The 71,052-nt window shown below is 51.1% G+C and overlaps 1 long non-coding RNA gene and 1 pseudogene across 2 annotated transcripts; one reads left to right on the top strand and one right to left on the bottom strand.

Moving 5' to 3' along the window:
* Positions 1-20,971: 20,971 nt before the first annotated feature.
* Positions 20,972-44,171, bottom strand: LOC110344171 (uncharacterized). 2 transcript variants are annotated; one of them, XR_015446476.1, is made up of 4 exons: positions 40,742-44,171; positions 40,586-40,647; positions 26,242-26,359; positions 20,972-26,077 (listed from the first exon to the last, which is right to left on the bottom strand). It is a non-coding gene; the product is annotated as an uncharacterized LOC110344171 (long non-coding RNA). The 2 variants fall into 2 exon arrangements; XR_002386521.2 differs by lacking the exons at positions 20,972-26,077; positions 26,242-26,359 and adding an exon at positions 33,003-33,598.
* An 18,392-nt stretch (positions 44,172-62,563) lies between these two features.
* LOC101698138 (large ribosomal subunit protein uL30 pseudogene) lies at positions 62,564-63,427 on the top strand (annotated as a pseudogene).
* Positions 63,428-71,052: the final 7,625 nt, after the last annotated feature.

The raw sequence follows: 71,052 nt of genomic DNA, 5'->3' as shown, positions 1-71,052 counted from the left end.
TGGTGAATTAGTGTAAGTATGTATGTCCTAGAAAATGCAGTCACCCTGTAAAAAAATCAAAGGGCCCACAGCAGAAACCCAGCCTCTGCTCTCCCCTGCCCCTCTGTCCAGGGCACCTTCTGAAGGCCGCCACTCTTGCTAGGTTCATGGGGCCTCCCAGGAATGAAGCAAATGCAAGTGTGTGTGCGTGTGCAGGTGTGTGACTTGTGTATCTACTCCTTTCCTGTCTTCACGCACACATAGTGTTAGGTCAACATACAATCTATACATCATGTTTCTGTCACCAGTGGTCCACATGTATGACAGTGGACAATTATAATGGAGATGAAAAATTCCTGTAGCCTAGTGACACAGAGGCCATCCTGAGGTCGCAGCAAAATGCACTCTGCACTCGTTTGTGCTGACACCATGTGAACAAATCCACTGCACTGCTAGAGGTGTGAATAGTAGAGAGCACACAATTGTGTACAGTGGGTAATACCTGACAAGGTAATAAGCAACTATGTTATGTACGTGATGTTCCGTATCTGCTGTGCTATGCTTTTATTGTTCGAGCATGCTCCTACTTAACAAAAGAAAAACTGAACCCAGGGCCTTTGTGCTGAGCTACATTCATAGCCCTTTTCAAAGCTGTTCAGGCTGGGTTTGAACCTGTGCCTCAGACTCTCAGAGTGCTGGGATGACGGGCATGCACGATCGTGCCTGGCTTCACAGGATCTTTTCGCTCAATGTTCACACAGTGTTTGAAAGTTGTGCGGATCTTGGACTCTGTTGTAGCTGGGTCATCAGCATGACTGCTGTGCTGAGAATTGTGTAGAATTCCAATGTGCAGACAGTGTTGTTTGCTTGGGTTTTTTTGGGTTTTTAGTTTTGTTTTGGTACCGGGGATCGAACTCAGGTCCTTGTGCTTGTGCAGCAGACAGCAAAACCACTGAGCTAAATCCCCGGGCCCAGGCACTTGTTTGTCTAATCAATCCTTTGTCAATTAACACTCAGGCAATCTCCAATCTTTTGCTTTTATAAATAATACTGCAGTGAATTATCCCGGCATGCATGTGTGTCCACACACACACACACACACACACATGCAGACCACTTATCTGTATAAATTCCTAACGCCAGATGTGATGGGTCAAAGGGAAAAGCCTGTGGAACTTGGGCAGAGGTTGCTCAGTGGCTGTCCCGAGTCCCTCCTTCTGCTTGTCCCACCTGGCAGCCTCTGTCCCCAGCACCCCGAGAAGCACAGCACTGCCACACATTTGATCTTTTCAATCCGATGGTTGAAAGGGGGAATCTTATTGAAGTTTTAATTTGCATTTCTTTTATGAGTAAGTCTGGGTAACTCTTCATATATTTACAAGCCATTTACATATTCTTTGGAAAGCTGACTTCCTATATTCTATCCATTTTTTAAATTGGATATTGTTTTTTTTTTTCTTGTTGCCAGGTAAACACACTTTGTACTCGGCAGAGATGAGCCATTTCTTTGCAGTTGCTATTGCAGGTGTGCTCCTGGGTGGGCCACTTGTCACTATGCTTTGGGTCACATGTGGCCTTTGCATCCTCTTTACGGTTCAAAGGCTGGGAAGCAAACAAGTTCCTAATCCACAATGTGACTCAAGTTGGGAGCCTGGGGCCCTCCTTGACAGGTTTCTGCATCTGTGAAGTGGGGTTCAGAGGAAATTGCTGTGTTTCCACCAGTCTTGGGACCGAGGTCTAAAGTTCCAGAGACCCTGGTGCTCTGCATGATGAGAACCCTGAGACAGGCACAGAGCCACAGAGTGGACGTGGACGAGGGGTAGATCACAGATGTCAGGGCTACTGTGGGCAGGGCTGTACTGTCACCTCCTCCTGGGGACCAGGTCTCCCAAGCCACTCCCTGGAGAGGTGGCCCAGGGTGCCCCGCCAAGGCCAAGGGGGCTGAACCACTACGTCCTGTGAGTCACACAGGACAAGGGAGGGCTCAGTGCCCTCTCAGCTGAGTCGGCCAGGGAGGGGAGGTGATGCCGCCTTGCAGGGTTGCTGGGTTCTGCACCCAGCCACGTCCCAGAGAGAGGCATCACTGTGCCTGTTAACAACAGACCTCATGTTTCCAGAGCCCCGCACAACTTGACCATCACCCCACGCACTCATTCCATTCTCCCCACCACCTTGCGGGGTGAGCACCAGCACTGCTTGGTCATTAGCAGATGAGGAAACTGAGGCAAGGCTATAGGAACACACCCAAGAGAGGTGAGGTGGACCCAGGAGGAAACAGCAGCCCCTACCCACCAGAGCCCAGCCCGAGTCCATCAAGGGAGCCCAGCAGGCCCCGGCCCGGATGCAGTTCCCATGCAGGCTGAGCAGGGACTTCCCCAGCCCCACTCCCCTCAAGGGGCCTGAAGAGCTGAGCCTGCCTGCTGAGCCTGGTCCCCAGTGGGCTCGCACCTAACACCCAGCCTAGGGCCTGGGCACGGAGCAAGCGGGGGAGGGGGGTGACCATTGCCTGCATTTTCAGGTCACATCCCTCCTCCCGCTTCTGGGGATCACCAGCTCAGCAAGAGGTAACGACCATCATCTACTCGGGAAGCTGGTTTTGCATATGGCAGCCCTGACCCATCACCTTCCTGGCCAAAGGGAAGCCTCTGTGTCCCTGGACCTGGCTTGTCCCAGAGGCTCTGCCATCTTCAGCTTACTGTCTTCTCAAGACACCAGTCACTTTCGCCCAGAAGCACTTAGTGGGCTCATCTCCTACTCTCATAGGTTTCTGGGATTAATTTGAACTGACTGAGTTGAACGGAATTGACTTGAATCTAACTAAAGTGAACAGAGCTGAATCCAGATTACAGGCCTCACCAGAGCCCATGGAAACTGGGTTTTGCTAAATGCTGGTTCCCACATCAGAAAGGCACATTGTGATGTGATCCTGCATTTCCGTTTTCTCCGTGGGGCCAGGTGAGAATAGGGAGCAGGAGGAGGAAGGGGAGCCAGGCCAGGATCCATGATGGCTTCCTCTGGAAAACACCCCCATGTAGGCCCTTCCCAATTCTTTCCTAGTTGAGCTTAAAAATGCCCCAAAGCCTCATTTCTGGAAGCTAGAGAGAAGCCCTCAGAAGGCTCTTCCCTTGTTCTGATAGCAGGTGGCACCCACTTGTGTCCTGCCTCCACCACTGGCTGAGGGTCCCGGCACAGCCAGGCTGAGCTCCTCACAACCTCAAGACGACTTCCTCTTCCCAGCCTCCTGGCCTCCAGATCATGTGTCCAGCATCAGAAAAGCCTGCTCACTTATGCCCCTGTCCTATAAATCACACTCATAGCTCCTGCATCCAGCTAAATTCCACTCTCTTTCAAGGCTAATCTCACATTCAACTCCAAGGAACAATCACAAGACAGCAAGAGGAAGGCTGAACAGGGACATTAGGTGTTCAAGATTTTTCTTACCCATATTAAAAATACACCCAATTCCCTGTGGTCCATGGCTCCTGGCAGAGAGCACCTGAGCTGTAAAGGGAGACATTTGGTTTTATTTCCAGAGACACAAACTTTCCAGCTCACAGTGGGGTGAAGTCTAAGAATCCTCCAATTGCTTCCAGGCCTGCTGAGAATCATAGCTCACTTCAAAAAGCTCCCAGGAAACCAGCTGGGAAAATCACCAAGCACCGACAGACAGTACAGTGCCACTGGTCCCCAGCTAGAGGCAGGGCAAGGACAGCACTACCTGAGCTGACAAGGTCCTTTGGATTCTCCAGGAGGAGTGGGAATGGGGGGCCGTCCCCTCTCCTAATGGCACCCGCAACTCACCTGCAAAAGGGACTTCCGGGGCTGAGACCTGGAGGAGAAGTCAGGCTGGGACTGAAACAGCATCGACTCCCATCTCCTGGCCCCCAGGCCCTGCATCCCCAGTGCCGCCAGGACAGTGCTGAGGAACGCACTGGGACAGGAATAGGATCATACAATGGCAAGGCCAGAAAGAGCCTTACAGCCCTGCTAGTCTGTCCCCAAAAGGGGAAACTGAGTTGAGAGAAGGCAATAGACTTGTTCAAGGCAAATTTAAAAACTTAACTAGAGTAATCAAAGCTCTCCTGCATCTCTCCACCAAGCTGCATTTCAGTGCGGATGGCTCACAAGCTATCACCACCTGCCTGTCCCTTCTACACGCTGTCACCAAGGAAGGCTGAGTGGAGGCTGGTGGACAGATGAGACTGGCCTCACAGAGCTGGGAATCGCTTGAAGGAAAAGAAAGGGGACGAAGCAAAAACAAGTATTTACTGAGTGTGGCTCATATCCCGTGCTTTCATCCACACTGTATCCATGCTGCAAGTGTTTGCTACTACTGTACTTCCTTCAAAAGCTAGAGCTGGTTTTGTGGCTTGCTTTGGCTAAAAGGATGTGACAGAAGTGACAATGGACTGGTTCCAAGTCCAGCCCGGAGCAGGCCATGTGCTTCTGTGCTTCTTCTCAGAACCTGGCATTCACTGTGTGGATAAGCCCTAGTTATCCTGCTGGAGGATGAAGACATCTGAGACCTCCCACCCTGCCCAGCTCTCCACTAGCCAGCCTCCTCCTAAAGCAGCCAATCACAAAAGGAGATGAGCATCCCTGGACTTACAGACCCCTGAGCAATGCTAAGTGACTGCTGGTTGAACCCCTTAGGCTTTGGTGATTAGTTATGCAGCAGTGGTTAACCGAGAGAGGTGTCAAAAGGACTGTGGCAGTTCACAGTTACCATTAAGCAAAGCCTCACGACACCCCATGGGTTCAGAGGTGGTGCCCACTCCATGAGTGAGGAGACCGAGGATCAGTCAGGGGGTGTTATTTCTGCTGTGCACATAACTGATAAGCAATAAATCAGGACTCTGGTGCCCTGCATCTGTCTACGCATCCTCCATTCTTCCTACTAATTTCACTGCTCAGTGGGATTTGTAAGTGATGCAAGGACTATTCCTTCTCACCTTTGTCTGTCTTCATGCACCTTCCTGACTCCAGAATTACCTCCGTGAAGAGGAGGAGGAGGCAAGAAAACCTGCTGGCCACCTGTCAGGATGTAGGTCGGCTGGGCCCAAGGCCAGTGCTTCCGCAGTCTTGAGTCCTGAGGGGGTACGACGTATAGGCACCGTGGATGCCCAGTTTGCATTGGAGCTGGAGGGACTAACACTGCGTAGCAGCTATAATAAAACAGATCATGGGAAATTTAATGGCCCACGGTGGCAATCACTGAATTATTTATGCCATCTCTGCCTCTTCTGAACTCTCACATGCTCTCTTCACAGAACTGCAGCCCCAGCCTGGCAGGCTGCAGGCTGCCAAGTACCAGGGCCTGGAAAGAGCCTGGGACCCAAGGCCAAGAGGCTGAAGGTTTCTGAGTACCTTGTGCTAAAAAAACACCTGCTTCCAACCTGTTTCATTTTCTCATCGTCAAATTAGGACTCCTCCTCCATGAGCTAATGGCACCTTACACTCCTGCTGCCCTGTTTCTTCATCAATGATTCCCCATCCTTCCAGCCACCCCCAAACCTGATGAGGCAGGCAGCACTGATATTAGTGTTATTCCCATTTTCCAGAAAATAAAGAAAGGCTCAAAAAAAAAAAAGCCTCAGGCAAAGAAAAAAATTCAATTTGGGATACAGACTGAGTACACAGCATTTAACTTCTCTCCATACCAAAATCCTATTGGAAAAGGTGTCAGAAAAGAAAGAAGACACTGGCCAATGGAAAGCACCTGAATACCCAGAACAGCTGGCCTTAGTGTTCACCCCCAGGAAAAAATCATGAGAATGCTTCTCAGAATAGAACAGATTGCCCAGGCATCTGCATCTTGGCTCATCCTGACCTCCTCAATGTTCGGGGACCTGGGAAGGCAGAAGATTCCACAGAGGAAAGGTGCCTGCTCTTCTACCCCTGTGGGGGTTTCTCTCATTTGCGTTACTCCCACGGGACTGATACCCAAGAGGACATGTCAGCATAATGCGGAAGTCACCCTGGTTTCTACATGATCTCTCCCACACACTACCCTACTTCCAAATCACCGTAGCTGAACCCAGAATCACCCAAGTATCAGCAACAACTCCTGTGACCTACCATCTGCCTTGGGGTTCCATGCATCGTCTTGGAAGGGGTTGTTATGTTTCTCCCCATTCTCTGTTCATCTATGTAGCTCTTGTTTTCATAACTCAGAAACTAGACATTACCCTGTGCTTCCTTCATTAAGCTATTTTCACTTTTTAAAAACCAAAACCCAATATTTACTGCAGTTTTGTTGTTGTTGCTTATTAGAAATTTAACGTGTTCTTAAAACAATCATAATTTTAAATTGAGGTTCTTATTTTTGTTAATGTTCTGCTGAGAATGTTTTGTGAAGTTTGAGTAGTTTATCCCTGCTCCCTCTTCCCCCATGAATCCTGTTATAGTTGGTGTACAATTTGGAAGAGTTTAAGGACTTGGGAGATCTCATAGATATAAACTCCTCTGTACTAAAGCATCCCAGGCTGAGAGGAAAAGCCAGTCTGACATCAGCTACAGTGGCAGATCTGAGCTTGCTCTACCAGCAGCCTCACCTGGACACCTCCAGGACTCTGTCCCATCAGGACAGGGGCCTATCTTCCAAGTAGACTGTGTAACTTGCAAAGGGAAAAATCCACCCCAGCCAAATTACTGATCAACCTAGCTATGTATTTGAGCATTTTAATGGCTGTCTCAGGATTACTGGGTTTTTAGGAAGATAAACCACATAAAAGAGAAAGCAACAAGGAGAACAGAGCAACTTGCAGCTCAAACAGAGTTAAAGCAGCAAACAAAAGAGACCTGACATTAATTCACCAGGAGGATGCTGTACCCATAAGACAAAAGCAGCTCGCTCTGGGGCCAGGAATTTAGCTCAGTGGTTCCACTGCCTGCCTTGCAAGCACAAGGACCCGAGTTCAATCCCCAGTATAAAAAAAAAAAAAAAAAAAAAAAAAGCAGCTCGCTGTGGATGGAGAGGGAACACACAGAGAATAGAAAGGATTTGAGAAATTAAAATATATACTAGCTTAAATAGAGAACTGAATAAAAGGGCTGGAATGGAAGAGAAGACTGAATCAGATTTCTGGACAATAAAATTGAGGAAATGTCTCAGAATATAGATTAAAATGTCAAAGCAATGTTTTAAATAAGCAGATATAAAAAGAGATGGAGATGAGATTCCAGAAAGCCAACCCCCAACTAATAGGAGTTTCAGAGAGAGAGAGAGAGAGAGAGAGAAAGAACTGAAGCCATGAAAGGGAAGGAATAATCAAATAATAAAATAAAATCCTCTCAAGCTGATAAAAGATAACAAATTTCCGGGTTGAAACAGATCACTACATTACCAGGTTTCTTTTGCTTTCATCTGGTAGAACCCAATGCAAACAGCTCAAAGAAGAAATGAACATATTGGTGAATCTGGCTTCTATGTGGCCTGCATCCAGAGGTCTGAAAGTGGGCAGTCACTCAGTCAGTCATTCATTCCCTCTCCCTCTACACCTCCCCGCCTTCTTCACTGGGTTGTGTTCATTCCCAGGCAGGCTCTTTAGGTTCCTGTCTTAATTCATCCTTGTTCCAATCCGAGACAAGAACATAACTGTCTCTCATCTAGCAATCAGATCAACCTCCAAAAAGCACTTTACCAGGCCTCTCTTGAGACATATGGCCTAGACACCACCCCCAGCACACCCCTTGGGCTGGAGGGATGTGTGTTGAGATAGCTACCCAGGGTGGGGAGAGAAGGGTCACTTTCTTACTAGATGTCCAGAATTACATGGAGTGATGAGCAGTGGGGTTCCCAAGGGGAAGGGAGACCGACCTGACCAAACACAGTAGCCATCGCCTATTTTCACCAACTAGAACATGTATAATAATAGTAATAATAATGTCACAAACTTCTCGGGAAATTGGGAATGTTTCTGAACTCTAACAATCAAGAGGAAGTTTAAAATCGCTTAAGGAAAAAAATTGGGGTACTTAAAGAGAAACAATGACCAAGCTAACACTGGATTTTTCCTGTACAATGGAGCTTGCTAGAAGGAGCTTGCTAGAGCACTGGCTCCAGCATTCTGAGGGGAAATCATCTGGAGCTTCTTATTCAAGTGAAGGGCATAGAAAGGACATTTTTACACATTTAGGGACTGGAATTTATTTGCTTCACACTTCTACCCATTAGGTACATTCCTAAGAAAACTCCTTCAGGATATACACCAGCAAAATGAAAAATGAATCCAGGAGAGGAAAACAGTAGGTTCAAAAACTCATAGACTTAACCCACAATAACAATTAAAAAGGACTATCCACGGGACCGTTGTACCACTGGCCTTGTAAGCAATTAGCACCAATTAAAACAAGAAATCAAAGGACCCTCTGAGGAATGACCTTGAGAAGAAACAGCATTGTCCAGATCCTGGGAGTAAGAAGTTGGAATGCTGAGATTTATGGTGAAATCAAGGTGTGAGACTTTCTGAGCAATGAGATTGGAAGGTCAATGAGACTCTGGGAAAACAATGGGCTATCCAGGAAAAGGTGGTCCAGATGGACACAAAGGGAGCTCCTATGTGGTGGCGTGATTACAAGCCACCCACTTTCTCCACCCGGAGTCAACCAGCCCTTGACCAGGTAATGTGGGAAAAAGCAATCAATGCAGGCTTTCCATTCACACTTCATCTGTTTGGGGTTTTATCAGAAAAAGTGGTAACTTTCTCCATGGTATGTGGGTTGCTTTTGAAAGTGATTGAGTACTTCAGTAACTGTTGTTGATGAAGTATCCTGGCAGTAAGCTTAGCATTTATTTTAATTATATTATTTTAATTATATATAGTCTGCCCTCCAAATCCATGGGTTCCATGTCCAAAGATCCAACCAACCACAAATTGAAAAAAGTCAAGGGAAAAAAAACTGCCTCTATATTGAGTGTGCATGGACTTTTTCTTGTCATTAGTCTCCAAACAATATAGTGTAGCAACTATTTACATCATGTTTGTTATATTTGATATTCTAAGTAATTGAGAGATGATTAAAGGCATGTCAGAGAATGTGCACATTATACACAAATACTACACTATTCTACATAAGGGACTTAGACATCCGAGAATTTTGTTATCCACAAAGGTCTTGAAATCAAGCCCCCACCCCAGATAGCAACACTCAACTGTACGCACATAAACTAGTCTGTTGATTTGTTAGGGATAAGTTGTCTCTTCTGATTTTTATAAGAGAAATTACTGAGTTACACCTAAACAACTTCAACCTCTTAGTTCCTTTAACATTTGAAAAGAGATAGGAAGCTGGGGATTGAGCTCAGTGGTTCTGCCGCCTGCCTCGCAAGTGCAAGGTCCTGAGTTCAATCCCCGGTACCAAAAAAATAAACAAAAACAAAATAAAAAGAGATAGGAAATTTAAGCTGGGGATGGTGGGACACACCTCTAATTCCAACACTGGGGAGGCTGCGGCTGGAGAATCTCTACAAGTTCAAGGCCAGCCTGGGCTATATAGTGAGACCTTGCTTCAAAAATAAATAAATAAATAGATAAATAAATAAATCGGGGGGGGGGGACTTATAAAAGTACCCCCTCCCCATATTTGGGGATTTGATCCAGGTACTATGCACTGAGACACATCCCCAACTTTTTATTTTTTATTTTGAGACAGGGTCTTGCTAAGTCAATAAGTCGCTCAGGTTGAGCTCCAACTTGCAGTCCTACCTCAGCCTCCCAGAGTGCTGGGATTACAAGTGTACACCACCACGCCCGGCCTCAGTAGCTCTTATTTCAAAGAAAACTCCATTTGAAGTTCTCTAATTCTTTATCTCCAATTTCAGTTTCTTTTTCTTCTATTATTGCCCAGTAAAAGTAAATTGTATATATTTTACTTGAATGTTAATCATCATCCTCTGGGAAATGATATTCTAAGATACTGGCAGATTTGGGTCTTTTTTTTCCTTAATTTCCATATTTTCAATCATACACTTCTATAAGTCTAATAAAAATGAAAGGAAAGTGGAGGCAGAGCTGTGTACATTCTGATGGAAAATATACCCAGAACATGTGAACAGGAAAGTCCAGTGCTGAGCAGTCTGCAGAGCATGTGGGACTCTGGAAACACAATGACTATCACCAGGGACAGGAGTGGCTGGTGTGGGTGGGTGAGGGGTCTGTCATAGTCTTTAGTGTTTGTTCCAGGTTGTACGTCTCTTTTACAGTGTGCCCACAGTAATTTCATAATCTAAACATTTCTAAAAGCAGTGGCAGGGGGAGACTTGACCTTTGAGCCTCTGGCTGAGATGGGTGAGCAGCCGTGCCAGGAAGAGCTATGCCCCTGTCTCCGAGAAAAGGAGCCCTCTTTGCATAAACACACCCAGGCCCGGTGAACTCCGATGGGGACGGGAGAGGAGTGGGAGAAGGCCCACTCGAGCTTGGCACAGAGTGGCACCAGCATAGGGTGTGGGGGGCACCGTGGCCAGCACCAGGGAAGGGGAGGCCCCACCACTGGGAGCATGGGGGCTCTGCCAGGAAACATCAGGGTGGCACCTGCTCTGCTTCCAGCCTTTTGGGGCTTTCCTAGATTAGTCAGTGCCAACCTAGCCTGGTGACACTGGCATCTTTGTCCCAGCCCTGTCTCTGGCAGGGATTCCAACACAGTCCCCCCTCATCTCCAGGACAACCTCCGGGAAGCCCCAAGGCTCCTCAACCCACCTGCCCCCCGCTGCACACACTGCCACTCCTGGCTCCAGGCTCCAGGCCACCTGCTCCCTCCTGACTCGGGCTCATCTCTGCCACCCACTGCACAGGCCGGAGACCAGCAGTCACCCTGACCCTCCCTCTCCCCGCCTCCCACATCCCATCAGTGACCAAGCCCCATTCTCTACTGAATACCTCCTCCTCCAGCTCGGAGCCCACTCCCTCCCTCCCCACCTCTATCTGGATCTCGGGGCACCGCCCGTCTCTCTCAACGGTCCTCCACCTCCGCAGCACCCATTCCCCCTTAATTCTCCTTCCCCCAGCCTCTTCTCCCCATGTGATCCTCTAGAAGATGCAGGTTGGCCGGCTCCACCATCTCTCCTCATGGGCTCCCCACCTCTGTAGAATCCCTTCACCCCACTAGCAAGGGACAAGCCCATCTCTGGTCTCCCACAGCCTGAGGTTCATCTGGGGTCAACGTGCCTGACTGCCAGCGCTGCAGGTGCACACTCCTCTCTAGCCTTTGCATGGCATCACAGCTGCTGCTCTCCATGCCAGAACAGTCACCCCATGGCTCCCCCCACCCCGCCCCAGCTCACCTGGCACAGCACAATTTAGGTGCCTGGGAAGACTTTCTCAACCATGAGGGCCCCCTCGAGCACTGATCAACCACACTGTTAGATGACTGACTTCTTAATACATCCTTACCCACCACTGCCTTGATATGGAGGGCAGGGCCTGACACACAGGAGGGCTTTGGTGGGAGGTGGGGGTGGATGGGTGGACAGAAGGGTGGATTAGTGAGTGGATGGATGGGTGAATGGAGTTGAATGGACCCAAGGGTTAGATGGACCGCTGATTGCAAAAATGAATAAATGAGTATCTACACAGGAAGTGGTCAGACTCCTGCAGAGCTTGGTAAGCTGGAGGTAAAAGGCAGGAAACTGGAGAGGCCCAGGGAAAAGGCGTGGATCCTGCTATCAGAATCTCCCGGACAATGCTGAGTTTCCCCATGGGGTGGTGGCTGCTGACTCAGCAATGTGCCTTGGTTCCCTGCAGACCCCAGAGGATGGGAAGGTGTGTGGCAGAGCGTGGCAGGCATCGCAAAGAACTGCCTGCACATCCTGAGAGCCTGCAGGGCCCTGGGCCCCGGGCCGGGCACCAGGAGTTGACAGGATCACAATCCGAGCACCGTCTAGCCTGGGAGGAAAGGAACGCTTCCATTCCTGGTCTCACGGGAACAGGCTGCTGCAGGGAAGGTGACAGGCAAGGAACACTGCACAGTGTACTACAGAGAATGGAGGGGGCAATGTCGGCGGACTTGGGAACCACAGGAAAAACTCTGGGAAACAGAGAGCTGAGTTCCCAGCCTGAGTGACTGTCTCACTCACGCTGGTGATTAGCAGCAGACTCTGAGAAGAGGGTCCATGCAGCCGGTGATTAATGGAGAATGAACTGTTAGGGAGGACCAGGGGGGCGGGGCAGGGCTGGGGAGGAAGTTGGGCAAGGATGACTTCCGCCCACCCCACAAGGAAGCCAGCCTGAGCCTGGTCCCCGAGAGTGTGGTCCCTCACTGATCAAAACACAGCCAGGGAACAAGGGCTCTCTGCCCCCAGGCAAAGGGACCCCAGGTGCTCCAGGTGCTCCTGGACAGGTCTTGGGGCAAGGACACTATGATGCCTCCTCCCACTGCTCCCAAAGGGGACACCGACATAAGATATTCAAAGCCATCACTGCTGTGCCCAGCACATAGGAAGCAACCAAAGGCAAGTATTCACATAGAAAAACCTGAACTCACCAAGTGCAGCCCTTGACTTGTCCTGGGCCAGGCCGGGTGCATGGAGCCCAGGAAAAGCAAGCGGCTCTCAGAGCGGCTCTGCCAAGGGTGACAAGCCCTCTTTTTATCTGGTCCAGCGAAAGACCCAGAACTGTCAGAACAAAGTGTCAGAACTGGCAGCCAAAAAGAAAAAGAAAAAGAAATTGTGTAAGCAATTAACTAGGCCTCTGTTTCAGTGCTCTGCACTCTGGCCTGCCTTCATCAGCTTAACATCCAATTTTTTTTTAGCTGAGAAGGCGGGGCAGCAGGTTTCTGAGATATTTTTTGCTAATGGGCTGAAACATTACACCCATAATTATAGCCTGGCTACATTTTTTTTCTTTTGCTCATTTTGTTTAGCATAGCAAACATTGTATCTGATTACAGCCATTCATGTCTTCTTTATGAAATAGGGTTTATCACACCCAGCAGAAGGAGTCAGCTTCTGGGGAAATTATCCAGTCAGAGAAACCCTCTGTGGGGCTCTGTAGGGAGGTGGGTGCTGCCTGATGCTGCTCCTCTGGATGGGCAAGGAGGAGGGACAGGAATGGAGCAGGGAGGGTACACAGAGCCCAGCTCTCATCCTCCGCCACCCTGTTTGCTCCACCTTCTCCACACCCAAGCCTGCCTCCTGCCCGGACACAGCTGTCCCTGCCCTTGACAGTACATGCCCTGCCCACTCCTGCTCCCAGGCCTTGTCACCCTGCCACCCCTCAAAACCTTTCAGGGATGTCCTCTTGCTTCTCATCAACCTAGATTGTGTAGTGCCCGTGCAGTTCACGACCCCAGCATAAGTATTCCTGGAAATCTGTTTGAAATGCAAAAGCTCAGATCTCTCTCTGATCCTCCAACTAAAGACTAGGATCTCTGTGGGATGGGGCCCAGCCATTTGGGTTTTAACCAGACTTTTAGGAAGATTACCACCTCTGAAGCTTGAGACCCAGCCAGAGGGTAGAGTCAAGCAGGTCTGGGTTCTAGGCTCTGCCTCTTACTGTGTGCTAGTGGGCAAGTTGTCCAGTCTTCCTGGCTTGCTTTTCACCTACAAAAAGAGCTTTCCCTGGTGGATGGGAGAGGGGAACACAATGCTCCCAGACTGAGTCACATAAATGTCAGGTTTTTGGAAGCCACAAATACTTAAATAGCTGCAGTGTTCCATGGCTTAGCCTGATAGGCCTTTTGTTTCAAGCTGCAGTGCTCAGCTCACACCATACCGGCCTCCATCCATCCATGATCCCCCGGGGCCAGAGTCCAGACTCCCTTGAATAAGCCTTGTGCCTCTATACCTCCCTGATTACAATGGGTCCTTCTCCACCCTCCCTGTACATCTCCTGTTCTCCCCAATTATAGCACCCTCATTAGGAGCCAGGGGCTCCCAGCTTCCTGGCCTTTGTGATAGGTTAGTTGTGACCTTTGGCTTTTAAAGGAATCACTTACTGACTCTAGTGCTCACTTTTCGTTACTGGAACAAAATGCCTGACCTACACAACTTCAAGAAGGAAATAGTTTACCTGGCTCATGGTTTCGGAGGGTTCAGTCCATGGCTGACTGGTTCCAACCCAGAGACATCATGGCGGAAAGGCATACAGTTCCAGGACACAGAGCACAGGAGAAGAGCACCAGAGAAGAAAATGTCATCAGTAAAGTGAAGGTTCTTCTGGTAGATTCATTATATCGGGAAAGTGCAGCTCTGGAGCATCCTGAGGCTTCAAGTGCCAATGGCCCTCAGCCTTTAGCATGATAGCTGTCCACACGGCCACCACCAGCTGCCAATCAGTGGACTTTGCCAAGCTGCTGCTCCCCGCTGCTGATCTTTGCTGGCTGCTGGTCTCTGTTTATAACTCTGAGTGTTCTGTCCACCTTACTTAGCAAATAACACTGGGGAGACTTACAGGACCTTCCAAGCCCAAACTCATTAACAGATTTACAAGAGCACCAAGAGAAAGATTTACTTGAACAAGACCCATGTGGCAGGACAAAACCAGTGAGCCAAAAATCAACAGGGAAGCCAACCTAAAAAAGCGTAAGGAGGGGCCAGAAATTTAGCTCAGCGGTTCTGCTGCCTGCCTGACAAGCACAAGGTCCCAAGGTTGCTCCCAGGTACACCCCCCCCCCCGCCCCAAAAAGTAAGTTCTGCTTTTATAGAAGCTGCAGGCCTGTGATTGGTCCAAATCTGGGGCCTGCTGATTGGTCTGGATTCAAGCCTATGATTGGTCTAAATTCAAGTATGCTGATTGTACAAATTTGAGCCTGCTGATTGGCCCAAACTGGTCTAAACTCAAGCCTTCTGATCAAAGCCGCCAGATTGGTCTAAAGTCAAGGCTACTGCAGTCAGAGTAGACACCTCTCAGATCTGGTGTGTCCAAGGCAGCCCGTGCTGCCATGGCAAGATCTGGCAAAGGATCCCATAAGGACTGATGGATTGACAACCATCATATCTCCTTGAATAACAGCAGGGCCAAAACCAGGAGTCTTCAGGAGGGCTGGTGGTATTCATCACAGCTTACTGGGGTCTGGAGAGGTTGAGCCCCAATAATAGGCCCAGACCCCTCTCTGCGCTCTGCCGCTTTAGGGAGATTTTGCAGCTCCTTCGTCAGAGGCCCTGGTGATCTGGAGCCACAGCCACAAGGTAACCCTAGGGTCCCAACAGGTTCCCCAGGACTGAAGGGGACCAGTTAGGTGCTTCTCCTTTGTGTAGAAAGAGCCTAGGAATACAGTGTGGTTCCCATATGCCATGCTCTGTCCCCTACCCAGATACACTCAGCAGTGTGCTTTACTAATCTGCTGCTTAATCTAGTTAAGTTGATCATCATGCTTCCTGGTCACACTGCCTATGGCAGAAACCACTTCAAATTAAAAAGAGGGGGAGATACTAGGGGCAAAATGACATTTAAGACCTCAAGGGAAGACAAGTTCAAAGTTCAACAAGAGACAAGGGACAGGTAGGCCCCAGAGAACTGCATTTTGTGTTTGAAAAAGGAGCTAGCAAAGCTAAGTGTGGTAGTGCATACCTGTAGTCCCAGCTACTTGGGAGGCTGAGGCAGGAGAATCTCCTGAGCCTAGGAGTTCAAGGTCAGCCTGGGTGACATAGTGAGGCCCAGTCTCAAGAACAAACAAATAAAACAGAGGGTATCAGAATTGCAGAACCTGGAACAACAATGAATCAACTGGAGCCATTCCCTAAGCTACAGGTCAGAATATCAGGGGTGGCCCCAGCAATCTGTTTAATGACTCCTCTGGGTAACCTCGGTGCTCACTGAAGTCTAAATCACTGACCCCGTGGCACTTCCGCAGAGGGTTCCAGTATTCTTGGCAGTGTCCCACAACATGGTCATGAAGTCCACCCTTGAATACCACCCACGATGGGGAGCTCTGAAGAACGAAGTGGCCACGCATGCAGAGAGCAGGGGTCAGAGAGGAAAGCTGTCGGGCGAGCTGGAAAGCACATCCCTTGACAAGACGTCTCGTGGTCAGAGACTCCAGCAAGAGTGTCTGAAGTGAACTCTGAGCGGAAATGAAGCCTACAACGTCTCAGCTGTTCATGAAGCATGTTGGCACAAGGTTGGCTCGGTATGGGCTGTGGGGAGGAAGAGGGTATGGGGGTCTCCGGGGATGTTGGCAACGGGACTGCAGCCCTTGCTCATGTCCATGTCTCTGCCTCCTGAGATGGCCTCATGTGCTGAGGGTCCCCTGGGGCACATATGCCAGGCTAGGCACCGGCTACACGAGATGCTCAATAAGATGGAGACACTGAACCCTCAGCTCATTTTCTGAATTTGAAGAAAGCCAAGGGATAAATACAGCAAACGTTATTCTGCTATAAGTTAATGTCATGATATATGCAATAATTAAACCAAAAATAATAAACAGGACCGGGGATTTAGCTCAGCGGCACCATGCCTGCCTTGTAAGTGCAAGGTTCTGAGTTCAATCCCTGGTACCAAAAAGTAAATTAATAATAATAATAATAATAATAATAAAAAACAGGTCAACAAGATATACCTTATTTAAAATTATACCCTGACTGGGCATGATGGCACATGCCTGTAATCCCAGCACTAAGGAGGCTGAAACAGGAGAACCGCCATGAGTTCAAGGCCAACCAAAGCTACATAGTGAGTTCAAGGTCAGCCTGAACTACATAGCAAGACTCTGTCTCAAAACAAAACAGAACGAGGCCAGGGACATAGCTCAACGGCACCATGCCTGCCTGGCAAGCACAAGGTCCTGAGTTCGATCCCTGGTGCCCAAAAACAAACCAACAAACCAACAAAATCATACCCTGTCCAGCACCTGCAATCACCCCTAATATGCTGTACTTGCTCCTATCACAAGTCACTTTCTAAGTGTAAATAAGGACTAAAAGGTATAACAGGTAATGTGAAATAGGAAGAAAAGGAGCAAAAGGCAAGGGGAAGTGGGAGGGGGAGGGGAAAGGAAAGAAGGGAACGGAATATGAGAAAATGAAAAAACGGAAACAAAGTCTTTGTAAATAGGGAGGGATGGAGGCGTTGAAGGGAGGGCAGGAGAATGGGGTAAAAATAAGAACCAAGAGAGACTATGTAAAGGTGCAAATTTCCAATGATGAGTATCATTATACTGTATACCTAAAATGTGCCAATAAAATTAATTTTTTTAAAAAGTCACTTTCTAGAGTGACAGTTTTCTTGTTTATCATGCTCATTGTCTGTCTCCACCCACTAGAATAGGCCTCCACGTGGTCCCACACACAGGTACCTGTTAGTCACTTATGGTTCCAGGCTTTTAGAAGAGTGCCGAGTACATAGTCCATCTCTGGTTCCCAGACAGGGAGATGGGTGCCCCAGGGGACATTTGACAACATCTAGAGGAGCTTCATTGTCACAACTGGGTAGGGGGTGCCTGGGGCATCTTGTGAATGCAGTTTAGCAGCTTAGCAAGAGCCTGTCTCAAAACATAGACAGGCCAGGGTGTAGTTCAACGTGAAGGCCCTGGCTTCAGTCACTGCAGGAGGAGGAGAAGGAGGAAGAGGAGGAGGAGGAGATGACAGCTGGTTCCTTATGGATGGTGAGGTTCATGACAGCCTTGATCATTCTGTTCTTGATAAGATGGATTATGATATTGCTGTCGACTGAGTTGGTGATAGTGATCGTAATATTGCTAGTGATATTAATAGTGGTAATCAATATTAACAATGACCTTAATGCTTTTTCTTAGAAAGCATTGATTTTGACATTGGTGCAGACTGTCCTGACGACAGCAACAACGACAGCATTACTGATGATTAATGATAACGTATGGATATTGAAACGATATAACGATATTGGTAGCAGTGATGTCAGAGGTATGGACCCTGATGTCAGTGATGTCAATATTAGCCATGCTGTTGGTGCTGGTGATGATGTTGGGAGTGGTCAAAAAGATGATGCCTAAGTGGGGTGTGGTGGTGCACACCTATAATCCCAGCATTCGGGAGGCTGGGGCAGGAAGATGGCCATGAGTTTGAGGTTAGCCTGGGCTACATAGGGAGACCCTTTCTCAAAAAACCAAAAGATTAAAAAAATAGAAAAAGGCACTGCTGAGTGACTTGTTGGCACCAACATGCATGTCATGGTTGTGCTTACACTGATGAGAGAATTTGCAATAACGATACCAGTCATTTCGAGCTTGTTCCAGAGATGGACAGGAGTTCACATTCCAAGTCAGGCATTTCCTGTTGTGTGACTTCAGAAAGGTTAACCAGCTGCTTTGCGCCTCAGTTACCTCGAGTGTGAAATAAAGACAGTTATGAATAGAGCCTCTTTTTCTCGGGTCGCTGTGCAGATTTAGTAACACTCTGCTTGTGACACCTGGACTGTATCAAATCTCTGGTGAAATTAGCGCTACGATGATGACGATGGTGAGACGCTCTCGGAGACAATGGCACAGATGAGTCTCTCAATGAGGCAATTAAAGATCTCTTATTGATTATGATGTCAGTGATTGTGATAAAGCTATTGGTCAGGATAAGGCTGATAACTGCGATCACAGTTATGATTATTGGCACCGGAAGTGGGGGCATGTTAAAAGCAGTCATGGGCATCAGCCAGCGGAGGCTCAGGTTCCAACCGCTTCTTACATTCTGTGTAACCCTGGCCACACCACAGCATGTGAGCACTAGAAGGCCCCTCGCAGCTCATCTACTCCACCTCCTCACTGGACAAATGAGGTGATTCAGGCCCAGAGAGACAAGAGCAGCAGCCCCCGCTCTACAGCTGGTTAGTGTGGCAGAGTCGGGGCACAGTCGGTCCCTTTGCCTCCCCTCCAGTCTCAGGTTAGGTTGCTCTGGGTGTACCTGTGTGCATGCATGCACTTGTGTGTTGTACACACATTTGTGCGTGTGTGTACATCTGTGCATATGAATGCACATGTCTGTTCCGCTGGACGTTTTCCCAGAAGCTGCCTCCAGCAGAGCAGCCCAACAGCCCAATTTGCAAAGAGCCATTTTGCAAGAAGTGGGGTGATGGGTGTCCCTCCGTCATCTTTTTCCTCTTCTCAGGCAAGCAGCGGCCGGGGACCGCTCTGATTGGCTGTGGCTGGACAAGGAGTTGAAATGGGTAATATTTGCCTAGTTTTTAATGTCGGGTGTCTACAGCTTGCACTTCCATCATTCTATTATATTGATGACAGGCAGGCCCGAGCCACAGAGAAGAAACAAATTACCTAATAAATCAAGGCCCCAGGATCTAAAGTGGACAGTGTTATTAGACTAGGGGAGAGAGGGATGCTCAGTGATAGGTAAGTCTGCCTGCGAAAATGGTCCGAGCAGGGACTCATCTGTCTATTTCTCCATAAATAATTACACACACTGATATGCATCTGAGACAGAACATGATATGTTATTATTAACTAAACAGTAGGAGGGAGAGGTGGCAGCAGGGAGACGGGAGTGCCAGGAGGCTCACTGCCGCTTTCATGTTAGCAAGGACTGGCGGGGGCAGGCAGGGACATGATGACCTCAGTGTCTGTAATCCAGGGGGGCCAGGACCCTTGTCTTGGACAGGTTTGTCAAGCAAAGCACTTTAGGGAAGAGGGTGAAGGGATCAGCAAACTCCTACCACATTATGGATCCAGTGACCCAGTCTTTCTGGCCCCTACCTTTTAATCTTCACAAAGCTCGGGTGGTACAGCCTGTGCTTGAATGGACAGAGCCGTGTTTTCCAGGGCAGGTACTAGACCTCTCTGGGTGTGTGCTTCCCCCTCTGTAGAATGGGTAGGATCGTTATAGCACCCACCCCACAGACTGGCTGTGAGGGGGAAACAAGTCAGTTCTTGCAAGCACTTAAAAAAGTAAACACAGAGCCAGGTGTGGTGGCACACACCTGTGATCCCAGCAGGAGGACTGCTGAGATTGAAGCTACATAGTGAGTTCAAGGCCAGTCTGAGCTATCCAGTGAGGCATTGCCTAAAATACAATATAAAGTCTATAAAATGTAATAATAAAGTATGATAAGCTTGTGCTGAGTACATTATTACCTCTCTTCTACAAGTGGAAAGACTGAGGTTCCAGGCAGGAAGTGGCATGTCCAAGGTGGAGCAGAAGAAAAGTAAAAGGGACATTTGAATCATGTGAATCTATATATAGGCAACTCTGAAATCTATACTCTGCCCCTACCTAGGGGAAGCCAGCATTTGTCTTCCAAGATCAGAGAGCAAATATTACAGTTGTTGTGGGCTAGAGAGTCCCTGTTGCAGCTACACAACTTACAGCTTGAAAGCAGCCATAGGTGACATGTGCAAAAGAATGGGGCTCCTGTACCCAATAAAACTTTATTTGTAGAGGCTGGGGATTTAGCTCAGTGGTTCCAGTGCCTGCCTTGCAAGCGCAAGGTCCAGAGTTCGATCCCCAGGACCAAAAAAAAAAAACAAACTTTATTTGTAGAAACAGAATTTGACAAGTTTCCTGCCCTACACTATTCTATCAACTTGCCTACATGATCTGCTTCAAAGGGCAATTGGAAATGTTTGCAGTAGATACCATGGGGCAGGGGTGCACGGTCCCCGACCCCCCAGCCCCTGGCAAGCACAGTGGAGGTCTTGGCCTCCCCATTTCTTGCTGCTCCAATGGGATCACAGGGAAGGAGCACAGGCTGCATGCAAGGCAAAGCCTAGAGGAGCAGTGCCGGAGCCAGTAAGGAAGCAGCCATCACACTGCCAGGCCTCTGCGGGCTTCTCCTAGAAGCCCCATGATAATCCTTTGTGGGCTGTTAATAAGCAAGTTGAACCCCATAATCACCCGCCACTTAGCTTCCTGGCTTTTATTTCCATTGAGGCTGGAGAAACAGTGGCTAAGGAGTTTGCTTGCAGACAGAAACAGCCATCACTGCCCCTGCAGGCATCTCCAGGCCGGACTGAGCCAAGATGGAGCCTGCTGCCCCAGAACCAGCCCCAGAACCCGCCTGCTCCCTCCAAGACCAGGGGCAGTGCTGGCCCTGGGGGGCTTCCAGAGCCTTCTCAGAACAAGGCTGGGGCTCGCCCCGCTTCTCCCCACCCCAGCCTGCCCTCACCTTACTGACCCTCATGTTCAGGGATAACCAGTAGGCCTCCTCGACTTCATCCTGTCTCCCCGCTGTGGCCTCCTCCAGGAGCATAATGAGGGCTTATTAGGTTTCATCATCTGAGCCTTTATTTGCCAGGCAGATAATTTAGCATTTCAGCAGAGCAAAATTGCCTTTGGTTCACCCTCAGTAGCCCTGAGGCTCCCTGCTCGGTTAGATCTCGCCCTGGTGAGCTCTTTGCAGTGGGAACTCCGCTCCTTTGAATGTTCATTTCAGCCTTCCAATAAAAAATTAAAACTAAAACCAAACAAACTCAAGCAGTGATTGGGCACCAAAGAGCTGCTTTGGAGCCAGAGGCCTAAGCATGAGCTCTGGGCCATGACTCACTAGCTATAAACCTTGGGCATATAACTGGTCCTGTGTGAATGCCACCCAACCCTGCAGTGTGTGTGTGGGGGGGGGGGGGGTCCCAGCTGTCCCGTGAGCTCTGTGGCCTTGGACAAGTCCTTCCACTCATCTGAACGTAAGTCCTCCCATCTTTAATGTGACCTGACCACCCCTGCCCCACCTACCTGCATATCTACAATCCTGTAAGGATCCAAGTGAGAGAGGACTTTGAAAATTGTGAGATGAAGTGGCAGAACCATGGCATGATAGATTTAGTGCAGCTTTGGGGACCTATCAGGGTTAGGTTCAAACCCTAGCTCTCCCCCAAGTCTCATCACTTTGGACACCGTGGCCAGGGACAAAAGAGATTGAGGCTGGAGAAAGAGGTACTGTCCCTTCTGCAGTGGCTTCGAGCCAGCCCAGCTGAGCCTGTGGATGGACCTTCGACTATGGTATAGAGGTCAGGGGTCAAGGAACGGCTTTGGGACAGGAAGTCAGGAAACTGGTATTAGCAAGCTGTGTCTCTCTGGTCTCCAGTACCCAGAGATTTTTTTTCCTTCATCCATCCTGAGTGGGGTTTGTTGTCGGCTGAGTGCTTGGGACACAAAGACAGAGTCCTACTCTCTGGCCTCCTTGGGTAGGCAGGTCGGCAGGTAGGCAGGTAGACAGTCTAACCTCTGCTTCTTCTACCACGACAAAGTACACCAGGACAGAGGGGCCTGGGAGAGGGAGGGGTGCGGTAGTTGGGGGTGGAGAGAGGCCACCTGAGCAATGACACTTGATCGTGGTGGCCCTGGGCACATCACTCCTGCTCCCTGGGCATCTATCTCTGTATTTGTCAGTAAAGCAGGATTCTCACAGTCACCCTGACTACTTCTCTGATGAGTTGCATCAACTGATATAAAACAGCAGGACACCGAGAAGTTATCATGCTAGACAGGCGAAGAGGTGGCATTATGAACACGACAACCACTAGGCTGACTCGAGAAGCACACCTGGGTGTGGCCAAGGGACCCCTTGCCCCTGGGTGCCCACACCCTGAGCCAGCCTGGGTCTCACCGCCAATGCCCCCACACTTTGCCGGACAGGGCCCAAACTCTGAGCATCTCTTTCCACCCACCAGGGTTCTACCTGCAATTCGGGCCTCTGAACAAATTCAAGAACTGGATGAGAAATATTTGTGTCCCCTGATCCAAACCCCTTGCTTTATCCCCACAAGGATAAAAGATTTGTGCACGTTCCTTCCTCCGCCCTTCATTGGAAAGGTGAGAATCTGGGTTTCCTTTCCCTGCACACACTGCTCCAGGGTCCCCTCCGTCCCAGGCCAGCCCTCCTGCCTCCTGCTTGCGATGAATTGAATTGTGTGTAATTGATAAATTATGCAAAAGGGTGCCTGGCAGCTTTCAGAAATGTTAGGTAGCTCCGAGGCAGCCCCTGGGGACACAGCCTAATTCCACGGAAACCTCGCCCTCTGTCTGGCCTGTTTTGTGTAAGTGGGATTGATCTAACAAGACTCAGGGGAGCTGATGCGATTTCTAATTTTATTCTCTAGGTGACTTGAATGAGATATCACTGTGATGCTTGTGTGACTGGGGGGACAGGGTGGCGGTGGGGAGCAGGATCTGTTCCTCAGCCTAATGCGTCGGTCCCCTGCTGGGTTCCTGGCGTCAGGGTCCAGTTTCTCCACTTGGGGGCCAGGGACAGCTTCTCAAGTAGAGGGGAGACCGGGCTCTATGAACCTTCATGGAATAAACCTACACCCTCTCTGGAGGGACAGCTGGGCCGGGGCCTCTGGTTGTTCTTCCCGCTCAGGCTACCAGCCTGGCCCCGGGGATAGGGCATCTCCACACTCCTACCACTTAGAGAGGTCAAAGAGGCTGAGAAGTAGCTCTCTGACTTCCCTTCCAGCCCAGAAATCTGGGAGAGAGCCCAGGAGGGGATCATGGCAATGCAAGTGTCAGCCTTGTGATCACACTGATCGAAGTCCCTCCTGTCTGCAGACAGTCCTGGCTCAGCTGAGTGGGTCGAGGACTCTGCCAGCAGGCAGGCAGGGAGGGGGGGGTGGGGCCGGGAGAGGATGGCCAGGTCATGAATTCCCCTCCTGGCCCTTTTGGGGTGACATCTGGAGTTCCCTAGAGCCTGGGCCAAGCAGATGGTGCTCAGGTCCGCAGCCCCATGGCTTCCTGGGTGCCACCTGGGTTCACAGTCATTCTTGCACAGGGGCCTGTCTTCCTCCCACCATGGTAGCAATGACCCTAATATCCTCTGTCAGACAGCAACCTGGGGGTGACACACTCCCTCTCCTGCAGGACAGGGCAGGGCAGGGATCACCACTGCCTCAGAGCGGAAAGGATAAGCAGCTTGGCCAACTGTCACCCTGGGTATCGCAGAGGCTGGGGCCTCAGAAATTCCTGTCCCCTTGTCCTGAGGACAAGGCAAGCTGAGAGTGATGGGCAGAAACTCGGCCCTGACTTACAACCCAACAAGGCCACGAGCGGAGAGGCTGCTGCTGAGCCTCACTGTCCCAGTCTGTGAAATAGAGCTGCAACCCACCTGAGGAAACCTTCTGGAGAGCTGCAGGGCTCTGCCTGGGACAAAGCAGCTCCCCTTGACAGTGGCCTTGGGCCCCTCCCGGCTGCCTGCCTCAGGCCACCCCAGTCCCCATCTCCTGTGTCCTGCCTCAGCCTCACACAGGGGCCCCCACCCCTGGTCCCAGCCTAGCTCTGCCAGAATAAAGCCACAAGTTTCCTAGGAAGAAGGGGATAAATCTGCAAAATGTCTCACCTGGGAGCTACCTCCTGCAGTTGGGGGGGGGGGGGTGCCAACATTTGGGAGCTGCTACCTGCTCACAATGGAATCTGAGGTTCCTTTAGTAATTGCTTTCCCACTGCAACCAGCCAGGGGAGAGTGGAGGGGAGCAGGAAGCATAGAGGGGGGCCGTCCGAAAAAAATCTACTGCACTGTGCATGGTGGGGCATACCTGAAATTCCACCTTCTCTGGAGGCTGAGGAGGGAGGATTGCAATAAAAAGGCTGGAGATATAGCTCAGTGGAGAGACCCTGGGTTCAATCCCCAGTACCGAGAGAGAGAGAGAGAGAGAGAGAGAGAGAGAGAGAGAGAGAGAGAGAGAGAGAGAGAAAAGCCATCCCTGGAGTTCGCTGAGCCCTGGCCCCCGGAGCAGCAGGGGGATACTTGACACAGGGGAGAGGTCTCCAGCCTCAGGGACATAGAAGAATCCCTGGGCCTGAGGCTTTCCATGGAAGGCCCCATGTCCATATCACAGAGAGGGGTACGGAAGTCTTCAGGGGCCCTTGGGCTGTCAGCGGCGAGAGACAGTTCATGGGTCTCCAAGGACGGATGGGGACGTGGCCATGTGCTGGGCAGGGTGTCCAGAGGGCCTTGCAATCCCATCTGGGCAATGGCCACAGATGAATGTTTACTAAAGCTGCGTGAGAGGCCAGGGTGTCTGTGATGTTCCCAGCTGGTTTATGCTTTGTGGATTTTATAGTTTAAAACAAAACCTAGTTCGGTCCTTCCTGGGCAACAGGAAAACCAGACTGCATCAGGAAAACCAGACTGCATTGGGAATGGAGCAGGCTTAGACCACACTAGGTCAAGCTGGTGCTCGACCTGGAAGCCTGCTGAGCCCTAGCCTCCCCTCTCCACATGGGTGCTTTGGCGTAGACAATCATAAACCTTGCAGGGCCCAAGGATTTAGCTCAGTGGTTCTGGCACTAGCCTTGCAAGCGCAAGGTCTCGAGTTTGATCCCCAGTACCAAAAAAAAAAAAGGACAAATCATGAACCTTGCAGATTCCAAGGGGCCATTGCGGGGTAGATTCCCACACTGGGAGCCCCTTAGCAAAGGGCCCTGGAGTTAGCACTCAGGTGACACAGCTATCTCCTGTCCTCTGTCTGAGTCAGCAGAAAGGCTCAATGGAGCCAACAGAAGGGAGCCAGCCTTGCAACCGCAATAGGGAAGCCTACTTCCCCTGCCTGCAGAGCCTGCAGAAATCCTCGGGCTGCAGCCACGCCCAACTCTTGCTCTGCATTCATTTGCATATTTGCCTTGGTACCTTCAAATCCTGTTTTCTCCAAAACCAGAGAGCCCCCATTGTCCTGGGTCAAGGAGGGCCTTCAAATCTGCCCTCCTCCCCTCCCCCTGGCTCTGGGCCCTGCCTCCTCCTCGATTCTCCCTGTGATCTTTGGAATCCACACTGCCTCTGCATATTTTGTCTTCCTCTCCATTGGTTCTGACTTCTCCTGGCTTAACCCCGCTGCCCTCTGAGTCAGATATAGTCCCAAGCACTTGCTTAGGGTCACGGCCACCACTCCAGGCCAGCACCCCACCCAGGCCTAATTTGGCCTTCCCAGAGGCCTCTGGGTGTTGGCAGTGGGTGATGGGGCTCTCCAGTCTCAGCCTCCAGACCTGCAGGGTCAAGTTCAGGCCCGACTGCCTTCTGAGTCCCCTTGAACCATCCCTCTTGGCTTCTGTGTGTGAAGAGCCAGAATGTCCTGGCACCGAGGCAGCTGGGACAGGCCCAGGGGTGGGGGAGGAAGCCCGCATGAGTCAAGGGAAAGTCCAAAGGTCCACTTGAGGCAGGCATCTGCTTTGAGAGCACCCTAAGTGAGCTTCAAGTGGGGGAGCGTGTCCTCCGCACATCCGGCCATTCTGTTCCGAGCACAAACCACCGCCGGGAATCTGAGAGAAAGGAGCAGAAAAGCTTTTGGTGCTTTTCCCAGGCACAAGGAACATCTGATTTGGGCAGAGCCCAGATGTCCGGAACCACCCCATACCTGCGCTTCATGTGAGGCCTGGTCCGTTTCTCTGTTAAAGATGGGACAATCCTGGGGAGAAACTCATACCTGAGCGCTCTGTGACGTCCAAAGGCCATCTGAAGTGTGACCGGGGAGTCACCTCAGCCTCACGCATCTCCTCTCCTTGGTGGCCGTGTTGGGTGACGGGCAGTCACCCCACCTGCAGCTGGGAGCATGGATCCCATTAGTGCCGGGCCGGGCCAGGCTGGGCTGAGCCTGGAGTTTGCTGTTCCTGGGCTCCCAGCCCTGAATCCTAGCTGAGTGACCTGGGGGGAATGTTAGCACCTTCCTCACATTGTGTTGTGGAATCCCAATAGCAATGCCCAGAAGGAGGCTCTAGTATCATGCTTACAACTACAGCTGAGGAAACAGGTGCACAGCGGTTATAGTGCCTGCCCAAGGTCATCCCTGCGCAGCAGGGGCCAAAGATTCAAAGCCACATCCCCCAGACTCCATGGCCAGCCCCTTTACTCCTGCACTGTCATTCCTTTCTATCCTCATAAGCACTTAAGAAATATTTACTTATTGATTAATGAGTAGATTCTGTGCATTAATACTTCTAAGACTGTCTCTTTGTATGTCAGTCTGTTCTCCCCAAATGCCAACTCCACTGAACAATGTATCGATCATTCCCCATAATAATTTATGTTCTGGTGGTTGTGACTTACAAAATGCCAGTTGTCCAAAAGGAGGATGAGAATTTGGGCTGCTATGATATGTATGGATATGTATACCTATATATATGTATATATATATATATATATAAGTTTAAGGAGTGGGAGTTTTAAAGTGTCCTGTGGTGGTATCTGTCTCTCCCCCAGCTTCTGGACACACAGAGGGTGGCAGGGGGACCTTCTTGCCAGGCTATGGGAGGTGATCTGAGGGTCCTAGAACCCTGTTTCTGGTTGCTGGACTCTTCCATCCCCCCCTCCAGCCCCAGAGCCAGCTGGCTGACAGGCGTTGGATGGTGTCTCAGGATAGATGTCTGTCAAGTGGTTCTCATGTTGTGACAGTAGGCAATTATGATTCCTTTCAAAAGGAGTTCACAATAAACTTCAACGAAGGGCGGGGTGGGGGGATCATAGAATTTAGGATGACAAAAGCCAGCCAGTAAAGGAATTTGGTTGATGGGCTTTTAACTGGAAGAGGAGATTTTGAAGGAAGAAATATGCACATACACAGAGAACCCCAAAATTTGGATAGCCCACCATCCCTCATATGGGACAGGCAGAGTCCATGTCCCCCAGGAAGCCCTCCCCATGCCTCAGAGGCTTCTGTGTCTCACCCTCTCCACCTGAGCTGGGAGGTCCCTGAGGGCTCATCCCCTGAGGTGTCTCAGACGTGAGGTAGTGGAGCTGTCTGCAGAATGCTTAGGTCTATGCAGCATTTTCCACAAAGTACAGCTCAAAAAAAACATGTGTGTGAGTGTGTGTCTGTGTATAAACAAAAGCATGTGAGCGTTGTTGTCCTGGAACCTGGGAGGAGGAATGCAGCTGTCACCTCAGTCCCCTGTGGGGAAGAAGAAACAAATAAAGCCCAAGGCCACTGTCTGCTCAGTTCTGCATCACTGGCTCACAAACCTCACCCAGCAGGTGAGTCCTGCCCTCCCTGCCCCAGCCTCCTCACCCTTCCACTGGGAAAAGACCACGAAGAGCCACGTTACTGCATGAAAAGTGCTCGCTTGAACCTAGACGTTTGACCCAACTATAAATAGAGTGTGATTTCCTTTCAGAAATTGAAATCAGAGAACCAAGAGCATTGGTGACTATATGCATGAAGGCCAGTGGCAGGGAAAGGCCATCGAGAGCTGCGTTTGGGTCCTCAGGCCTGGTTGTTTCTGCATAGTGTGAGGGCAGGCCAGTCTCTGCGCTCCACCTCTGTGAAATGGCACAGCAGTGTGGCCTTGGAGGATGGGGAGGGTGAAGGAGAGGTAGTTGGCGAAGCCTGGAGCACTTCATGGCAAGCCCTCAACTCAAGGAAGAAAGACTGGCACTCTGGGAATGGGACACCAAAGTCCTCGTCCTGTGTCTGACCCCACATTAGCCTGTGTGCAACTCTCTCTCTTGTCCTTGGTTCCTCTATCAACCAATTAGGGGAGATGGCCCTCCATTATGGTTTATATCTGGATGTCTCCCTAAAGCTTCTTGAGATCATAGGTGAGACCTTCGGAAGGTGATTGAATTAAAGGGGTGTTATAACTGACTTGCTGTTGGAAGGGGTGGGTCACCGTGGATGTGACCTGGAAGTTTATATCTCCCTTCCCAGCTTCTCCCTTGACCTCTCTCTACTTCCTGTCCACCATGCCATGAGCAGCTTCCTCTGCCAGACCCCTCTCCCATGCTGTTTTGCCTTAGAGGGAGCCAACAATGGACTGAAAGATAAGCCAAAGTTAACTTCTCCTCGAGCTGTGGGTATCAGGTATTGTGTCCTAACAATAAGGGACTAGACACCCACTTTCCACCGACACCTCCTTGATCTGACCATCTCCCTCTGTCTTGGGGTTCTCTGGAGAAACCACCAATAAGACACAGATGGTAAATGGGAAAAGATGTATTATGTCCGGTTGGCTTCCATGCCTAGGGATGCCAAGAAGTCCCACAATCTGCTGTCTGAAGCTGGAGCACAGGCAGGTCCTGGTGTTCACTCCAAGCCCAGAGGCCCAAGAACCAAAAACAGCATTGTCTGAGGACAGGAGAAGATGGATGTCCCAGCTCAAGATGAGAGTTTTTTCACTCCTCCTCTGCCTCTTCCTTCCATCCAGGTCCTCAGTGGAAGCCCCTGGTGCTGATGATGGAAATCCTGTACTCAGCCCACTAACCCAGTGCTAATCTGTACCAGAAACTTCCTCCTGGACACACTCAGAATAATGTTCTACCTGTTGTTGGCATCTCTGAGACCAATCACATGTTGACACATAAATCAACTATCATGGGCTCACCCCATTGCTGAACTCCACTGAGGACGCCCTCTATGCCTGTGCCTTGAACATCTTCTGTCACTTCCTCCTCAGTGATATCCAGGCTTCTCTACTGATACTCCTGCTCCTAGAAGGGATCCAAGGTGACTAAATGCGGCCTTCTAGTAATCCTAGCCACCTCTCCCAGCCCACAAAGGCCCTCCGGCCATTACTGCCAAATGATCAAATTCCTGCCTGGCTCCCAGAGCAATGGTGTCCTAGGGATCCTGGAACCAATTCCCTGCAGACACAGATTCCTGTAGCTGTGCTTCATGGGATACAAAATCTAGGAGAAGCAACAGGGTTGTTCAGCAGGCTCTGAGAGGCCAAGGATTCTCAGGGAGTTAACAGACCCACCATGGCTCATTGCAGGCAAAAGAGAGAGTTCAACCTTGGGGTCTCTGTGTTGTCCATTTCCTACCTCAACTCAAGACTGGGCCCTTCCAGAGTTGATCCCTTTGGTCTCCTATCAAACTTTGTCCCCATGTGTGGTACAAATGACCAAGAGGAGGGCACAGCTTTGGCATCCTCCATCCTCCACTCATGAGCAAAGATATTCTCTACAGGACCGTAGCTGTACGAGATCAATGATGAGCTAGCTGGTGGGAAAGATCACGACTACAGCAGAATAGGGGGAAAGGCGGAGAGCCCCGCGTTGACCCAGAAATTCCTCCACACAAAGAAATGATCCTTTCCCCCCATGTACAGCCGGATCTGGTTCTGTGGGGGGTTTTCACACAGACAAGGAGTACTGGTATAAGGAGATACCTTTATAATGCTTGGTGGAAGGTAGAGAACAAGATAGAAAAAAGAAGGGAGGAAGGAAGGAAGGAATTTTTTACTGAGTCTATCGTGACTGTTGACGTTCACATGGGAAATGAATGGCATGTGTGAGCATAATTTGCAGGTTTAGGGGACCTGGCAACCTTCTTGCTATCAGTGAGATGAAGACATCCAGACTCCAAATAAGGCCCTAGAAGCAGCATCAACAGCAAGACAGAAGACATCCCCATGCATCTTGGGCTGCCCAGGCCTCACAAGAAGCACCATGTTGAAGAACAGGGCACTGGACCAAGAAGAAGATCCAAGGAGTCATGGGAGGAATCTAAGGACTTTTTCCAGGAGGAGGAAGTGTGGTAGTCTCTGGTGAGAGATGAAGCTTGGGGAGAGGTCCGAGAGCTCCTTTAAGCTGATGGAAGGGTGAGATTGAGCTATTTTCAGAGTCCTTGTGTGGACACTGGTGGGTGGAAATCCTAGGGACATTTGCTCTAATAAAGACACAGACTTGGACAGGAAGAAGTCTCTGCCATACCTGTCCTGAGGACAGGGGAATTGCTGGATATACACATGGAGAGTGCAGGCTAGCGAAAGGGGAGCTCTGTGGATGAGTGGATGGATGGATGGATAGATGGATGGCTAGGCAAGCAGATGGATGGACACTATATGGACAGCTGAATGAATGCACAGAGGGATGGACAAACAGGTCCGAAGAAATGGGTGGATAGGGCTGGGAATTTAGCTGAGTGGCACCACACCTGCCTCACAAGCACAAGGTCCAGAGTTCAATCTCTGGTACCAAAAAAAAAAAGTGGGGGTGGAAGGGGGGAACAGAACAGACACATGTGAGGAGGAATGGCCGAAGGACGAGCATGTTCAGAACTGCCCTTCCATTCTGAGAATCCACAACTACTTGGTAGTGTGGATGAGGAATACCTCCTCTTTGGGATTTCACAGGCCAATGAGTATGCAAGATTGACACAAAGTTACCAGCTTTTAATTGTGTCAAGTTAAGAACATTGTAACAGTGTTCAGTGTAACAACCATCATCTATTTAAAAGATGAAACAGAATAGAGTGAAATAAAAACAGTTCTTCCCCAGTAAGGATCATTAATAATCTCTCTCTCCCCACATCGCTCTTTCCCTCCTTCCTTCCCTCCCTCTCATTCTATTGAGGAATAACAGGCAGCTTGACCCAAAATACTGTATTTGGAGCATATATTTTGTTTATAGACTCTTATTTTCCATTTGTTATACTAAGAGAAAAAGAACTAATACTATACATATGAACTATGTACTATATGCTGTGTTATATATAATGCTATATACTATGTTGTATACTATTTGTAATGCTAATGGAAAAAGGACTAATAATACGCAGTACATACCATGTATATACATATGTACTGTACAGACACAAAGGAGAGGTGCATTTAGCTCACAGTTTTGAAGACAAGAAGTCCAAGCTGTATGATGACAGCTCTGGTCAGGCCCCTGGCTATAGCACGGTATGACAGAATGTGTCACGGTGGGACCATGTGCAAGAGAGACATCCTGTGACAACATGTGAAGCCAGAAACTAGGCATGGCGGCCCACACCTGTAATCCCAGCACTTGGGAGGCTGAGCCATGAGGATCTCAAGGAGTCTGAGGCCATCCTGGACTACATAGTGAGTTCAAGTTCAGCCTGGACTACAAAGTGAGACCCTGTCCAAAAAAAGTTGGGGGGCGGGGAAGAACGAGGAGGAGGAGGAGCTGTCAGAGAGTGAGGATCCAGTCTTCCTCTTTTCATAACAACCCACTCTCTCAACAACTGCCTCATTGCCTGAAAACTACTTAAATTCCTCCTAAGGACCGCCCCCCAGACCTAATCTCTTCTTCCCCTGGGTCTCACCTTTGAAAGATCTCACCATCTGCCAGTACTGCCATGCTGAGAACCATGCTTCCAACCTGTGAGCTTTAGAAGGACACACTCACAGGACACCACACGTTTAGGGAAAGAACCTTCAAATAATGCATGTGATGCATCCATAAATCCTTAATTCTCAAATCTGGGTCTGTTAAACAAGAAAAGTAAGACAACCAAGGACAATACAGCACATAAAAACACTCCAGTAGTGTTAGGGCAGTGGGTGGAGCATGGGAAATGGGGACAGTGAAGACCTGCAGAAGCTACATTCATTACCCAGTGTCCTCTGTTCCAGCCGTCTGTCACTGCTCAGGAAGACAAACCCACTGTTGGTGGATAGATTTTCTGATCTCTCAAGAAATTAAATATACACCTCTTATGAGAACCCTTAAAATACTTAATTTTTATTTTGTCTTGTTTTTTGAGACAGGGTCTTGCTATATAGTTCAGGCTGGTCTTGAACTCACTATGTAGCCCAGGTCGGTCTCGAACCCAGGTTGGTCTCCTCCTGCCTCAGCCTCCTGAGTCCTGGGATTACAGATGTGCACCACCATGCCCAGCTTGCAGTTAATTTTTAAAAATCAGCCTGAGCCCAGGCCAACATTGTTTAGTCAATCAGCGCACTCGCACACATGTACACACACACACACGCACACACACTTGTGTAACAGCTTTAGATCCTGGAGTTGGGGTGGGAGGTGACAGGAAAAGGTACCAAAAAGAACAACCATGATGATTCTCTGATTCAGACTGGAGTGAGAGGGGGGGCATCCAAAAAAAAAAAAAATTACCACCAGATCCCTCCTGCTGGTGGATAATTTCTCTGCAGTCTATTTCCAGAAAAGCTGTAATTCAGCTTCCAACAACCTATGATTTACATCCGGGCCAGTGTAAAAGATATTGTGAGGAGTCTTCTGAGTGTGCTCTGTGTGTTTGTATAAATCTCTCTACTCAAAATATCTCCCACAGTTGACTGACAGCCCATGTAATTTAGCAGAAGGCTAAAAATTAAAATCCTCCAGCCTGCTGAGGGAGAGAAAGAACACTCTACAGTGACACTGAACACCGCCCCTAGCCTGGGCCCAGCTCGGCAGATGCCTGGGCTGTACATTTTGGAGACAGAACAAAATATTTGTATTTAGATTTATTAAGTCATTATTCCGCCATTTGTTCCAATACGCTTTATTAAAACCGGATCTCATCTCTGTTTTGAAAGTATTACCTGATTTACATAAGCTGGTCCCAGCCCTAATTACCGCTTCTTTCGGTGTCTTTTTATTCCGAAGGAGGTTGGTCCTCCCCCGCCTGTTTTTTTGTCGCCTGCCTTTATGGCCCATATGTCTGCCTTGAGATAGCAGGAATCTTAGCCTATAAATAGACGGTTCGGAGCGGCCCCGCTGCCAGTTATCTGTCCACACATCAGTATTACCATAATTGCGGCAGTGAATGTGTAATCTCTCTAATCACACGTTCCAGTCGGAAAACTGGATTGGGTTTCATAAATTGTATAATTTGAGGCTTTCCTGAGCTAACCACCAGGCAGACGGGCGGCCGTGGGTCATCCAGGGCTTGGCAGGGGCCCTCAGCCCGGCTGGGCGGCCAGGGCAGTGCAGTGTCACACACCTGAGGCCGCTCCTGGCTGTGGATCACAGCGGCGTCGCCTGTCCCTGAGCCTCCGAGGCCAGGCCCCCTGGGGAGCAGGAGAGGCCTGTTCTCAGCCCCACTGTTTGTAACATCCTCTCTCCATTTCGCTACTGTTGACCTTTCGGGAAAAAAATAACATTAATATTTCCATCCTGACAGATGAAGACATCAAGATTAGGTGATGTTGCGAGTGTTTCCAAAGGATCACACAGCTCAGAACTGACCTCAAATGCCGCCTGAGGCTCCCTGTTCCACACCCCGAGCTGCCGATCTCATCTACAGTGTGGCGCCAACAAGTGCCAGTGAATTCCATTTGTAACTCCAGACTGCCTTTATTATTGTCATTTTAGCTAATCCTCACGATTAGACAACAAAATGGAACTCAGAGAGGTCAAGTTCACTGCCCACGTCCCTCAGCTTGCAGAGCAGAGCTGCGATTGGAGAGCAGGGGCTGCTGCCCTTCCCAAAGCCCCAGAGCCCAGGTGCTCTCCAGGGTCCTTGGCTCTTCTCTCTCAGCATTGTTTGCTTTGCCACTCTCAGAAGGGGGCCATAGGGCCAGGGATTTAGCTCAGTGGTTCCACTGCCTGCCCCGAAAGCATAAGGAAGAGTTCAATCCTGGTACCAAAGCAAAAACAAAAACAAAAACAAAACAGAAGGAGGCCATAATGGGGCTGCTGTCCACAGGCAGAGCCCTGGGGAAGGGCAGGGGAGCAAGCTGGCCTTCTGCTACCTTCTCCAGGCCCCAGGGACAACTCCAGGCCTGGTGGTGAGGACGCTGCTTCCCCGAAACCCCCCAGGGAGCTTGGGGAAAGGGTTTCTTTTTGTTTTGTACCACAAGGTTCCTTAGGCGATGCTATTCACACCCAAGGTCCCCAGGGTGGCTCACAACACCTGGATACATGGGCTGGGGACGTCTCCACAGGCCTAGCACTGCCCCGCACTGCCCAGTAATTGCCTAGCATTGCCAAGTTTCAGAGACGTCTATTAGCTGCTTTAAATTGTGCACTCATCAGATGACACCCTTGTTGCCAGGAGGGGCCCCCAGGAACCATCCACTCCAACTCCCTGGACTTTTCCAGAGGAGGAAATGATGCTCAGGAAGGGGCAGAGCCTGCCCAAAGTGGCAGATGCAGAGACTTGGCTGGAAGTGGGACAGGGAAGGAGAACAACTTGCTCAATGATAAGGCATAAAAAGATAATGAAAATTGCCAGGTGTGGTGGTGCGCACCTGTAATCCCCCTCCCCAACTTGGGAGGCTGAGGCAAGAAGATCTCTATGAGTTCAAGACCAGCCTGGGCTACACAGTGAGTTCAAGACCAGCCTGGGCTACACAGTGAGTTCAAGACCAGCCTGAACTGCCTAGTGAGACCCTGTCTCAAAAGAAACCCAAATGTGCTATCGATTAACCTGCTGTGTGACTTTGTCTGAGTCCTTTTCCTGGTCTGGGTTTGTCAAATACAAGGTTTTCGTTCTACATACTGCAGCCACTCCCCCAACAGGAAAAATAATTGCGTACGCACGTGTGTGTGTGTGTGTGTGTGTGTGTGTGTGTGTGCATATGCGTGCATGCATGACTCCTCCAAGCTCAGATGGACCCACTGAGGCAGATGTGGCTTCCTGCTCTTTCCTTTAACCCCACAGCTGGGGCTTGATGCTTAGTGAGTGGCACTGTGGGCTCCCCAGCTCCTCCTGGGAGGGATCCCCCACTTCCCGCTTCTGCCAATGCCAACAGCACTGACAGTATTCCCACCCCTAGAGGACCTCTCGCTCGCTCCCTGTTTTTGGGAGCTCAGGTCTCTCCTCTCTGGAAGGTCTGTGAAACACCCTGTGGCAGACAGGAGTCGGGAGTACAAATTGGGAAGCATAGAAGAAGATGAATCAAAGAGGGGGGGATTTCTCTGGCAACTGGGCCAGAATGGTGCCTGGTCACTTCGTCCTGAGCTGGACTCGGTCAGGCCTGGAGTGAGCACCCCGAGGGCAGGGAGATTGCCTGCTGCTGCCTGTGCCTATGGCCAAGGTGTCCATAGATTCAGCTGCTCCCAGCAGCAGGCGTGCCTGCTCTGAAGCGAAAGCCTCTGCCCACTGCCTGAGAAAACAGGCCGGAGGTGACACCAGTCCCTCCGGAGGGTCTCGCCAGGAGCCCCTGCAGAATGGGGTGCTGCCCCACCCTGCCTCAAGCAGCACAGATGATGCTACTGAGGACAATGGGACCAGGCTGCTCCCCCTTCACCAGGGGAAGCCATGGAGCAGAGGCACTAACCCACTGGAAGCCCCACTATGTGCCTGGCTCTGCCATCTTCCCTTCCATTTGCACAGGAGATTGCATGACAAAGGAGGGCATGGGAGAGGGTGACAGGACTGGCGTGGGATTGAAACCCATGTTCGTCCTTCCACAAATCCAGGCCTCTGCTCTCCAACCCGACATTCTGTCCCAGGGCTACACACTGGCCAGCTGTCCCCAGGGTGACAGCAAGTCAAGGCCACACCAGCTCGCTCCAGGGTGTCCCCAGGCCGTGGCCCTGGCTGGGAACTCTTGTGCCTTGCATCCCATGGTGGTGGTGGCTGTGTCCAGCTGGGTGGTGACTCAGCCATGCTTGTTCCCATGGGCCCAGAAGCCCTGTCCGGCTATTGGTTCTGCTTCGTGGGCCCATGGGGCCCCTCCCGGCACCTGGCCTGCCATCAGCAAGGCCATGGGGCGCATAGCCACCCCTCGTTCACCTCTGAGTCTGTGGTGTGTGCAGAGAAAGTGTTGCCCAGCCCATGGGACGGCTGGGGATCCCAGGGGATCTTGGCAGGACCATCAGGCAGAGCCAGGGGTGCCCTGAGGTGGCACTGCACAGCAGGACCCAGCACCCCACTCATGCTAAGGGAAGCAGCACACCACATGCAGGGCCCTGTGGCCAGCTAAGCAGCTGATCCTGTCTCCTCATTAGTAAAATGGGACTGATAAGGCAGCCGGCCTGGTCTGTTCTGCACCACGCCACAGCCCTCATCACCAAGGGCCTGACAGAAGGCATGTGCCAACGTGCCCCCGATGTGGGCCTTTCCTTCCATCCCGTGTTCAAGTCCAGAAGTTTTGTGCAATCTTCCACAGGTCTCATTTTGCCTTCGTCACCCTAGGGTGCTGTGGGAAGGGCCATGGGAGGCACTTTGCAAAGGATCCCCAGTGCTGCCATTGCTGGTTGCTGCCATGGGCCTCCTTGACCCTCCCAGGGGAGCAGAGTGAACGTCACCCCCTTCACTGCCCCCTAAATTGGTCCAGGAAGGAGCTAAGATGGGGAACAGGAAACGTCCTTGGTGACTGACAGTCACTTCAGTTAGGAAAACCAGAGAAAGTAACTTCTGCTGAGCATCAAGTAGGTGCCAGCTGTTGGGGTGGCATTTGGGGACACCGAGGTGCCCAAGGCATGGTCCCTACTGAAAAGGGCTCATGGGGCAGACATGGGAGGAAAGAAAAGAGGCATGCAAATGGCTTCTAGCCGGACAGATGGGAAACAGGCCAGGCAGACAGCTTCCCTATGCTTCTCTCACTTGTCTCGGTGAGAATCCAGCACAGCCTAAGGGTATTTGAAAAAGCTTCGTGAAGGGTGGACTTGGGACTTTTTTTTTCTTTGAGACAGGGTCCTGCTGTGTAGTTCAGGCTGCTCTTGAACTCACTGTGTAGCCCAGGCTGGCCTCAAACTTTCGGCAATCCTCCTGCCTCAGCCTCCAGAGTGCTGGGATTACAGGCGAACACCACCACACCTGGCTGACTTTGGGCTTTGAAGGATGAGCAGGAATTTTCAAGGAGAAGGAAGAGAATGAGCGTGGAGGCCCCAGTCAGCCGTGCAGGTGGTCATATCTGGGTTGAGGACCCAGGTGTCCTGAGAGCTGCATGTCACCGTGGGTGGCTACGCAGGTGTGCAGAGGCCCATGGGGTGTGAGACACCCCTGCTGCCTGCTATGTGGGCAACCTATGGCCCAGATCTCTGCCTTCCAGGAAGTGGCTGGGTGGGACAGATTCACCCTTGGCATATTCAGAGCAATCCTCACCAGCAGGTCTCCAGCCCAGGTGTGACCTGTGAGTGCTGACGTCACTTCCCTCCTCAGGTGACACTGGCAGTCCATCCACAGAGGGGAGGATAGAGACACAGTTTTGCTTTGGTGTTGCTGCAGTACCGGGGATGGAACTCGGGACCTTTGCATTGAGCCGTATCCCCAGCCCTTCTTATTATTTTGTATTTTGAGACAGGGTCTTACTGAGTCATTGAATTGCCTGACCTGGGTTCTAATTTGTAGTCCTCCTGACTCAGCCTCCCAGAGTGCTGGGATTACAGTCATGTGCCCCCGTGCCCAGCTGATACACAATTTGTGAGCACCATTTCCAGGGGCTAGGGACATCCTCCTGCCAACCGATCTCCACGGAGGACCCCTCTGATATTGTCCAATTCCTACATTTCACAGGTCAGGAAGCTGAGGCAGAAAATGAATATGACCTCCCAGAGCTCCACAGTCAACCAAGGCAAAATGGACCTAGACTGGGGGCTTGTGCTGGTTTTCTCCCATAGGCACCTACTGCAGCCACCTCCCAAATACCCCTGCAGCGCTGTAGGTCTGTGTCCTGCCTCGAGATAGAGATGGGCGTGTGCTCTCTGTCACGCTCAGCCTCTGAGGAAACCCCGCCCTTGTCCTCTGCTGTCACCAGAGTCTCCCTGTTCCCCACTGGCCATGCCCCACCTCTGGGCACAGGGACACCTCCCTCCCTCCCCACCCTCCGCAGCTTCCACCAGTTGGATTGGCTTCCTGCTCAACCCTGGTGCCTCCTACCCAAAAACACAATCAAGAAAACAATCCCAGTGACCACAATTACACACAAAGTTAAATACTTCAGAATATGGCTGGGGATTTAGCTCAGTGGTTCCGGCACCTGCCTCGCAAGCTCAAGGTTCTGAGTTTGATCCCTGGTACCAAAAAAAAATACTTGGGAATAAATTTAACCAAGGAGGTGAAAGGCCTGAACATTAAAAACTATAAAACTGTGATGAGTGAAACTGAAGAAGACACCTATCACTGGAAAGATAGCCTATGGGCCTGTTTTCGAGAAATTAATATAGAGTCGCTATAAATTCCATCAAAACTCCAGTGACATTTTTCAATGGAAATAGAAAAAAATTCATATTGAACCCCAAGAGACCCCAATTAGCCAAAGCAATCTTAAAGACAAGGAATAAAACTGTTAGAGACATCATATTACTGGGCTTCAGAGTACACTACAAAGCTGTGGTAATCAGAGCAGCATGACATAAAAACAGGCGCTCAACCAAGAGGACAGAAGAGAGAGCCCAGAATGGAATTCATATGCTTACAATCAATTGGTTTTTGACAGATGCTGGGAACACTCAATGGGAAAAAGGACAATTTATTCAATGAATGGTGGCTATTCACATAGAGAGGAATGAAATTAGACCCTAGTTGAGATCATATAGAAAAACCAATTCAAAACTGATTACTGACCTAAGAGCAGAAGCTGCAAAACTACCCAGGAAAACAAAAAGCAAGAAAAAAACCTCCATTATATTGGCCCAGGCGAAGATTTTTTTTTTGGTGCCAGGGATCGAACTTGGGTCCTTGTGCTTGCAGGGCAGGTGGCAGAACCACTGAGCTAAATCCCCGGCCCAAAGATTTTTTTTAAAATATAGAACCAAAAGCAAAAATAGAAAGTAGCATTACATCAAACTAAGGAAACAGAGTGAAGAGACAGCTGCAGATTGGAAGAAAATATTTGCAAAACCAGAAGGGATTAGTATGCACAATACAGAAGGAACTCAAATGACTAAATAGTAAGAAAACAAATAACTGTTAAAAACCAGTGAAGAATTGAACAGACATCGCTCACAAGGAGACACACACATGTTCAAAAGGTATATGGAAAAAGCCTCAACCTCACTAGTAGCCAAATGCAAATTAAAACCACTCTGAGTAGTCAGGCATTTTGGCACACCCCTGTAATCCCAGCACAGGAGGCTGAGGCAGGAGGCTCACTGTGAGTTTGAGGCCAGGCTGGGTTCCATAATGAATTCAAGACCATCATGAACTACATATTGAGATCCTGTCTCAAAAAAAAAAACAAAAAAAAAGCAAAAGCAAAGATAACAAGTATTCACAAGAATGTAAAGAAAAGGGTGCTTTGCACACTGCTGATGGGAGTGTAAATTAGCCATTGTGGAAAATAGTATATTAGTTTCTAAAAAAATTAAAAATAGTACTATCATATGATCCAACAATCCTACTTCCAAGAATCCACTCAAAGGAAATGAAATCAGTATGTCAAAATGACATCTGCACTCCCATGTTGATTGAAGTGTTATTCAAAATAACCAAGGCATGAACTTAGCGTTGGTGTCCATCAATAGACAAATGGATGGAGAAAATGTGTATATATACAGTGGAATACTATGCAGCCTCAAAAAGGACATTCTGTCATTGCAACATGCCAGAGCCCAGAGGACACTACACCAAAGCACAAAAACAAATGCTGTATGTCCCCACTCTTACGTGAAACCAAAACAGGATTGGATTTCAAAAGAGAGGGAGAGTAGAATGGTGGTTACTAGGTGCCAAGGTGCTGGTGGAGAGGATGGTGGAGGGGAGAAAGAGAGGAAGAAGGAGGAGGAAGGAATGAGAAGAGAGAAGGGAAAAGAGAAAAACGGAAAGGAAAGGAATGGAACCCAGTTCTCCCTCTTTATTCCCAAGAGTCCAGCCAGCCTCTCCATTGCTATAGCCAGAGAAACATTTCTACAGCACACGCAAATGTCACTTTTCTCCATAAGATCTTACAGGGGTGCTCCACAACCTTCAGAAACAATTTCCAGTTCTTGGTGTGGCTTACCCAGCACCCCTGCGCCCTGCGGCCAGCACCGCCTGCCTCCAGCGCACCCTCCTGCCACTTGGCCTCTCCTGTGCCGGGCACCACCGGGTGAACACCCCTGCCCCGGCTGCCTGGGACCCTGTACTCTGTGCATCTTTGTACCAGAGGAGTGGGTGTGCCTGGGCTGCTCCATCCCCTGCACCCTCCAGAGGAGCTGGCCTGTTTGCTTCTTAAATTCCATTCCTCTCGGCAACCTACCTTCCGCTTCTGGAAACCCTGCATACAAGACACTCCCCGTCCACATCTTCCACGGCAGTTTCCTTACAGAAGCAAACACAGTTTTTTAGCTATGGTACTGAAATTAGTAAAGAAAGGTAAACACAAGTAGCTTTGAGACAATGTGCCACTGGCCACCTTGTGAGTGAAGAAGCAGCTTAGCCAAGGAGTTCAGCCCATAAATCCAGCAAGAGCAGGACTCACATCCAAGGTCCCAACAGTTCGGAGAGGGAAGAGTAATAAAGAGGCGGCGAGATGTGCTGTCCAAGGGCCAGGTGGAGCCTGGGCCTCCCTTCTCCCCGCGGGGACTGTGCTTCAAGGCAGAGGTCACAAATGTAGCCCCCAAAGAACTGCATTCCCTTGGCTGTTGTAATTGGATTTTCAGCTTTCTAGAGCAGCTCTTCCTGTGCTATGTCTGCAATTTGTAGGATCTGATAAGAGACTCTGCTTCAAAGTTCAAACGAGACCAAACTTTGTAAATAGCTTCACAGAGAAGCCCGGTTTACACTGGGAGGCAATCAATGGTGGCAGATGGCAGAGTCTTCAGCCAGAGATGAAGCAGGAATCCCAGCAGCACATCTGGAGGCCGTGGGCGAGTTACTTCACTTCGGCGCCCCTGGTTTCCTTAACAGTGCAAGGGGGATTAGCATATCGCTGGCTTCTTTGGGCAGGGGCAAATGACGCAGTCCATTAAAGACTGCGCCTAGCGTAAGGGCTCCGCTAATGTGAGCTGCGGTGCTCAATGTAACTGAAAGCAACGGTGTGTGCAGAACAGCTGGGTATTTAATCCGTATAGACTGGAAATAATTTTGGCAGAATAAGTGGAAAACAGGACTCCACAGGTATGGTTGAGTTAGGGACCTTGGGAGGGTTAGGTTCTCCTGGATTGTCAGGGTGGGCTCTAAATGCCACAAACATCCTCGTCCTCATAAGGGACAGGCAGAGGGCGAGCTGACATCCTGACCCAAAGAGGTTTGACGATGCTCTCTTGAAGAAGGGCGTGATGCCAGCGAAAGCTGAGGACTGGCAATGGCTGGGACGCGTAGAAGTGGCCCCTCCCGGGAGCTGGACGCTGATCTCAGCTGGCGGCACTGATTCGGGATGTGTGTCTGGGCTGGAAGACTTGGAGAGAGCACCTTTCTGTCCTTGATGAGGGAGCTGGAGGCCTCAGATGTGGCCAGGGCTGGGTGCACCTAAGTGCTAGGGGGTGGGGGTCCGGTGAAAATCTTCGAATTTTGTGAATCTATAGAAAGCTCAGCCTCAATTTACAGGTGAAAGGCGATGGCCCATTCACAGGTGAAAGGCCCATTTTACAGGAGAAAGGCCTGGGCTCAGTCTTTCATATCTTTTGGGAACTTAGAATTGAGTGCCCCGGAAGGGGAAAAACATCGTAACCTTGGGGAACTTTGAAGGTGTCCGGAAACTCCAGCTTTCTTACAAGTGCAATTTTTAAATCCTGATTTTCTTCAGCTCCTTTCTACCTTTGTTTCTTGTGGGGGAGGGGTCTGGGCAACCTGGGGCCCTCAAGTCACCACACAAACGAGGGACGCATCTTTCATGTAGCTCCACCTTCTGCCATGGCTCTGATCCTCCAAATTCAAAGTGGGTTCCCGGACCACCGGGCACCTTGTTAGAAATGCAGAATTTTACTTTGGGCCCTACAGGTCATTTGGCGACCAGAGGCAGAGGCCAGCTGTGACTTGTTTGGCTGTGACCCTAGAACCAAGGAAGACTTTGGCATCTTTTACAAAGAGTACATGACTACAAACTACCATGTCCTGCAAAGCCCAAAATATTTATGATGCGGTCCTTTGCAGTGGAAGTTCACCTATCCTGCTCTAGAAAGGTGGATGTGTTCCATACCTCTCTCTATCTTCCCATCTCCCTCCTCCATTCCAAATACATCTCTATGCCACGCCTCGGGGGGCTGTTGGTGTAATGGTGGGTGCCGGGGGGTCCCTAGGCCTTTCTGCCTTGGCCTGGTCATGTCCACATCCACAGCCTGCCCTGTTCACCTGCCTTTCCCTCGTCTCCTCTGGGCTGGGTCTCATCCCAGATTTCCCTGGGACAAGGCCTTTCATCTTTGCAGCCTTTTCCCCCTAACACCCGACTCTCTCATGAAATGCAAATTAATTAGTGTCTAATTACTCACCCTCACCGCCTCTACAGCCTGCTCCTGTCGAACTGGGTTGTTGTCAGCTGAGAACGAAGCCCTAAAGGGGAGCAGGGTGGTTCGGCGGAGGTGGCAGCCCCTCCCCGTGTCCTCAGGCTTTGTTGGGAACATCTCAGCAACTGCTCCACACGCTCCAGGCCGGCCCCACGGTGCTGGTCATGCCACCCTCTGTGCACAGCTTCTGGGAAGCAGCTGCGCCCAGGGTCGTGCGAGCAGAGGCTCAGGCCGCAGCCTGTGCCTGGAGGAGCCCATGTGAGCACCAGGAGCCGAGCCCTGTGTCCCTGCCAGATTAGCAGGAGGGAAATGGGGACTGTGCCCAGGACGGGGGAGGCTTTGAACTTGGATGCACCCAGTTACGTGGAGGAGGAGGGAGCTCACGTGACCTGCAAGTCACCCAGGAGCAGCACCATGCAGGAGGAGGAAGAGAGTACAGGCCTGAGAGCCACCAACTACTGGGACGGCCCAAGCCCTTAACCTCTCCGAGCCTCAGTTTCCCCCTCTAAGAACTGAAGTTCATATCATTCTCCTTTAACATAGGTGATCCCTTGGTCTTGACCTCTGTGACCTCTATTCCCACCTCTTTCCTGCCCAGAGCCATGCATTTGGCACGGGAAATGTTCTCCCTCTAGAACACCTGGGAGGGGAGTGGCTGCCCGGCCTCAAAGAGGTCAGGTGTGCTGACTCCCCATTCAGTGCTCATCCCACCAGCCCAGGTCAAGTGCTGAGAGAACAGCAGGGCTGGCTGCTCGGGGCCCTGCAGAGAGAGCAGAAGAGGAGACAGGTGGGCCTGGGAGCTGGCCAGGCCTTGCACGGATGGATGGGCCCAGGAACCTCCTGGAAGGAAGGCTGTGCAGGTCGGGGTGGCCAGGCCGGGCCGGGCACACAGCCTGCAGCTCCTTCGGCTGAAGCTGGAGGAGGGGGGCTTTCCGGAGCAGGCAAAGCCTCCATGGACAGACAGCAGCCTCGCCCCGAGATGGCAGGAGCATCAGGCACAGAGCAGGGATGGTGTGCCTCAGGGACAGTCCCCCGCCAGACAGTGACAACCCAGCCAGAGTTTCCCAACTCGGCTATTGGGACACAGCCCTGGGAGGGAGGGAGAGCCTTTCCCATACCTGGCCCAGCTCCTGCCCCAGGGTGGCGGCTGCCCACACACGGCCCCCCTCCCACCATCTGAGGGCCTGCCAGGATCTCCTCCTCCTGCTCCTCCTCTGGCCTGGTCTGCCCCTGGCAGCGAAGACTGCCCAGCTCTAGGAAGAGTTCAGAAAGTCTAGCTCTGTCTCCTAGGCTCGGCCTAGGCTTCCCCTGGTCCCTCCCTGCCAGCTCCCTCAGAAGTCAGCTCCAGCCCTACTTTTCACCCACTTACTAGCTCAGCCATGTCTGGGCCAGGCCGGGGGCTGTCTCATGCCACCGAGGAGCGGGCAGGACAGGATATGGCTGTGATGGGACACTCGCGAGGGCTTGAGGCTAAGAGGGCAGAGAAAACCTGGTCATAAACTCCTGGCCCCATAGGCTGGAAAGTGGGAACTCTTGCAAAAGTCTCAAAGGGATGGGATGGGGAGATTGCTTTAGCTGTGAGACCCTGGAAAGGGGTGGCATCTGGGCCCCCCCTGGAGGGAGTTAGGGCACAAGCTCAGGGCCACAGAGGACCTAATGGTCCCTTCACAAGCGGGGGGTGGGGGGGTGACAGGCTCCTTCTGGTAAAGGACCTTGAGGAGCTGATAGGGACTCAGAAAGGTATGAATCAGGGAGATTGGTGACCAGATTTTAGAAAATAAACCTTTATGACACCAGTTGCGGTGGTGTACATCTGTAATTCCAGCTACTCGGGAAGCTGAGGCAGGAGGACCTCGAGTTCAAAGCCAGCCTGGGCAATTTTTTTTTTTTGTACTGGGGATCGAACTCGGGACCTTACGCTTTCCAGGCAGGGGCCAGAACCACTGAGCTAAATCCCCAGCCCCAGCCTGGGCAATTTAGCAAATTCCTGTCTCAAAATTAAAACTTAAGGAGGGGGCAGGGAGGCCATTCAGGGATGCAGTAGAGCGGCATTAGGTTCAAATCCCTGGAGAGGAGCAACTTGGACATAGTGGCTGGAGAACCACTGAGAGGGACAGCTCAGGGACAGGACCCTGGGAGTGCAAAGCCCACCCTGCCCCTCAGCCCTCTAGAGAGCTCACAGGCCAATACTGGGCCACACCACAGTGCGGAGCCGGCCCTCTGCAGCCAACCCCGGGGGACTTTGCATGCACAGGAAGTCGCCCGTTACTGAGCGAAGCCACTGTGGACTCTGTTATTGCACCACAGCAGGGCCAGCATGACTAATGCCAGTCTCACACTTGTGCTCTGCTTCCTCCCAGCCTGCTGGCTCCCCTGCCTGGCTCCTCTGCCCTTCCCAGCCCAGCCCTCCCACGCTACCTGCTTCTCTGCTGCCTCAGACTCTTGGTGCCCTGTCTCCACTCACCATATTATTATTCCACCCAACTTTGCCATTTTCCCAGAGAATGGGGCTCATGAGCCTCATTTACTGAGCTCCTGGGGCTAGAATTGGGCCCAATACCTCCTTGGGTCCCTGTTGGATGTGGGAACTGAGCCCAGAGGCTACACGGGTGAGCAGGCCAAGTGAGATCCCCTGCTTGCCTGGCCTCCCTGTGTTCTTTCTCCCTTCACTCCATCCTGCCTCTGGGATCCAACCTAGGGGAGGAGAAAGCTCTGACCGAGAGATGGGAAATATTCCCGGTATTGTTCTAAGGCCGAAGCTTGCGGTTGTGGAGGGAGGTGGAGGGGGGTAGGGGCTGGGGAGGAGAGGTTAACAAGATTAAAAAAGCCATAATGAGACCGCAGCACAAACCCTGCAATTATGCTCCCAAATTTAATCAAAACAGCTTCCCGCACTGGGCCTGGAACACATCTAACAGGCCCCGTCAGGTTCTGCCTCCCAGGCCTAGCGCTTGAGACACCACGGAGCCCAAGTCTTGGTGCGGGGCATGCAGGGCGCAAGGGTGGGGTGGCTGTGCCCCATCCGACTCCTGCCCTGGGTCCCCTTGGACTCCCGCCTTCCCTTGGGGCCCCGAGTGAATCTCTGCTGGCAGCTCTCTGACCTTCGGCCTTCAGGCGAACCATGACCTTCCAGGCCTCCAGTGAGCAGCCAGTCTGGGATTCTCAGCCTCTATGATCCCACAAACCAATACCTGACAACAAATCTCTCCAGATCTCTCTCCTTTGGTTGTTTCTCCAGGGAACATCAGTTAATACAGCTGCTCACTCCACTGTGGACCCTCCAGGAGCAGGAGTTCGTCAGGGACCGTGTCCAGCTGCTGTGGTGCCGGGGCTCATTGTTTCTGCTCCACTGCCCGGGCCAGCCTGGTCAATAGAGAGCCACTGTCGGGAGAATGGAAATATTTCCCAATCCAGCAGAGGAAGGCCTGGTCCCAGGTCAGGAAATCTGAGCTCAACTGACCGCTCGATCAAAACCTCGAGCAAGTCCCTTAACCTCTCTGGGCCTCAGTTTCCTCAGCATCTGGCCTGGGACAGAGTCGGATGATACAGCAGCCTGTGTCTTAAGACAAGAAATACTGCAGAGGCTCAGGCTGGTGGGGAAAGACCTGTGGTCTCCTTGGGACCTGCTCATGCAGACACTGATGGCTCTGGGGCCAGGGGAAGGATGGGCTGGAGGTCAGAAATGATGCTGCCAGCCCAAGTCCTGCTGGTGGCTGAGCCTGCTAGGGGACAGGGACATGCAGGGAAATAATGATGCCAAAGCCCAGAGAAGTGGAGTCAATTTCTCAAGGTTGCACATCGAGCTGGTGCCACAGCTGCCTCTTATTCCAGAGTCAAGCCCTGCCGGTACAGAGAAGCTGGGAGCTTGGGTGTGATGTGTACCCATGACTGTCTCCCTGTGGGCTTCTACGCCTTGCAAACCACCTTTAGAACCATTGTCTCGCCTGACTCAGGAAACTCCTCTTGAGGAAGTTAGGGGACAGGACAGACCAAGGCTCAGAGGGCAAAGGCGACCTAGCACATCTCCTGGCCCATGGAAGGTCCCCATCCTCAAGCTCTGTCTTCCAGGACCAGGAGCAAGCTCCCCTCCCCTTATAGCCTACGATGGCCCATTTGCAAGAAGCCTGGCCACCACCCTGCCCCCTTTCTGTCCCTCGATGCTACTCACCTCCCCGCAGCCCCTACTGCCCACAGTCCCAAGTCACAAGGCCCCCTATTTGTTGGAAGCAGCCTCGTATTTCCTGGAGTTGAGCTGAGGGGCCTCAGCATGGGAAGATGATTAGAGGCCTCTCTGATGCACACGGTGGCCACAGGCTTCTCAGCCTTGCTGCAGGGGAAGGAGAAGCCTCCAAGGCGCTGGCTCAGGATTAGCAGGGAGGTCCAGCCTGGGCAGGGGGTTGAGTCTGAGCTATTTCTGACCCCTGAGGCAACACCAAGAACTCTGGCATTGGTAAGCTGGGCCAGGCTTTCCTACAAGAGCCTTTGCTGGAAACGGCTCAGAGAGGATTTCATCAGCCCACAGCATCCATTCATCCAGCAGACACAGATGGGTGTTAGAGCAGGAGGAGACAGGGGGGAACACAAGGCAGGGTTTCCACCCGGGACTCTGTCCAGCTGGGTGGCTCTGGGTTGCTCACTTGGCCTCTGAATCTCCTCTGCATCTGTACTGATACCGCCAACTCCCTGGACTCCTGGGCTGGCCTTGACAATCGAGCGACCTCCTATGACAAGACCTCCTATGACACGTGGTCTGTGGGCCTTTCTGAAGCAGATGAAACAAGCACTTGTTTCCCAGGGACACGAGAGACGGCCTGAAGTGCTGTTAGAGAGCTCAGATAAGGGGAGAGGAAGGCAGACACCTCCCACGGTGCTTGGGGCCCAGGAGAGAGGTCGCTGTGACCGTATTTAGAGGCAATGACAAAAGACAGAGGCATTTGGAGTGTGTGTGGGTGTGTGTGTGTGTGTGCATGTGCGTGTGTGTGTGCGTGTGTGTGTGTGTGTGTGACACAGTAGTTCCCGCCATGGGCCCAGGGCCACCACAGTGTGTCACATGAGTGTGTTAAAAATGCATTCTCCCCTGGTGTGGTGGTGCAGCCTTAGGAGCCTGAGGCAGAAGGAATGCCATGAGTTTGAGGCCACCCTGGGGCACACAATGAGTTCAAGGCCAGCCTGGACTATATATCCAGACCCCAAATGCGTTCTCTCCAGCAGATCCCAGACATGCATGATGCAAGCTCAGGGCAGGTCCTGGGCAGCTGGGCCTCACCCATCCTTCCCCCTGCAGGAGCAGCACCTGGGGTGACAGTGCAGGGATGCCAGCCAGCCCTGCCTCTGGGAGTGTCCTCTGGGTCTGCCCTCACCCAGCACAGGAAGGCTGGTAGTGTCAGGAACTACCAGCCCTGGCCCTTCTGCCCCCTCACCTCATTTACCTGGGCCATGACTGGTGCCTGGGGAGCCTCTGATCTATGGAGGAAGCTGGGGTCATCTCTGGACAGGGAGGGGCCCTGCTCAGCATGCAAGGGTCCCCTCCACCCTTCTGGGTTCCATCACTGGCACTGCTACTGTCCCAAGGTGATTGGACCGCTAAGTTAGGAAAACAGGATCAAGCCAAACTCTGGATGCAGCTACTTATTCACTGTGTCTCCGCCAGCTAATCAGTGGCAGAGCTGGGATTCAGTGCCAAGACCCGGCATGCCCCCGACCCTGGGGCTGAAGGACACACCCTGAGAGGGCACAGCACTGACCACCAGGAACCTGGGAGAGTTTGGTTCACCCCGGTGCTTTTTGAGCACAGACGTTTCCTTCAACATCTCCTTCCGGGCGTGGCCTAGGGGGCCACAGGCTGAGGGGCTGTTCTAGAATAAAAGGTCTTTGGGCAGGAATCAGGTCAAGGGATTTGGACTCAGGGTTGCTCTGTTGCTGCTTTCCCCTGTGATCTTGGGTAGGTCATGTACTGCACAGCCTCAGTCTCTTCATCTGTAAAATGGCCACACAAATCTCTGCCTCTCTTCTGGAGTTGTAGGGAAGGCTGACAAGAAGCATTTCTTTCTTTCTTCTTTCCTTTCTGTCTTTTCTTCTTTCTTTCTTTTTTTTTTTTTTTTGAGAGAGGGTCTCAATACATAGTCCAGCATGGTCTTGAACTCACTGTGTAGCTGGTCTCCTTCGGTGATCCTCCTGTCTCAGCCTCTCCAGTGCTGGGATCACAGGCTTGTGCCAACTTGGAAGCTTGTCATTCTTCATAGAGTAGGAACATCGCAGACCAAAGGACGGAGCAGTTTTGGGAACACTTAGTAGGTGTTGGGCACTGAGCTAAGGGCTGCGAATTAGATTCCCCGGCACAGGGCTTCTCCCTTGGGGTTCACCATTCAATGGAACAGATGGGTTGAGGCCTCCTGGAGAGGTGCCAGGGGAGCTGCACCATTGCAAACTGGGAACATGAGGTCACTTTCCAAGCATGAAATGCCATGGAAACCGAAGGACTTGGCCTGGGTTTGGGAGGATATGTAGACGTTTTCAGGCAACGAAAACAAGGTCTTTTAGAGCAAGGGGTGTTACATAGGTAAGGCAGGCAGAAGTCAACAGCTGGAGGAACCGCAAAGGGTCTCAGCCACGGGGTGGGGTGGGTTCAGAGTGGATCGGCAGAGAGCAGCAGTGATTTACCAGCTGTGCAGCCCTAAGCAAGCTATTCAACCTTTCTGAGCCTCCATTTTCTATTTTGTTAGAGGAAACTGGTTGTGCCTGATTCACAGGGTTGTTAGGTTTAGATGAGGTAAATGGGGAAGAACTTTGAACCTATATTATTTGCGTTTCATCTTTACAACCCTGGGAGCTGAGCTGGATGCCCATGTTATCTCATGTTTGGAGGCTGAGAGGTAAGACACTTGCTCAAGGGCACACAATAAATCCAAGATTCAAACCCAAAGGCTCGTTCCAGATCTGGCATTTTTTAACATCCTGTTAGATAAACACAAAAATCTTAAATGAAATGTTAGCAAGCCAAGCCAACTTTGAATGGAACCATGAATGGCCTGTGATCAAGTGTTATTTATTCCACATTCCAACATTAGTAAATCTGTCAACAGAAGGTACCACTTTGATAGGTAAAAGGAGATGCCATAGGATTTTTGCTTTGTTTTGCTTTGCTTTTTGAGACAGGATCTCACTGTGTAGTCCAAACTGGTCTTGAACTCACTATGCATTCCAGGCTGGCCTCAAACTCAAGGCAGTTCTCCTGCCTCAGCCTCTGGAGTGCTAGGATTACAGGCATGCAGCGTCACACCTGGCTTAGGACTATTTTTAAAAATAAGATCTACACGTGGTTCCACCGCCTGCCTTGCAAGCGCAAGGTTCCGAATTCGATCCCAGTACCAAAAAAAACAAAAGAAAAAGATCTGCATATCTCATTTAAGGCATTCTAAGTAAACTAGAAGTAAGAGACTGTCCTACCTTGACTTAAAAAAAACTGTTAAAAAAAAACTTCAGTCAATATTATAGTTACTGATAAAATCCTGCAAGTATTACTTTAAAATCAGGAAAAGGGAAATGATCTGTATAATACTCCATTATTAAACTTATTTAATGTTGTTCTGTGAACATTAAGACACAAAAAAACATGGAAAGAGATGAGGCTTGGAAGAAAGAGATACAGTTATCAGATGATACAATTATCTACCTAAAAAAATTCTCCAAACAATCAAAACTTATCAGAACTAATAATACTCAAATGTCTAAATGAAAGATAAACAAATATTTTTCGATTCTTTTTCCCTACGTGCCAACAAGAACCTGCAACAACACAACATTTGGGAAGGAAGTTCCCCATCTACAGCAGCCAGAAATACTGTAAAGATGGATTACCTCAATAATGAATATGTGGGACAATGTTCAAAAATTGGAATCAGGTGTGGTGGTGACTGCCTGTAATCCCCGCACCCAGGAGGCTGAGGCAGGAGGATTGCTGTGAGTTTGAGGCCAGCCTGGGCTACATAGTGCCTTCAAGGCCAGCCTGAACTACATAGCCAGACCCTGTCTCAAAAAAGAAAAAAGAAACAGAAAAAGTATGGTCATAACATAAGAAGTATGAGATAGGTAATGGAAGAGGGGAAAATAACCTGAAAGTAGAGTTGGGAATATTGTTGTGCCCACGTGCAAGTAAAACCAGTGGAAAAAAGGTGAAAATTCACAGCAACAAGGAAAGGAAACTTTACTGATTAACTGGTGTGGGGCAATTGGTTAACTATTTAGAAAATTAAATAAATTCAGCAATCTTCACTTCATACTCGCTGCCAAAATAAATTACAAAGGATTAAAGAGCTAAGCATAAAAAGCAAAGCCATAAAAATCTAAGAGAAAACAAAGATAAATATTTACCAGCTCATATAATGAGGCAGACCAAAGCCCTAGAAGGAGAAAAGACATAAAAGCAAAGAAGACAAAGATTTGACTAAAAGAAAATTAAAATCTTCCAAACTCTCAGAAATGTTGTAAACAAGACTAAAAAGGCTCATCCCAAACTTGAAATCATTGTAATAAGTAAGATAGAAGGATTGATCTTAATATATAATTTCATCCAAACTGATAAGGGAACAACTGAAATACCGATGGAAAATCAGCAGAATATTCAGGGAAGATTTACAGGGGAAATGCAAATGAATGACCATCAAAATACAAATAATTTAAAATGTGCCATAAATATATTTTAAAATCTTGCTTAAATTACTAAATTAAAACATTGCAAACTGATATTACTCTATATGGACAGACAGGGACCCATCACACCTTCATACATTAGAATGCAATTTGGTCTTACCTTTTAAGAACCCCAAAAAAGAGCCAGATGTGGTCGCCCAGACCTCTGACCCCAGCACTCCCGAGGCTGAGATGGGAAAGTTGTAAGTTTGAGGCCGGCCTGAGCTACATAGTAAGACCCTGTCTGGAGAAAAAAAACACCCCAAATTTCCTCTGGCACAATGAATCCCTTTCTAGGAATCTAATCCAAAGAAATTATCAGGGCCTGGGATTTAGTTCAGTGGTGCTATGACTGCCTCGAAAGCACAAAGTCCTGAGTTCGATCCCCAGTACCAGAAAAAAAAAAGAAAAAGAAAGAAAAAGAATTTGTCAGACTTCAGTATAGATCTATGCATGTAAAACAGTGCTTGTCACAGACTCACGGCAGCAAAAGGATGAAACCAGCGCGATGTTTCCTGAGAATGGCAAGGTCTTCTCAAATAATGCTCGGGGAGAATATTCAAAGGTACGTTAAGAGGAAATGCTACCATAAAATATTTTGTGAAGAAAATGCAGTTTATATATAGTAAGATTTAAACTTTCTAATATTTACACAAAACTAATACTTCAAGGATTATAGATAGCTTTTTACTACCGTCATTGTACCTGTGTGTATTTTTCAGATTTTGAACAATAAAGGTAGTCTTTTTATGTGTTTTTTTTTTAAACCTATAAGATTACACCTTGGCCTGAAATGAAACCGCTTGTTAAGAGATAAGAAGGCACCGTGACAAGCCTGAAGTCTTCTGTGGCTTGCGCTGTTTCCCTGGAAACCCCCGGTGACAGGACAAATGTCGGGAGAGCCCCTTCGGAGCTGTCACTCATGTACAATCGCTCTCAGCCGTGGGACCGGCCACCCGTGTGGGCCAGAGAAACTGCATGGCTGTCAAGAGCCCAGGGATCTCACACACACACACACACACACACACACACACACACACACTCTCTCACACACGTCTCCAATGAGCAGGCAGCGTGGGCCAGACCCCAGACCTTTGGATTGACCACGACCCTCACTCCAGATGGGTTTCCTTGCTGCTGGGCCAAGCCCCTGCCCCCTGGGATCTGCGCGCCTCTTCTTTGCTTTACCCCTTGCCTCTGGCTGCTGCCTGTGTAACTTTTCTTGCTCAGTAGGGTGGGATAGTAGACCGGGCCGAGTCACTCCCTACCTTGGACCCCATGTAGGGGACTCCTTCCTCGTGGTCCAGCCATGCCTGCCTGCTCTACCTGTCCCAGCACTCACCCAGCCTGGCCTCCTGGGGACCCACCCTGTGGATGTCTCCAGGCAGGTATAACCCCTGGCTCTCCTCTGCCACAGATGGGACAGAGCACAGAGAGAGCAGGGAGCAGGGGCACGGAGGGAGGAGACAGCTGCTCTGGCTCCTGCTCACACACCAGGGCAGCCCCAGGACGGGAGGGAAGAAGGCAGCCTCTCCCGGGGTCACCAGGCTCCAATCCCACTGCAGCCTGATGGCTGTGGGCTTAGAAGTAACCAGCCTTGCTCAAGAATTAATGGTCCTTTAAAAGAAACTTGGCCGAGAGCAGCGAAAGGGCTTCACAATGTCTCTGGGCCAAGTGGGAGGGAGAGGAGAGGAAAAACATAGTTCAAATAAGAGACAGAGCCATGAGGGAGGAAGGGGGGCAAAGCAGGCCATTTGCATGTCCCAGAAGCAAGATGATGAGGTCACAGCGAAGGGTGTCCGCCATGTGTGGCTCAGCGAGTGCACACCTGCTGTCTCAAAAGTTGGAATAAGAGCCAGGTGTGGTGTTGCACGCCTGTAACCCCAACACTCAGGAGGCTGAGGAAGGAGGATGGAGGCCTATCTAGGCTACACAGTGAGACCCTGTCTGGAAAAACCAAAAAAGGAAAAGAGGGAGCAATTCCAGACAGCAGGGCTAGAGTGCACCAAACCCCACTGCCTCACCAGCATCCAGAGGTCTCTTTTCACAACGTTGCTCACTTATCTTTCTTCCTCCTGTGTGATGCTTATCTTCTAGCTTTTACCAGGGCCCACCAGGCACAGATCAGTCTCGGGAAGAATTGAGATGACTAAGATGGGACAGAGCAAGGAACACGCCTGGGCAGAGGCCGGGCAGGGAGCCTGAGGGCAGAGGTGGCCCTGGCCAGGCCCTGCTCAGGGCTCCAAGGCCGGAGGCCCAGGAGAACTCGGGAGATAAAAGAGCTGGTATTTGCTCATCACTTGCTGTGTGCTGCTGCTTGTCGGCTGCCTTTCGAGCAGCTTTATCTCTAATCCCATGGCACCACCCCCTATAGCCACTCTGCTCCGCGCCTTGCAGATAAGGAATCTGGTGCAGAGATTGCATCGCTGGTCCAGGTCCCCACAGGCAGACATGGCCGCCTCATCCCAGAGGCTGGCTCCTCTCGGAGCAGAGAGCAGGTGAGCCCAGGCCATGCGCTGTTTGGCTTGCGTGAGGCTGTTTTAAACACTGGAAATTTTTACAGAAACCCAGCTCCTGGAGCAGAACATTGAAAAGTCTGGCCCCGTGGAGCTCTGGTTCCCCCCGCTGACGGTGAGCCGGAGCTTGGTGGAGGCTGGAGCCTTGGCTCGGGACTCTTGCTGGCTGCTGGCTCCACTCTGCGATGGGGCCACGTCATCCTTTCTTTCTTTTTTCTTTTATCTTTGGCTGTACTGGGGGTGAAACCAGGGTCTTCACACTGAGCTTTTTGCCCCCAGCACTTTTTTGCTTTCTCTTTTTTTTGGGGGGGGGTACCGGGGATCGAACTCGGGACCTTGTGCTTATGAGGCAGGCGGCAGAACCACTGAGCTAAATCCCCAGCCCTTGCTTTCTATTTTGAGACAGGATCTTTCCCAGTTGCCCAGGCTGGGCTCAAATTTAAATCCTCCTGCCTCAGCTTCCCGGAATGCTGTGATTACAGGCCTGGTGCCACCACACCTGGTTCCCACATTGTTCTTGCATACAGCTGCCCTCTGGACTCTTGCAGGGACTGTACCTGTGACACCAGACTTGGGAGTGTCCTGACGGCACCCAATCCCAGAGGAAAGCTAGAGAATGAAGACCCCCCATGGAGGGGGGCAGTCTGGCTCCTGGTCCCTGTACTTCTGGCTCTCCCTCCTCTCCTCTCTTCCTGTCCTCCTTCTCCCTCCCTATTCTCCCTGTGTTCCCCTGCTAGCTCACTGCTGGGCTCTGTATGGATGCACACCACACCAGCACACAGGCATGCTTACACTGGCACACACGCTTACACCTGCATGCACACACAGAAGTGCCTCTCCTTCCCTGTGGGCCCCGGGTGCCTCCCCTCTGCACGCAGACCTGCAGGAGCACTGGTCTCTGGGGGATTAGAAGTGTTTGCTACCTCTGGGACCCTCTGGGAGGGGCACAGAAGGTGGGGGGACCCCGAATCCATACCCCACTGCCTCCCCCGCTGTGCTCTGAGTGCTCTGCTGTGTCCAGCGTGATGATCTAGGAGGTGCATGCAGGCTCCACAGCGTGGCCAAAAGCTGCTGCTGTGATCACCTCTGGCTTACACCTGGGCCTGGGATCTATAGACTGGAAATCTCAAGGAAATCATGGGCTATAAGTGGATGTGCAGGGCCCCTCGTGGGAGCTGCCATAGAAGCCGAGCCCGGTGGCCAGGAGCTGCTAGGTCTTGGTGGCTGGGGACCTGAGAGCCTCAGGCCCGACCTCAGGACAGGCCGGGTGAGCAAAGCCACTCTTCAGCAAGTGCGGGTCATAGCTCAAAGCCTCAGAAGGGACCCACCCACCTGCCATTCACAGAGGCTGCCTCAGTTTCTCCATCTGTGAAATGGGCTCTGGAAACTAGCTCGTGGGATTGTGAAGCAGTTTCTGTGTGAAACCTCAAGCTCATTTCCATGTCTTCAGGGGAAGGTGAGGGCTTGGGGTCTGCAAAGGAAAAAAGGAAGGGCTGGGAGGTCCTGAGGCCTGGGCTCCATTGGATCACAAACCCCCGCTCGAGTCCCCGGAGAGCTGGCTCGAGGGGCAGCCTGAGACCCACCCTGAGGGGCAGAAGGTGTCTTAATTCTGAGGTTTCCATTTAATCGTTTTGCATTTAGCAGTGCGGTTTTGGGGGAACAAGTTCTAGTCGTGAAGAACACGTTGTACACTTGGGGTGAGTCTGAGCTTGGGCAGGACCACCAAGAAGTGGCCTAAGTACTAAGAATCTCCACACAGATCAGCTTCTCGAGTGCTGAATGTCCACCTTTTCATCCCAACCCTCGGGGACAGCCATGGGGAGGTGCCTGTGTATCCACTTCACAGGAGAGGAAAGTGAGGCACGAAGTCATTAGATTCCCTGACAGAGGCCAGCGGGCTGGCCAGAGACAACTCGAGGAGCAGGACCAGGACCCACTGCGGCCCCCAAACCGGGCACCTCCCCTCTGGCTGGAGAGGTGCCTGCAGCTCACTGCCCAAGACCACTGCTAGAACTCGGCCTGGCAGATTTACAGGAGGAAGCCCTGGATTACCAACTGAAGACCAAGTGAAAAGTACGATTGAGACTCCGCCGACGACGTGGCATGTGGAAAGCACAGGGCGGGGCTGGGGGTGGCTCGGGGACAGAGCCCAGCAGGCACCAGGTCCTGGATTCTACCCTGGCACTGTGCAGCCAAGCACGGGGATGCTGTGCTGCGTCGCCTGCCTCTCTGGGCTCCGTGTCCTCAGCTGTGACGTGGACACACTGCCCACCCTACTCGGCTAGTGCACACTGGTCACATGAATTCCGCTGACACTGAGAACAAGCATTTGTGTGCAAAGTCAGGCCTTTCAGAGTCCAAAACACCCAGGAATGATATAGTGCATTACAAGTTTGCTTTCGAGTCCACCCTGACTGGCATTCAGCTTGGTCCTTCAGGACACTAGCAGTGACACAAAGGTGTTGGGGTCGGCAGGTAAACGAAAGTGACTGTCCCTGAGAGACAGTGTTTTCCATCGGGGTCACACAGAGCAACTTCCAGGAAGGGTGTGTGTCTGTCCTGATACTTGGTTCTGAGGTTAAAGTTTAACTTGGTGTAGTGATATCAACATCCGGTGTGGTGTTTTGTTTTGGTTTTTTTTTGAGCAGGCTTCCGTAATTTTCAAGGCAAAGGAGTGCTTGAATTCCTGAGGTGCAATAAAATCTATTGCATTTGAAGCATCCTCATAACAACCCATTACATAAATCTGTTTTATAGCTGGGTGTGGCTGCTGGTGCATGCCCATAATTCCAGCACCCTGGGAGACTGAAACAGGAGGATCAAAAGTTTGAGACTAACTTGGGCAATTTAGGGCCTTAGTGAGACCTTGTCTCAAAATAAATTATTACAAAAGTGCTGGGGGCAGGGGGTGGGGAATGTAGCTCGATGGGGAATGTAGCTCAGTGGTGCCACGTCAGCTTGGTAAGCTTGCCTGGTAAGCTCAAGGTCCTGAGTTCAATCCCCAGTTCCAAAAAAAAGTTCTGGGGATGTATCGCAGTGGTAGAGAGGCCCTAGGCTCGATCCCCAAGTATCACAAGGAGGAGGAGGAGGCCCCAGTCCCACAGCCCCAGTTCAGAGGTGTTAGTGGGGAGATAAATAATACACAGACACTCCCTCTCTAATGATCAAACAAAACACGTTGTCCTTCATAAGCCAGGGATGGGAGCCAAGGACGTGACTGGAAGAAAATGGTCAATCCAGAGGCCATCGGTCACCCGTTTTCCAGCCTGTGTCCTGGGCGTTAGTTTGTGTTTAGAAATCTCCATATCTGGATCCAGGCATGGGGCAAACACACACCTGTAATCCCAGCACTCTGGAGGCTGAGGCAGGAGGATTGCCCTGAGTTTGAGGCCAGCCTGGGCTACACAGTGAGTTCAAAGCCACCCTGAAAGGAAGGAAGGGAGGGAGGGAGGGAGGGAGAGAGAGAGAGAAAGAAAGAAAGAAAAGAAATCTCCATATCTGGACAGAGGGCCCTGGCTCCAGAGGCCAACTCTCTGGGCTCGGAATGCTCATCCTCCCTCTCATTAGCTGTGTGTCTTTGGGCAAGTGGCTTAACCTCTCTGGCATTTCTCTCATTTGTAAAATAAGGAATTGGGCTGATCATTTTATTCAGGTGCCAACTTCATGAGTCTAAAGCAGAGGTCAGCAATTTGTCTGGAAAAGGCCAGACAGCACATTTTTTTCAGCATTGTGGACCTCATATCTGGTCTCTGTCACAGCTACTTCATTCTGGAACAAATGCAGCAAGTGTGACTGTGTCCTATGAAGCTACACAAATAAAAAGCCAACTATCAGAAAGTCTGTTTGACACAGCTATACCTCTCCTTGGCATCATTCTAAGAGTTGTTAAAGACATTACACTGTGGTGACACATGCACACCCATGGCCACAGCAGTGCAATTCACAACAGCTATGCTCTGGAAACAGCCTAGGTGCCCATCAAGGACAAATGGACCAGGAAAATGTGTGTGTCCACAATGGAATATTACACACCCATAAAAAGAACAAACTCCTGCCATTTACAGGAACATGGATGGGACTTGAGAACATAATGTTACGTGAACTAAGTCAGGCATAGAAAGTTCAGTGTCACAGGGTTCCTTGTATATGAGAAACCAAAAATACAAATAAATTTAAGAGGGAAATAAAGAAGGTAGGAAACAAAAAAGGCAGACTTGAAGGTGAGGAAGGGGGTGAGGGGGATGGACTAGCTCCCCAAAATGAGTGTAACTCTTCTGTATTGCAAACAAACAGTAATGAAAATTATACTATAATATATTAATGTGCTCGCATATTATAATGGATCCTGCCACACAGTAGGGAGCTGGACCCGCCTGGCAGGGGAGATGGAGATGCCCAGGACGGCATGTGCAGCACAGCCTTGGGACAGGAGAAAGGGGCCCGCCCCGTGCTGGCCGCCTAGCACCCTCTTCCCACCCAGGGTCAGCTGCAGCCCCTCCCATGCCTTCGTGAGAATTATAAGCCACCTCCTTTCTTTGGCCAAATAGAGACCCACACCATGGCAGGCAGATTGTAGGAATCCAGCCTCTCTTTGACCCCACAGCTGGAGGCCTTGTGCAGTAAGCCACCCATACAACCTTACAGAGGCCTCAGGCCTGTGCCTAGCAGCAGGGATTGGTGCTAACCTTGGCACACTAGATAGAACTCATAGACCCATCTGGAGATGTCAGGGGACTCAGCTGCAGGCCATCACTGCTATGTAGGAGCACACTCCCTGTGTCACCGGAAATCTGGATTTTCACATGAAATCTGCAGTTTGTAAATGTTGACAAGGGACTTTTTTTTTTTTGCACTATGGCGGCCCTCACAGGACAAATCTGTGGGCTGAGTGATTTTGCCGTCTGACCGGCTCCAAACCCCTCTGATGCAGGCGTGCAATGATAAGGAAGTGACTTGTTCCAGGTGACACCGGGAGCAGTGATAGTGTCTTCCAGCTTTCCCTATGCGGCAGTGGCACACAACACCTCCCTTTCACAAGTCAGCAGGGATCACACACACCTCCAGCCTGGCCTTGTCCCCGGCTGATCTTTTCACCAAATGTCACAGCAGTTTGCAGGAAGCCTGGACTCTGGCTGCAGCCAGGACAGGACAAGCACTTGCCAGAGAGCTGTAAACGGGTCTCTGATTAATGAATTCCTTAATGGCCAGGCCTGGTGCAGCCACGGTGAGTGTCACCCCTGGCAGACACGCCAGGAGGAGTTGGCCAGGCCACAGGAAGATCTATGTCGCTCTGGTTCCCCGCCAGATGGTGTGCACAGGACCCCAGGGGGTGACATGATTGATCCTTGGGTGGAAATAGACCTGGGCGGCCTCTACCGTGACCTCAGCCACCTGGAAATGCCCCCATCTGAATCCAAACACGAAGCCAGGGCTTCTCCCCCTCTCCTGCAGGTGCTTTGCGTAGTGCTTGGTGCTTTGTGTAGTGCTTGGTGCTTTGTGCTTAGTGCTTAGCGCTTAGTGGGCAGCAGGGGCTCAGGCTCCCTGAGGGTCTGGGAAGCAAGGAGACGGGGGGTGATGCTGTGCGGTGACCTTGTGCCCCTGTCCTGACCTCACTGGACCCTGTGTACGTCCTCTGCTGCGAAATTGAAGGTCTGGAGCCTGAATAACTGCTTTGCCCTCACTGCTGCTCTGGGGGTCACAGCCAGGGTCACAGCCGGGGTGTCCCATGAACCCCACCCAGTGCCCGGGGGGCCCTGCTGTTGCGGGCTCATCGATGCCCACTTTCCTGTCTGCCGAGCTGGGACCCTGCAGCCTTTCTTGGCGGGGACTCGGAAGCCACTGGAGATCCATCATGCCAGCAAGTGTACATAGATTAATCTGCCGCCCTCGGGCTGAGTATTTGTCTTTTCTGCTTTGGTCTGACAGTGGCAGCCCCTGTGATGGAAAGAGCACTGTTTGGGGAGTCAGGAGGCTGGGATTGCTGAGGGGCTCTGTGCTCAGCTGGCTGTGCCTTGCTCAGCTCCTCCCAGGCCTCTCCTGCTCCCTGCTGGGGCCCGGAAGAACCGAGTCTTCATCGTCACAAACCCAGGTGGGTGTGTGGCCAGCACTATGCGCAGCTCACGATAGCCTCCTGTCACATGCACCACTGCACAGATGAGGAAACTGAGGCCCAGCAAGGTGATGTAAAAAGCCCATGTTAAACCAGGCGTGGTGGTGCACACCTGTAGTTCCAGCACTCAGGAGGGTGAAGCAGGAGGGTTACCTCTAGTTCAAGGCCAGCTTGGGCTACATAGTGAGACCCTGTCTCAAAAATACCAAAAGGAAAAAACAAAGCCCAAGTTCATACCTTCCCAGCTGAAAGCCAGTGGGGGAGAGACAGATTAAATGCATCCAGTCTCTGCTGCTGCTCTCATCCAGTGGGGGCTCTGTGTCCCCACCCCTTGCAGCTCCACTCAGGATGGCTAAAGGCAGGTGAAAGGAAGGGTGTTTGACAGCTTGGCACCCCAGACCTCACAATGCCCCAGAGCTGCCTGCCCTCCTCCTGGAGGACAATCCCCTAGGCTCTCCAGCCTCTGCCAGCATCAGACTTGTGAGAAGGCTTTGGTGGGTGCTCCCATCCAGCAGGTCCTCCAGCCAAGCTTCCAGCTGCTGCCACCAACAAGGAAGCCCAGCTGGATCAGGGTTGGCACCACCCAGTCAACTGACAACTGTCCAGAGGGAGCCACTTGTTACTCAGCAGTAGCTCACCAATGCACACTCTCACTCAAGAGCCCCACTCTGCATGGTGGCTAAGCAGGGGAGTCTCTGGAGCCAGACAGCCTGGGTTCAGCCCCCAGGTCTCCCCTTGACTTGCTGTGGTCTCAGGCAAGTTGCTTTCACTCTGTGCTCCACTTCCCCTTCTATAGAGTTAAGAGTGAGCAGATAGATGTGTGGGTATGCATCAGCTGTGGTGAGCAATGGGTGAGCTACAGATATACAAGTTGTGCCTGGCACAGTGTCTGGCACCAAGTGCTCACCCACTGTCCCCCTAAAGAAGGTTCCAGGCCTGCAGCAGTCAGTGTCTTTATCAGCAAAGGAAGTGGGGGACAGGTCAGGAGCCACAGCCATGTGCTGCCTCTTCCATCCTCCATCCCTCAGAAAGAGCGAATGCACTGGGGGAAGCCCCACGGGACATCTGAGGGACCCAGAGAAAGAGCAGCCTCGAGCCAGCCCCCATTTCTGGCCAGCGCTGTGCCCCACTGGCTTCTCCATGGATAGCACTGCACAGGCTGATCTTTACAAAGACCCCAGCTAAGCCTGCTGGTGCACACTTGGACTCACAGGGAGACTGAGGCAGGGAGGCTGAAGCAGGAGGATCAAGGCCGGCCTGGGCTACATAGCAAGACCCTGTCTTGGAAAGAACAATCAGTCAATCAATCAATAACAGGACCATTTCATCTCCATGGTTCTTTGCCCCTGTCACCCCTCATCCCTGTCCCCCTGTCTGCAGCACAATGGGCCCCCCTTTCCTTCTTCTGTGGGGCCAAAACCAAGCAGAGGAACCTGAGATTTGCTGAGCATCTCCTGCCTATGTGCTGGGAGCCACATAAGCCCTCTCTTTTACTAATGCTGTAACCCCGAAAGGGATGCCAATTACCCAGCGTCACAGAGCAGGAAGCAGGGCCCCATGCAGCGAGGGCGCCAGCTGGGGGATGCATTTAGTAGGGGTCTGAGCTGGGACTGGAATCCCAGCCCCCCAACTTTGGGGCTCAGTTACTTCCTCAGCCCCTCCCGGTATCCCCCAGAGCCCTTCACGGATGTGCAAACCGCCCAGTGGAAAGTGCATTAATGAATGGAGGAGCAGCTGGCCCCAGGGTGGCTTCCTCCTCAGCCTGAGCCCCAGGAGGAGCGGGAGAGTTTCCCAGCATCCTCTGCAGCTCATTACCAGCCTCACTTTTTCCATCCCCCTCACCCAGAGCTCTGAGTGCAGCTGGCCAGTGGGGCTGGGGCTGTCACGAGCCACTACCCTGTGGGAGGCTGCCAGGGAGGCCATTCTGGAGGACAGGGGCACCCAGCTCCACATGGGCTGCTCCCAGGCCCTCAACACAGACTTGCTGCATTCCCCACAGGAGAACTGTGGTCCTCACGCTGCACGCTGTTGTTCACAGGGTGCCCACTTCTGTCCTAGGATGATCACTTGCCATCCTCACCAAGTGCCCGCAAGCGCAACCTGGTGTGTGTGGGGGTCTCAGGAGTCCCCACCCAGAACTGGGGGCCTCGGGAAAGTCCCTGGCTGCCTAGAGCTGCAGCCAGGTAGGATTTGGGCTGGGCACCCTCCATGCCAGGGAGTGGTGGGTAGAAAGGGGTTCGCCCAGAAGAGGGGACCTAGATTATTTTTTTTGAGGGGACCTACATTATCTCCATGTGTTTTAATGAGGAAAATGAGGTGCAGAGAGGTGAGGTTAGTTCCCTAAAAGCTACAACACAGCTATCACGGTGGTACACACCTGTAGCCCCAGCTACTCAGGAGGCTGAGGCAGGAGGATCACTTGAGCCCAACCTGGGCAACATAGTCGGACTCTGTCAGAAAGAAGGTGGAGGGTAGGGAGGAAAAGAAACAGAAATAGGTGTCCTTGCGCCAACTTCCTCTTTTCCAGCTGGAACCATGGAGGGTGTCAAGGAGAAGAGAAAGAAGGTTCCTGCTGGGCCAGAAACCCTTAAGAAAAAGCGAAGACGTTTCGCAGAGCTGAGGGTAAAGCGCCTGAGAAAGAAGTTTGCCCAAAAGATGCTTTGAAAGGCGAGGAGGAAGCTCATCTATGGAAAAGCCAGGCACTATCATTAGGAGTATGGACAGATAGACAGAACTGAGATTCAGATGGCTAGGACAGCAAGAAAAGCTGCCAACTTCTATGTATCTGCAGAACCCAAATTGGCATTTGTCATCTGGATCAGGGGGATCAATGGGGTGAGCCCAAAGGTCCGCAAGGTGTTGCAGCTTCTTCACCTTTGCCAAATCCTCAGTGGCAATTTTGTGAAGCTTAACAAGGCTTCGATTAACATGCTGAGAATTGTGGAACCATGTACTGCATGGGGGTACCCCAACCTGAAGTCAGTAAATAAACTCATATACAAGCATGGCTATGGCAAAATCAATAAGAAGCGAATTGCCTTGACCGATAATAGACTGATTGCTCCATCTCTTGGTAAATATGGCCTCATTTGCATGGAAGAGCTGATTCGTGAGATCTATACTGTTGGAAAATGCTTCAAAGAGGTAAATAACTTCCTGTGGCCCTTCAAATTATCTTCTCCACGAGGTGGAATGAAGAAAAAGACCACCCATTTTGTGGAAGGTGGAGATGCTGAAAATAGGAAGACCAGCTCAACAGGCTTATTAGAAGGCTGAACTAAGGTATCTACCATGTTGTTTTTATGATTTGGTCAGTTAATAAAAAGTATCTGCTTCCAAAAACAAAAAAAAAGAGAAAGAAATAGGTGTCCTACTGTTGTTTGATCTAGAAGCCTTTGGATGTAAGTATGTATGTGTGTATTGGGGACGGAAGACTGAACCCAGGGCCTTCACACCGAGCTATATCCCTGGCCTTTTTTTTGTATTTTTAATTTTGAGACAGGGTCTTGCTAAGTTGCTAAGTTAAGAGGGCTGCGCTGGAACTTGTGATTCTCCTGTCTCAGCCTCTCAGGGTGCTGGAATTACAGCATCAGGCGGAGCAGGAAGCTCTTATATTTAAAGCTCTCAGGCTAGCATGATCTGGGCTTGAATTCTGTCCGAGCCAGGCTGGAACCCATGCGCTCAGTGACTCCTGCTGGGGCAGCCCCCAAGAGACCCCATCTGTCCTCCTTCCTGGGAGAGAGGAGAGGTAGGGAGCAAGGAGCACAGGCGTTGGGGTGCGGGGGTCCTGAGAAGCCTGGAGGAGCCAGAAGCAGAACCCAGCCAGGCAGGGGCAGAACCTGGAGGAAGCCCTGAGCCTGTTCGGGCACCAGCTGGAGAAATGGGAGGCTATTTTTAGAGGAAGCCTGGTGGGCCGCCGTCTGTCCCGCTGCACAGGGATTCGGAGAAGCCCTCATGAGGAGGAGGGAGCCCTGCTGCCCCACAAGCAGCATCAGAGGCCCCTCCTCTGAGTAGTCCTCCGGGGCTCCTGCCACCGCCTGCCCAAGTCCCTTCTACCCAGTTCCGTGGGCAGGGAAGCACACTAATACATGCTCAGTGGCTTCTCTTTCCCAGGCCCCTCATACACGTCCTTCGTGTGATCTTTTAACCAGAAGAGAGACTACGAAACTTCCTCATCATCACACAGCGAGTGACCGGCAATGTAGGATTTAACCCAGGTCTGCCAGAGGCCAAACCCTGCCTTCCTCCCCCTCCTCCACAACCCTTAGAAATGTCCTCCGCCTGCTGTCTGGCTTTGGCCTGGCTGTAGCTTTTCCTCCATTGTCCCTCCGATATTCAGACCTGACTGTCACTGAGCCTTGAGGCTTCTGGGTAAGTCTGCTCTGCACACGATCTCCGTGTGGGCAATGAACATTCTTTTTTAAGACAGGGTTTCTCCATGTAGCCCAAGCTGGCCTCTAACTTGTGGTAATCCTCCTGCCTCAGCCTCCCAAGTGCTAGGATTACTGGTGTGTGCCACCATGAACAGCTAGCAGTGAGCATTTATTGAATGTCTACCGGACAGTGGGCTCTGCCACCCCCACCCCCAGCCAGCCATTCACTCTGGGCACCTGATACCCTCCGCCCTCGAGGTCCCACCTGGGCTCCATTCCTCCTCCTCTCAGTCCTCACAGTGGTCCGGAGAGGCTGTGTCTTCAATCTGCATTTTATAGATGAAAATAAGGATTGAGCACTAAGATCACTTAGAGCAGGGCCCACTTTCACACTGAGGCCCTTGGCCCAGAGCAGAATGATGCAGGACACTGTCACAGGGTGGGTGAACCCCTAGCACCTGTCCGTTTCACAGTGCCAGAGACACTGGGCAGAGCACAAGCCAGGGAGAGGTTAAGAAAGGCAAGAGAGCTGGGTGTGGTGGTGTGTGCCTGTGATGTCACCATTCTAGGAAGCTGAGGCAGGAGGAGTGCATGTTCAAGGCCAGCCTGGGCAGCTTAGGGACTTAGGAAGAACCTGTCTCAAGAAATAAAAATAAAAAAGGTCTGGGCATGTAGCTCAGTGCACAGGCCCTGGGTTCAATTCCCCAGGACTGAAAGAAAAAAGAGAAGAAGTGGGGGGACCCAAGCATTAGGCAGAAATGTATGTTTTGGAATGCACAGTAATACAGCATTTCAGCCGAGCATAGTAGCTCATGCCTGTAAACTGGGGAGGCTGAGGCAGGAGGATCACCGAGAATTCCAGGCCAGCCTGGGCTGCACAGGGAGACTGTCTCGAAAAACCAATAATAATAATGATGATGACTTTTTAAAAAAGAAAGCAGCCTCACTGATGGGGCCGATTTCTACTCCACCCCCAGGACAAGCAATGGCTGGGACTTGGTGAACGATGCCAGCCTACAGCCCCGGAGGAAGGGGGCACTCGCCAGTGGGAAGGCAGCACCTATTTAGAGCAAGCAAAGGGCAGCTCAGTTCAGCAATCGCCGAGCTCCCTCTTAGCACTTTAATCAAATGCCTCTCGAATGGGTTTGCCTGATGTCAAAAATCCAATCAGAGGCGTTTATTGGCCTGACAGCCAATTTTCTGCGATGTATCATCGGGAACTGGCAGTCCATTCTCGGTGGCAGGGACTTGGGTGTAATGCAGCCGGGAGAGCCCCCGCGCGCCCTCAATACTGTTCCTGGCAGCTGGTGGGGGAGTGGGCCCACAGGGCAGACGGACAGATGGACAGACAGGGGGACAGACAGGCAGACAGGCGCTGGATGGACAAGGTGAGGACCACACCCCTCCCACCCCGCGTCATCCAGAGTAGCTCCTCTTACATCCTTTATGCCTTTTAATTGTTGTCACAGGGGAAGGATGGGCCGCCTCTTCCCGGCGAGACCCAGGAAGCAGAGCTGCTCAGGAGTGGGTGCCTGCAGGAAGAGAAGGGGGGTCACCCTGCACCCTGGTGTCTCCCACCTCTGCCTGGAAGGTTCATTGTATGGAGGGGCAGGCCCAGTATCAGCTGGGATCCAGGAAGAGTGGTCATCCCTTTCACTTGGCTGCCATCCTTGTCTTTGTCCGCGAGCAGACACAATCCTGAAGCAGTCCTGTTTCCATCTTGCTCGAGGCCTCACTGGATGGTTCTGGGCTGGGAGGCTGGATATCGAAGCAGGAGACCCTGCAACCTTCCTGGGAGAGCCTGGCCACCTCCAGCCATCCCAGCCATCTGTGTCTTCCAGGGCAGGGCCCAGCACAAAGTGCGGATCTAGCCACGTGCCCTAAGCTGCTGGAGAGGTCTCAGTGCACAGGGCTGAGACCAAGGTCACAGGGCACAGCCCAAGGCCAGAGAGGACCTTGCACGCTGACTAATCACAAGATAACAGTGGGGCTGCTGGGGCGCTGGGCAGTATAAAGCCCAGGCAGGCGAAGAAGGATTAGCTTTATCTCCCCGGCCTTCCTCCCTGGACGAGGGCCTGGAGGCTGGAGTGCAACATCGCCAGCCTCCGGAGATGGGAAGGGAGAGAGCAGGCAGCTCTGCAGAAGACTGGGCGGCTGTTTATCCCGAGGACGCCCCTGACCTTTCCCCACATGACAGGACAGCCACACGGGGCCTGGCTGCATCCTTCTCCTTTAAGACGAGAAATGGAAGCATTACTCACCAAGCCCGGCCATTTATCATGGTCTAGGGACATTAATTTGACAGTGTGTCATTTTCCATTTGGTTTGGGCCCCGTGGAGGCTGCCCTCAAAACACCTTCAATTAAATGCGGCTAATAACACGGAGCTATTTTGAGCAAGGAAGGCCCCTGCCTGCCCCGGAGCTCGGTGTCGCTGGGGGCCGGGGGGGGGGGGTGTCTGCAGGGGGCACTGCCGATTTCGGTGATTCCAGCAACAAGATGTAGGCAGGGGAGGTGCAGGCGGGATGGGAGGTGAGGCTGGGCTGGGCTTCCGCCCTTCCCATAGGATGACAGCCTGGAAACAGCACCCACAGGTCTTGAAATGGCACAGACTGGAGACTTGGCCTCCTGCTGTGTGACTTTGGGGAAATCCCTGAACCTCTCCGAGCCTCGGTTTCCTCTCTAAAACAGAGACAAGCATCCTTCACAGAATGCTGCTACAAAGCAAGGAGAAGACAAGAAGCTCAAACCAAACAGCACATGCCGGAGGTTGTGAAGTCACTGGGGAGAACTGGTCATAACCTTTATTTTCCAAATTTTAAGTCTGGAGAAAAAACCAGTAAGTCTTCAACTGGGAGGCTCCAGCTTCAGTGGACTCAGAAAGCACAGAGTGCTTTGGGGAAACATGTGACCCACAGAGTCAGAAACATCCGGATCCCAGTCCCAGCTTGGCTCCCAACTACCTGTGTGACTCAGGGACATTTATTTAGCATCTCTGCCTCCCTGTCCTCTGGAAGATGACGAAAATCCTGCCAGCCCTTCCTGGGGACGGGGGTGGCTGAAACAGTGTGACGTGTGAAGAACCTAGCAGGTGGGAGACGCTCAGACTGAGTCCTCTGACTTCTTCCTCCAAGCCATCAGCCCTGGTTCTACAGAGCACCCAGTATCGCTCCGAGCCAGGCAGCAGGGCACAGGGTCTCACCTGAGTCCACACAGTCATGCAGGTCTGTGCTGTTAGGAGATGACACCACATGTGATCTCTGGTTTCTGTTGTCAAAACTGTCAGGCATGTTGGCGCACACTGGTAATTGAAGCACTTGGGAGGCTGAGGAGGATCGCCAGGAATTTGAGGCCAGCTTGGGCTCCACAGTGAGTTCAAAGCCAGCCTGAACTACACAGTGAGACCCTGTGTCAAGAAACAAATGAAAGTGATTCCAGGCTTCCCTAGTACTGGTGAGGAGGCCCTGGGCCTCAAGGCCCCTGGTCAGGGGTGGCACCAAGATGGGCGCCTGCCACTGCAACTTGAAGGGGAAGCACGGAGGCCTTCGAGGAGCCCCAGGCTCTGGGGGCAGAGACCCCACCCCAGCCCTGCTCTTGCAGCTCCAGCCCCGAGTCCAACTAGACAGCACCAGAAATGCTGGGTCGGACCCCAGAGAGGTCAGGAAAGACCTGGTCTGGGGTCAGAGCAAGGTCTGCTCCGTAGGCAGGGACAGCGTAGCCCGAGTGTCACCAGGTTTTCAGGGACCCAGAACCCACCCTCGGAGCCCCTAGGAGCTCAGGTCTGCAGCACGCAGGCTGCTGCAAAGCTGCTGCCACCTCCGTTCCTCCCACAGCCCTCCTCATGCCACCACTGAGAGCCATGCCCGACCCTCAGGGATGCACCCTCATCTGGGGAACACTGGGCCCTGGGCCCCTTCTGGCCTGTCCTGATGCTGTGCACCCCTGGCCCAGCCCCTTTCCCTCTCTGAGTTCTGTCTTCTCTGTACAAAGGGACCCAGAGTGAATGGCCTCACTTTCCTTCAGCTCTAGAGAGACATAAGGCTTTCTGTTGCTGTTGTTCTGTTTTCCTGAGACAGGGTCTTTCTATGCAGTTCAGGCTGACCTTGAACTCACTATGAACCCCAGGCTGGTCTCAAACTCTCAGTGATCCTCCTGCCTCAGCCTCCCGAGGGCTGGGGTTACAGGTGTGGGCAACCACCCCCAACTTCCACAAGGATTTATAGGCAGAGTTCCTAAGGAGGCCCGATTTCCTTCCAGAGGGGTGAGGGGTCAGCCAGACTCTCTTCGTTCACTCTTTCTGACCACCTGGGCTGCTCTTGCCTCATGCTAGTTTTTCAAATAACTTTTTAAAAGCTATTTTTCTTTTTCCTGTCCTTTTTTACCCCATACATCGCTTGAGTCCAGGATTCTGAGATCAACCAGGGCAACATAACAAGACCCTGTCTCAAAAAAGAGGAAAAGGAAAGGAAGAGGAAAAAAAGAAATGAACAAATCAACATTTCTCCCCTCACCAGCATATTTTAAAATCAGGTCAAGACAATTATGTGGATGTTTCTCGGCAAGAAGTGTTCTCCTTTGTCAGCATCCACAGAACTCAGTGCCAGGGGAAACCAAGGAGACCCTAAGTTTAAGCAAGATACCAAGCACACCCATCGAAGAGCAGGCCAGCAGCTGCCACAGCACCTCCTTTCTCCCGACAACAGGTAAAGTGAGAACACATACTCTGGAGGGCAGGTTCATACCCTTTGGAATTTATCCTAAGGGAACAATCCAGAGTACAGTCAGATCCAGGGACATAAAGGTGTTCGTTACGTGAAAAGTTAAAGCAGATTAAATGCCTGGCAATAAAGGATTAGTTAAGTAAACTATGCCACATCTAGCTGCTGGGGTGTAAAACATCATATAACAATTTAAAAAAGAGGTCCATAAAACTTATGGGAAAATATATATGCTTTAACAGGAGTGGGGAAAAGCAGGGTTGCAGTCCAGTTAAACGTGCTGGATTAAACCCACTTTGACCTTCTCTTTTAACATTTCATCGAATTGGCAGTAAAATGGAGATGTATAAAAATCCCAAGTCCAGAGTGGCCTATGACGTCAAGAGATAGGAGATTTCAACAGCTACCTGGGCGGGGGACAGTGGGAGGCAGGGTGGCAATGACTCAGCAGAGTGGGAAAGCTACACACCAAGCACTTGCAGGAGCGAGACCAACAAGCAGCAAATTGATTTGTCTTAATTCCTGAGTGGCTCCGCACTTGAAAGCTCCAAGTCTGCAAAAATCCATGGTGCTGTGCAGAGCTGAAGGCACTGCAGTTCGTTAAAAATGTACATCTGCAGCAGCTGCCCTCCCAGAAACCCCTCCCAGCCTCTCCAGTGTCTACACAGTGTTCAACGGCAAACAGAGCCAAGGAAATAGAAGACAAGAGAAGTATGCCCGAGAAATGAAGGCAGAAACAGCATTTCCGACACAGAATTCTGCGCTCAGCCTGATCACAAGTCAAGGGTGATGGCAGAATACATTTCAGATTAGCAAGTAACTGACTTTCTGTGCACCTTTTCTTAGGAAGTTACTATAGGATGCACTTCAGCCGAACAAGAGGGTAAACCAAGAAATGAGAATGGGTGGGACACAGGAAATAGGGGCTCTCACCTTAGAAACTGGCCCAACTGCAGATGACTGCTGTGCCCTGGCTCTAGAGCATCCAGAGAGATCCAGACAGCAGAAAGACAGAGAGGTACAAATGCAGGCTAGAGACAGCAGGTGCAAGGATCCATTATGTTATTTCAAAATTTTAGAAAGCAATATATATTGATAGGCATTTGTTAGTCTTATTGGAGCATAGAGAACTGAGCAAATTTTAAAAATGATGATAATAAACAAAATGATGAGCCAGGGATTGTGGCTCATATCTATAATTCCAGCACTGGGGAGGCTGAGGCAGAAGGATCATTGCAAGTTCAAAGGCAGCCTAAACTACATAGCAAGACTCTGTCTCAAAAATCAAAAGCAAGCTGGGTGTGGTGGCACACTCCTATAATCCCAGCACTTGGGAGGCTGAGGGAGGAGGATCGCTATGAGTTTGAGGCCAGCCTGGGCTATATAATGAGTTCAAGACTGTTGGCTACCTGCCTGGCTCTCTCACTTTCTGTCCCATGCCTGGCAGTTCTAAAATGCTCATGTTTTTGTCTCTGACTTCTTGAGGCTTGGTTTGTTTGAACTCAGCACTTCAATTCCAGTTTTCCCTCCATTTGGTTTTCCCAGGCCCATGGTCCTGGCAGCCATCTTTACACCCATGACCCTGCCATTGGTCACAACTGATTGGAGCAGGGGTGATCACCTGACCCAAGTACAGCCAATCCAGTTCTCTCTTGGGGAAACTTGTAATTGAGATGGAGATGGCCAGACAGCTGGATCACTTCCTGGAGTAGTGGAAATGTAAATGCAGAAGCTGTGGGCTGGAAGATTTCCAACTCCTTGGGCATGAAGAGCAGACAGTCAGTCTGGAGGGAGGGAGAGAGAAGCTCAGAGAGGTGGTGGGAAGCAAACTCAAGAGCCCATGGAGTTGGTGTCAAGTAGAAAGACAGGCCAGAGAGAA

The sequence above is a fragment of the Heterocephalus glaber genome, unplaced genomic scaffold (genome assembly GCF_053883595.1).
Source record: "Heterocephalus glaber isolate CG9 unplaced genomic scaffold, H.glaber_assembly_v1.0 deba00001689, whole genome shotgun sequence".
Taxonomy (NCBI): Eukaryota; Metazoa; Chordata; class Mammalia; order Rodentia; family Bathyergidae; genus Heterocephalus; species Heterocephalus glaber.
The sequence above is the reverse complement of the archived record's forward strand: the minus strand, read 5'-3'. Positions and strand labels throughout refer to the sequence as shown.